The sequence below is a fragment of the Cryptomeria japonica genome, chromosome 3 (genome assembly GCF_030272615.1).
Source record: "Cryptomeria japonica chromosome 3, Sugi_1.0, whole genome shotgun sequence".
NCBI lineage: Eukaryota > Viridiplantae > Streptophyta > Pinopsida > Cupressales > Cupressaceae > Cryptomeria > Cryptomeria japonica.
The window spans coordinates 478,342,486-478,414,574 of NC_081407.1; the positions used below are offsets into that span (position 1 = coordinate 478,342,486).

At 36.9% G+C, this 72,089-nt stretch overlaps 1 protein-coding gene across 1 annotated transcript; it reads left to right on the forward strand.

Annotated features, from left to right (window-relative positions):
• Window positions 1–7,860: 7,860 nt before the first annotated feature.
• Window positions 7,861–56,339, forward strand: LOC131874247 (uncharacterized). The gene is made up of 2 exons (XM_059217530.1): window positions 7,861–8,573; window positions 56,213–56,339. The coding sequence occupies exons 1-2, from the start codon at window positions 7,861–7,863 to the stop codon at window positions 56,337–56,339; spliced, it is 840 nt and encodes a 279-aa protein (XP_059073513.1).
• Window positions 56,340–72,089: the final 15,750 nt, after the last annotated feature.

Here is a 72,089-nt window from a genome sequence, read left to right on the forward strand (position 1 = left end):
GTTTACCTATCCGTCATTATGTTTTGCACACATCCTGAATCTCCTTCTGTGCATTTATTTTTTATTTGTTTCTAGTAATTTTTGTTTTCTTCTTACTTCTTTACTTCTCAACACACCTCTAACTTTTTATCTATATATTTTCTCCACTTTTCATCTTTTTAATTAAGTACACTTCATGGTAATCTTTCTACACCAAGGCTTTCCCTCCAAAAAGATATTCCTAATAATATCGTGTTTATGAGGATTATTAAGTCCCCTAATATTCCAAGAGATAATCTTCATAGTTACTTACCAATTCCTAACTCCTTAAGAGTCTTCTGAGTCCCATCTGCAATGTTCTTACTGGCCTCCTTGTCTCTGACTTTATGGTTAGAAGGTTGACCTGGGGAAGACAAGATATACCCAACATCTACTTGAGCTATTCTACTGGATTTCCTTAGTTGAGAAGCCGAGGGAGTGGATCCTTTCTTGTTCCAGTATTTTGGTATTTTCTAGTCTGCTTCTTTCTCGAGAACCACTTTCGGATTACTAAGGATTCTGGATATTTCATCTTCATTGTCCCAATTAGGGAATCTAGAATCATGTGAAGCACTAATTACTATTTTTGAGTTTTGATCTGAGTCCGAAAGGTTCATACCCAGTATTGCACATTTTTGGGCATCTTGTATTTCAGAGCTTATCATGAGCAGGGAAGAGTCAGTCTCTTCTTCTTAGGAGCCAGAGATATCCCCTTCCTCAGGTTGTTCCTCTTTCTTTTATGTTTCCTTACCAGCATAAGTATCAGCGATTACCACTTCAGCTATGTCTTTTGAAGATTCAGTCTGCTCTTTCAATTCCTCTATTCGGATCTACTCTGTCATAGGGTTGTTAACTTTGGTTGACTCATTTCTCAATACTTCCTGGGTTGGGGGATTGGAGACATAATTTGAGGATACCACTTCCTTATTTTCCCCCAAGGGTTCAAAACATTTGTTGTCAGTAAAGTCAGCTTCCCTTTTTTACAATTTTCCCCCAAGATTTGGTGTGTTTACTTTGAGAAGAATTCCCTTTTTTACAATCATAAAAGATGGCTGCAATATGAACTTGGTGCACATACAGTGCTGGCCCATTTCATGTTTATGTCCCTGGTTGATAACTAAATAATCTCTTTCCATAGGAAAAGTTAGCTATTTAAGAATATTCAATCTCTGAATTGTGATTTATTACCTAGTTACCAATTCAGTTGTAAGGACCAAAATTTTTGGCGTTGTTGTCGGGGATGGTGCCAAGCTAAGAATCTGTTGTAAACCATTAGTTTTAAGTTTTCTTAATTAGCTTTTTGAATTTCCTTCATTAATCTACATGCATAGGAAGAGAAGAGATGCATTAGGAAGATTTATTCCCTCGCATTCTACTCAAGATATAAGATCAGATCAAGCACCTGAAGTAAACCCTTTTGCAGAAACCTATGTGCTAAATGGTAGTGTCTTTAATCTGACAGAAGGAGACCTAGACTTCATGAATGTACCCCCTGAACAAAACATTTTACCTCTAGTTATTTATCAAGGATCAATGGCAGCAAATCCTCCACCTCCACCTCCACCTGTAAATCCAACATTTGAGTTCCCCATTCCTGATCTGCATGATAATGCAAATTTGAAAAACATACCAGCCTCTTCACTTCCAAAATTTCATGGGTTGGTAACAGAGGATCTAGACACCTTTCTGTTTGAATTTGATATCCTTTGCAGAAGTTATGATTATACCACTGATGCTCATAAACTCAAGTTATTCCCTGCTACTTTGAAAGAAGTTGTATTGAGATGGTTTATGAGTTTAGGAAGAAATGTAATCACTACCTGGGAGGAAATGAAAACAAACTTCTTGGATAAGTATAAAGACTATTGCAAGGGAATGGACCGACACAGTGATGATATATTCAAAATGACACAAAAAGAAGATGAGAGTGTGGAAGACTATTTGGAAAGGTTTTTATTTAGTGTCAGCAAATCCAAACATAGTAATCTAAGTGAAGATTATATGAAGTTGATTTTTCTGAGGGGTATCAATGATGACTGTGTTGAATCCTTAGATCTAATGGGAGGAGGATTTATTACTCAATTTCAATGGGATGATATCAGACAAATCTATCAACAGTATTCAAGAGCTACAGCAAAAAGGGAAAGACACTATAGGCCTGATTCTTCAATTGCCAAGTCATATTCAATAGTCTCAAGAATGGAAATAACTCATCTGTTGAAGGATTTTAAAGAAGATATAATTAATAATATGGCTACCCAATTGGATACACTAGAGGCAAAGAAGAAGCATGAGGAGGTAGAGGCTATGCTTGCTGAATTTTGTCCTCATTGTCGATAAAAGAAGAAGGACTATAGATGCAAAATGTTAGCTAAAATTGATAGCCAACAGAGTTCCCCAGATTTCAAGCCTATTTACAGAGATGATGAACAACTTTCTTATGTTGCACAACAAAGGCCTTGGCCTCCAAGACAAGGTATCCCATAGGATCCATTGTCATTTTATAATCCTTATATAAACTTCAATGTACAAAACAATCAGTGGCAACCACCATATTTCAAAAAATTTAGAAATTATACTCCTCAGTCTTGGAATAAATCTCAGAATCCTTGGCCTAATTATTAGAATTCCTCGTCTCAATGGCAGCAGCCATAAGGGAAATGGTCTCCCCCTCAAGGTAAATAGCAGCAGTCACCATAATGGAGGGGAGGACGGCAATGGGAAAACAAGTTATCAGGTTTCCTAAAGCCACAGCAACAGTCCCAACAACCAGCTTTAATGCCACCAGCTCCTACTGCCACCTCATCCAAGCCAACCCAACTACCAACTCAGCCTATTCCAAATCCAAATAATAAACCACAACAACAACAACAAGTTTTTTCAACTAATCCTAATAACTATCTTGCATACTCTCTCAATGCAAGTGATATTCATTTGAGATCAGGGACAACATTGCCTACTCCATCTTCTCCAGTCATAACAGAGTTACCAGCAAAGGAGACTGCTCAGGAAAGCATTCCTGATAAATCTAGAAATCTTGAGCAAGTTCAACAGTCTGAAACTTCATATATACCTATAAGAACACCCATGTTTCCTCAAATATTACAGGTAGAAGTATCTAGGCAGCAGAATGATATAGCTTTTGATCTTATTGATCAGTTAAAACATGTGTTAAAATTCCACTATTTCAAGATATTAAAGATATCCGCATATATGGAAAAGCTAATAGGGAGGCATGTCTAAAGAAACCTTGGAGGAAGAAAAAAGATCCAAAAATAGTGCATGTGGTAGGACGGTTGGCTGATATTATGTTAGGAAAAATAGCAATCCCTAAATACTCTGACCAAGGTAGCCCTATTGTCAAGGTAGTTATTAATGGAACTCAAATCAAAAATGCCTTGATAGACCTGGGAGCAGCAATAAATGTGATGACTAAGGATGTCATGAAGCAACTCCCTATAAATAAAGGGATCTCTCTCCTCTTGGGGATAGCAGAGAACACCCATAGTAACTTGTAATGCATAGTCTTTTGGTACTTTGTTAAGTATTTTTCAGTCAAGATGAAATAAAGAGATCAATGCGATTTTGCATAGTTAGATAATTGTAATCTGAATTTCTAGAGATACTCAAGGGGGCCCACTTGGTGAGTAATCCTTTGTATGTTTCAGTTAGTTTTATACTTCTGTAGTAGTTGTTTCTGCAATTGTCTGTTCCTGCAGCCATAGGAAACAGTCCCAATAGCCAGCTTTAATGCCACCAGCTCCTACTGCCACCTCATCCAAGCCAACCCAACTGCCAACTCAGCCTATTCCAAATCCAAATAATAAACCACAATAGCAATAGAAAGTTTTTTCAACTGATCCTAATAACTATCCTGCATAATCTCTCAATATAAGTGATATTCATTTGAGATCAGGGACAACATTGCCTACTTCATCTCCTCCAGTCATAATAGAGTTACCAGTAGAGGAGACTGCTCAGGAAAGAATGCCTGATAAATTTGGAAATCCTGAGCAAGTTCAACAGTTTGAAACTTCATATATACCTATAAGAACACCCCCGCTTCATAAGAGATTACAAGTAGAAGTATATAGGCAGCAGAATGATGAAGCTTTTGATCTTATTGATCAGTTAAAACATATATGTGTTAAAATTCCACTGTTTCAAGCTATTTAAGATATCCCCATATATGGAAAAGCTATTAAGGAGGCATGTCTAAAGAAACCTGGGAGGAAGAAAAAAGATCCAAAAATAGTGCATGTGGTAGGACGGTTGGCTGATATTATGTTAGGAAAAATAGCAATCCCTAAATACTCTGACCAAGGTAGCCCTATTGTCAAGGTAGTTATTAATGGAACTCAAATCAAAAATGCCTTGATAGACCTGGGAGCAGCAATAAATGTGATGACTAAGGATGTCATGAAGCAACTCCCTATAAATAAAGGGATCTCTCTCCTCTTGGGGATAGCAGAGAACACCCATAGTAACTTGTAATGCATAGTCTTTTGGTACTTTGTTAAGTATTTTTCAGTCAAGATGAAATAAAGAGATCAATGCGATTTTGCATAGTTAGATAATTGTAATCTGAATTTCTAGAGATACTCAAGGGGGCCCACTTAGTGAGTAATCCTTTGTATGTTTCAGTTAGTTTTATACTTCTGTAGCAGTTGTTTCTGCAATTGTCTGTTCCTGCAGCCATAGGAAACAGTCCCAACAGCCAGCTTTAATGCCACCAGCTCCTACTGCCACCTCATCCAAGCCAACCCAACTGCCAACTTAGCCTATTCCAAATCCAAATAATAAACCACAATAGCAATAGCAAGTTTTTTCAACTGATCCTAATAACTATCCTGCATAATCTCTCAATATAAGTGATATTCATTTGAGATCAGGGACAACATTGCCTACTTCATCTCCTCCAGTCATAATAGAGTTACCAGTAGAGGAGACTGCTTAGGAAAGAATGCCTGATAAATTTGGAAATCCTGAGCAAGTTCAACAGTTTGAAACTTCATATATACCTATAAGAACACACCCGCTTCATAAGAGATTACAGGTAGAAGTATCTAGGCAGCAGAATGATGTAGCTTTTGATCTTATTGATCAGTTAAAACATATATGTGTTAAAATTCCACTGTTTCAAGCTATTTAAGATATCCCCATATATGGAAAAGCTATTAAGGAGGCATGTCTGAAGAAACCTGGGAGGAAGAAAAAAGATCCAAAAATAGTGCATGTGGTAGGACAGTTGGCTAATATTATGTTAGGAAAAATTGCAATCCCTAAATACTCTGACCCAGGTAGCCCTATTGTCAAGGTAGTTATTAATGGAACTCAAATCAAAAATGCCTTGATAGACCTGGGAGCAGCAATAAATGTTATGAATAAGGATGTCATGCAGCAACTCAGCATTACTAATCTCAGATCAACTCCAATGGTCCTACAGCTTGCTGATAGCTCAATTGTTCAACCTAAAGGAATGGTTGCAGATATTGTTGTCGCATTATATTCTTGGGAATATCCTATTGATTTCATAATCCTCTCTCCCAAGGCAACATTAGGAGGATATCCAATTATTTTGGGAAGACCTTGGTTGGCAACAACTGATGCATATATAGGTTGCAGATCTGGAGATATGACAATTTCATATGAAATTACTACTAAAAAATTTGCACTCTATTCTCCAGCACAACCTCAACTTGATCAAGAATGAGTAGTGTGGCCAGACATAGGAGAAGAAGCAGAGGAAATTAAATTTGTTCAACAACTAATGATGCTATCAAGGGACCCATTCATAGAACTTCAAGAGGATGATATAATACTCTCTAACATCATAAGGAATCATTATGGAGTAGCTTAGCAGTCAATGGGTATACCAATAAGTCCTCTACATACCCTTCTTCCATCTACAGGGCTATTAAATTCTCCTGCAACCACAGATATGTTTCAGACATTGCTACCAAAAGAGATTCAAACCTCTTGTTTGTCTGAAATATCTAATGCAGAATCAATAATTCAAATAGAAGTTGTTGCAGGGAGAAATCTGAATATAAATAATCAATTGGCAGCAGATCAAAGATTGTCATTAACAGAATTACTCAAAGCCCAACAACAAGCTTTTGCATGGGATTATCAAGACATGAAAGGATTAAATCCTACATTGTGTACCCATAGAATTTATATCAAAGAGGATTGTAAACCAATTAGACAACCTCAATGAAGGATTAATCCTTCTTTAAGGGAAATCATTAAAGAGGAACTGCAAAAATTGCTTCATGAAGGATTCATCTACCCCTATTTCAAATAGTCAATGGGTTTCTCCTCTGGTTATAGTTCTAAAGAAAGGAGGAAAATGGAGAGTTTGTGTGGATTATAGAGAGCTCAACACTGCTACTAAAAAGGATCATTTCCCAATTTCATTTATAAATCAAGTGTTAGACTCTCTAGCAGGTAAGCAATACTTTTCATTTTTGGATGGGTTTAGTGGTTATAATCAAATTAGAATAGCTCCAGAAGATCAGGAAAAGACTACTTTATCTGCCTTTGCGGCACATATGCCTATTCAATCCTTCCTTTTGGTTTATGTAATGCCCCTACAACCTTTTCAAAAGGTTGTCCTTAGCATATTTTCAGACATATCTCATGATTGTATGGAAATCTACATGGATGACTTTACTACTTATGGAACTACATTTAAAGAGGCATTAGAAAATCTGACAAAAGTATTGCAGCAGTTTGAAGATCACAATTTATCCTTAAATAGTGAAAAATGTTTTATGATGATGCAAGAAGGTATAGTATTGGGGCATCAAATCTCTTAATCAGGTATTCAAATGGATCCAGCCAAAATAGAAGTAATACTTAACCTTCCTACCCCTGTTAAACAAAAGGATGTAAGAAGTTTTCTAGGCCATGCAGGGTACTATAGGAGATTTGTCAAGGACTTTAGTCAAAAAGCAGGGCCATTATATTCTTTATTGACAAAGGAAGTTGAGTCTGAATGGACTGTTGCATGTGAGAAATCATTTTCTCAACTCAAACAAGCCATAACCCAGGCCCCTATGCTCAAAGGACCTGATTGGTCCATTCCTTTTCACATTCATATAGATGCATCCAATTTTGCAATAGGAGCAGTTCTGGGGAAGAAGCAAGGAATTTTGGAAAATGTAATTTATTACATCAGTAAAAATTTGCAAGGACCATAATTGAATTACACCGTTACTGAAAAGGAGATGTTACCTGTCATCTATGCTCTTAATAAGTTAAGACACTATATAACTGGATATCGAATCTTTGTACATATTGATCATACAGCCATCAAGTACCTCATGAACAGAAGCTCCATTATAGGTAGATTGGCAAGATGGTTATTATTAATGTAATAATTTGATATTACTATCATTGATAAACCAGGAAAAGCAAATGTAGTGGTAGATTTTATGTCAAGGATTCACACACCCGACAATAAGGAGGTCATTAATTATTCCTTTTGTTCTCCATCATTTTACATAGTCCATGGTATGCTGATATAGCCAACTACCTAGGAGCTAACAAGACACCCCCACATTTCTTGCCCAAAGAGAAAAGATTGTAGTAGAAAAGAGTTTCAACTTCTCATGGATAGCAGATTGCTTATTTTATATAGGACCAGATCAAGTGATGAGGCGTTGTGTAAGGGAAGATGAGACATATGATATACTTCATGCCTATCATGATGAACCTTGTGGAGGTCATTTTGTAGCCAAAAGAACAGCTCTCAAGATATTAACTACAGGATACTAGTGGCCAACCTTACACAAGGATGCAGTTAAATACACCAAGAAATGTGATAGATGTCAAAGAATGGGTAGACCAACTCAGTCTGATGAAATACCTCTCCACCCTCAGGTGGTTGTTACACTATTTGACAAATGGGGTCTAGACTTTGTTGGACCAATTGATCCACCATCAAATGGTTGGTCTTACATTCTTCTTTGTATTGATTGTGTTACTAAATGGGTGGAGGTCAAAGCCTTCAAGCATGCAAGAGATAATAAGGTGGCAGAATTCTTATACGAAGAAATCTTCACTCGGTATGGAGTTCCTAGAGAAATAGTGACAGATCAAGGAGCACAGTTCACTTCCACTCTGATTATAGCCTTATTTAATGAATATAATGTCAAGCATAGGAAATCCACTCCTTATCATCCACAGGTTAATGGTCAAGCAGAGGTTACTAACAGAGAGCTTGAATCAACCTTGACCAAAATAGTAGCACTCAACAGGAAAGATTGGTCTAGCAGATTATTTGAAGTTGTATGGGCTTATAGAACCACCTGGAAAACTACAATAGGGTTTACACCATTTAAAACGGTATATGGGACAAAAGCAATGATGCCTGTAGAGTTTGAACATAAAACTTTGAGAACAGCTATTTCTTTATATATGACTCTGTCTGTAGCACAAGAAGAAAGGCTCCTACAACTTAATGCTTTAGATGAAATAAGGAAATTTGCCCTGCAGCATACTGAATCTATTCAAAACCAATGCATTAAGTGGCATGATTTCTATATAAAGTGTGTCGACTTGGATTTCATCCTCAGAATGCTACCTGCAACAAGTTAGTTTCACAAAATACCAATGGAAATGCTACAGGAAATCCAAACTCAACCAATGAAACTACATGAAATAAAAATACTAAATATTACCTTCATGGTTTATGTCTCATTGTGTCCTAACTCCATTGTTCCTGGTTGCAGATGGTGTGCTCTCAAACAATGCACTGATAGCTTCCAAGATGGCATATGAAGAATGGACTGATAACTAGTAGTTAACTGATACTATGATATGTAATGCTACATGATTATGCTAAAATGATTATGCTATTTTGCTTCAAGATTAAAACTCATGGATGCATAAGTTTTACAAATGATTTGCTTGAAAATGCACTTGAAGTCTAACTCTCTCTCTCAACTAAAGCTCTTGATTTTATAGACTTTGAGAGGATGAGATTATGTAGCTCGGATCAACGGTCATGATCAGATCTACAGATTTGAATGGTTGTGAGTAAAGGTGAAGGTTGAGAGTAAGGGGGAAGGAGAAGACAAGTGTCACTCATCTCACCTTGACTGGGTTGCTGGCTAAGGGAATCTAGGGATGGTTGGAGAAGATTTAGGCATGATAGGACAAGTGGACTCAAGTCCTTCCTAAGATGTAGGGGGTATTGGAGAGAATATAGAAGATGGTTATGAAATATGTGTACATACACCATATTCATTAAATTTGGTGGTTGAAGATAAATGATGAATTAATATTTAAGAAATATTAATTTTCTTAGCCACATGATGGATGAGTTGGCAAAGGGAAGATGAAGTGGAGATGGAAGGTGAGTTGGAAGAGGGGGATTAAATAATTTAAGAAATTATTTAATATTTGAGACTATAGGATAGGAGAATAACCATTAAATATTAGATATTTAATTGATTAGAGGAGATAATTAAACATTAGATATTAAATTAGCTTGGTTAGGGGAATAATTAAATATTTAATATTTAATTATTTTAGAGGAATAGAATAGATGAATTAATTAATAAAATATTAATTAATAGAAAGAGACGAAATGAATTAAATAAATTAATCTTTTCAAATTAACTATTTAATAGAAGAATAGTTATTATTATTTTTTTGATCGATAAAAGGTCGAGGCCAAAGAATTTTATTAATTTTAAAAAATAGATAGAATTACATTTACACCTCCATTCAGTGTGGGCACCGGTAGGAAAGAATGGAGGGAATAAAACCTCCGGTCTAGCCTAGATCCCTCAAGGATCAAAAAAAATTAAGAATGCGATACAAAATGGAGATACAAGATCACAAAGGGAACATGTCCAGAATAATGAAGATTGTCTATCGAAATCCTTTGTGTAAAGTTGAGCAGCAGATTGCCCATTTCTTGGGGTGATGCTGCCATTTGTGGGCGACAATTCTTGCTATTCCTAAAACACAGGGTTAAGCATGCTCTGCTCCATATGCTGCACAAAATCTTGAGAAAATCTCTCACCAGAATGTTAGGAAAAGGAAAACCGAATAGGTCAACTTATACAATATATCATACCTGCCTGGATGGTCACCCTGATAGGATACACAGCTCAAAATATTAGTCTCAAAAAATCTCCAGAAACATAATGCAAGAGTGATTACCCATCGGAGAGCATAAACTCAATAAATATTAATGAGGCAAATTCCATAAGTATTCCTACAAAGAGATCACGGGGAGCTACCATCTTAAAGAATATACACAGCTTAACAATATTATGAAGCTAAGTTAAAGCAACCTAGAGACATTAAATCCTGAGAGCTTCTTAAGAACAAAACAAGAGACAAAACATCAAGAATATAGGGGACCGAAAAGGTAAAATAGAGATGAGGATAGCTAGGTAAGTGTTAGTCCTAAAAGAAGGAAATATCTACATAAATAATAATACCTATATATTTGTGATCACATATATCCGGGAGTGAGATATGCCAGCATGTTTATATACCTATGATCATTAATGTAAGGTATTGCCTCCTTCTAGTCTTAAAGCTTATCCTAGCAAAGCAGCGATGAACTTCAAAAAAGACTCATCGAAGATAGTAATTCCATCAAGGAAAGCAGAGATGGTTTACATCGACGGGAAAAGGTCTTCAAGGAGATAATACCATCAGTGTAACATAAAAAGGGCTCACTGAAAGGGAAGTTCTCATCGAAAGAATAATGTCGATCAGAAAAAAGGAAGCTACATCAATAAAAGATATCGATGAGGAAATAGGTTTTGAGGACGCTAAAAGGAATGCCTCCGATATGCATGGTTTCACTGATGTGCCTTTATCAGTGGAAGATGATAAGGGAGGATAAAGAAAGGTTTCGGTGAGACAATAGATCCATTCATCGATAGGGCATGATGATTTTGATGGAAGAAGTATTTTGGTGGAAAAAATAAAGGAGGTCACCGAAGCCCAAGGTTTCTTCGACATAAAAACCCAATGGATATCAGATAGGTATCGGTGAGGAAATAGCCATAGTGACCGAATATAGTATTTCGATGAAATAAGGATTATCTGTGAAGTTAAATTATAAAATCCCCCTATTGTTAAAAGAAATTATCATTTTCATTAATACCATGGTAGCCCACAAGTCATCAAGCGGGTATAATAGCATCCTATATAAGATATCCGGGTTCAAATAATATTGATGAGACCCAACGATGTCTCATCGATATAGAAGGGCCATCGAAGATAGTAATTCCATCGACAAAAGATATCGAGGAAAGCGGAGATGGTTTTTATCGATGGGAAAAGGTCTTCGAGGAGATAGTACCATCAGTGTAACATAAAAAGGACTCACCGAAAGGAATGTTCTCATTGAAAGAATAAAGTCAATCAGACAAAAGGAAGCTACATTGATAAACATATCGATGAGGAAATAGGTTACGAGGAAAGCGGAGATGGTTTTCATAGACAGGAAAAGGTCTACGAGGAGATAATACCATCGGTCTAACATCTCACCGAAAGGAATGTTCTCATCAAAGGAATAATGTCAATCAGACAAAAGGAGGCTACATCAATAGAAGATATCGATGAGGAAATAGGTTTCAAGGAGGCTAAAAGGCATGCCTTTGATATGCATGGTTTCACCGATGCGACTTTATCGATGGAAGATGATAAGGGAGGATAAAGAAAGGCTTCGGTGAGACAATACATCCATTCACCAATAGGGCATGATGATTTCGATGGAAGAAGTGTTTCGATGGAGAAAATAAAGGAGGTCACCGAAGCCCATGGTTTCTTTGACTTAAAAACCCAATGGATATCAGATAGGTATCGGTGAGGAAACAACCATTGTGACCGAATACAGTATTTCGATGAAAGAAGGATTATCTATGGAGTTAAATTATAAAAGCCCCCTATTGTTAAAATAAATTATCATTTTCATTAATACCAAGGTAGCCCAAAAGTCATCAAGCGAGTGTAATAGCATCCTATTTGAGATATCCGGGTTCAAATAATATCGATGAGACCCAACGATGTCTCATCGATATAGAAGGGCCATCGAAGAAAGGAAGCATTGATGAACTTCAGAAAAGACTCATCGAAGACAGTAATTCCATTGACAAAAGATATCCAAGAAAGAAGACATGGTTTTTATCGATGAGAAAAGGTCTTTGAGGAGATAGTACCATCGATGTAACATAAAAAGGACTCACCAAAAGGAATGTTCTCATCGAAAGAATAAAGTCGATCAGACAAAAGGAAGCTACATCGATAAAAGATATCGATGAGGACATAGGTTTTGAGGAAGCAAGAAGGCATGCCTCCAATACACATGGTTTCACCGATGCAACTTTATCGGTGGAGGATGATAAGGGAGGATAAAGAAAGGCTTTGGTGAGACAATAGATCCATTCACTGACAGGGCATGATTATTTTGATGGAAGAAGTGTTTCGGTGGAAAAAATAAAGGAGGTCACCGAAGCCCGTGGTTTCTTTGACATAAAACCCAATGGATAACAAATAGGTATTGGTGAGGAAACAACCATAGTGACCGAATACAGTATTTCAATGAAAGAAGGATACATGTGTTGAGAGTTCTTATCTGTCCCAGATAATTCATGAAAGGGTCCTGGGCCGCAAGAATGTGAGATAAAACCTGCATATATATATATATGTGTGTGTGTGTGTGTGTGTGTGTGTGTGTGTGTGTGTGTGTGTGTGTGTGTGTGTGTGTGTGTGTGTGTGTGTGTGTGTGTGTGTGTGTGCGCGTGTGTGTGTGTGCCGATGAGAGGCTGAATATGAGGATGGATGACTGAATCAAGGTGAGGGTCTGATAATGAAATTTCCCAGATAAGTATATACAAAAATAATAGATGAGGGGCCTCTCCTTGGGCTAAAGGATGGAAGACTAAATGGGTATGAAGGAGAGGAATAAAATCTATGATTGAGATTTGTGTTTTAATGATTATATCCGACCATGGATTGAGCCTAACTACCTGAATTAAAGTCTGGGAGAACAAATATATGGGCATATTTAAACTGAATGTTTGTCTGAGTATCTATACGTAAATATAGGGGGCAGGAAGAGGAATAAATAAGGGGGTTAAAATAGAGTCTCGGAAAGAGAAACATAAGGGGATGAAAGGAGAAACATGATAACAACCACCTAGGACATGAAAACAAAGGAGAAGGTTGCCTTAAGGTGGCATAGATAGGAGATTGATGCCATCAGCTCCCAAGTTGGCCAACTCATCCGCTCTTTTATTACCCTCCCTATAAATATGATTGACTGTGAACCTATAAAAATGTCTGCATAAGTCAAGAGCTTTTGACAGCAAAGTATTTAGTCTCCAATTAGGCATACTACCTTTCCTTAGAGCATTGACAATTATAGTCGAATCTCCTTCAATTTTCAAGTTCCTAACTCCTAGTTTCCTACATAAATGCAGACCCTCCACCAGGGCCATAAGTTCCACCCAATTGTTGGTGTTGATGCCAACCGGAGAGGCAAGGGTTTCTAGTTCCTTTCCTTCCCAATTATGAACAACACATCCTATCCCTGCTTGCCCTGGGTTGCCATGGGATGCCCCATCAAAGTTTAGCTTCCCCCAACCATTGCCTAGGGGCTGCCATCTACATGCATCCCTTGATTGAAGACTAGCAATAGGACCATCTCCTAAAAAGGGAGAAAAGGATAAGCCTTCCAAATGTTTTAACATCTTTTCATCCCAATAAGTGATAGAGGCATTCTTCAAAGTGCCTGATGATGGTCAGTTGTTCATGAGCTCAGTGGTAGCTGACTCTATCATGTTAATGATTGTGGGAACCTCTAGTTTTTCATTCTTAAAGAGGCATCTATTTCTCTCCTTCCATAGTTCCCACATAATGGAAGAAGGAAGAGTTGTCCATAAACCTTCAAAGAGATAGCCATGCCTGAGGAGAGGCCATGCCTTGAGCATTCCAAAGATGGTGTGGGGGAAGGCAGCAGACCATTCAAGTTTGTTGGTGAACCAGATCTAACATTTATGAGCAAAGGGGTATTTAAGGAGGATATGATTGGTGTCTTCCTCGTTTGCCTCGCAAAGAGGACATCTACTAGGGCCCTCATACCCCATTCTTCTAAATTTGTCTGCAGTTAGGAGCTTGTTCTGAACCGCAAGCCAGGAGAAGATACCTGCCTTAGGCAGACAGTATTTATCTCAGCAAAGTTTCAAGGGAAGCTCAGTCATAGGTCTTAAAAATGATTTGGAGATGAGAGAGTACCCATCCTTAGAGTTGTATTCTCCTCTTAGGGATTCATCCCAGATGAGATTGTCCTCATTCTGACCTAAGGAAATGTTCCTTGATTTAAGAATTGTCATAAGTTTTTGTTTATCCCTTACCAAGATATCCTCATCTTCCTTCTCGATCCACTGCCAACCAGCCCCATCCTCTGAAGGGGAGATATAGTTGTTTAAAAAGGGTCCTCTATGAGATTCAAGAAGGATACAAGTAGCACCAAAGTCATGGATATTATCAATAGCCTTATATCCACTCCATGAATCTGACTAGAAAAGAGCTTTATCCCCGGACCCCAGGTTCCAAGTAAGTCTGTCTAAGATAATCCTCCTGCAGTCTAACATAAAATTCCATAGGCATGACCCTCTGGGAGGGTTGGTTTCTCTAAAGATTTCGATAGGATTCCCTCCATTAAGGTATTTGTGGTGCAGCAAGCGAGCCCATTTGAGGTGGGGGGTTCTGAACATCCTCCAGACCAACTTGGCACCCAAGGCTTTACCCTAATCATGAAGGTTTTTAATGCCAATTCCTCCTTCTTCTTTAGGTTTGCATATCTTGTCCTAGGATATGAGTGATATTTTATGATTGTCATTAGCACCTTGCCAAAAGAAAGTCTTGAGATGCTTGTTGAGCTCTGCAAGTTTAGAAGAAGATAAATGTTGATAAGAGAGCTGGTAAATGGGCATAACTAACAAGACCGATCTAACCAAGGTTGCTCTACCTGTAGATGAGAGCCATTTTCCTTTCCAAGTGTTAATACTAGACTTGATTTTATCCACCAAGCTGTCCCATAATTTTGAGGGTCTTCGACCCTTGTCAAGGGGAATGCCTTGGTATTTGCAAGGAAGAGTTCCTTCACTAATCTCCAGGACATTGTTGATCACTTTCCCTAAGGAGGGGTCTATGTTGAACATAAAAACTGCAAACTTGGCCAGATTCACCTCTTGATCCAAGGTTAGCATATAGGAATTAAGGATGCCTTTGAAGGCACTTGCTTCCCTTACACTTCCCTGCCCAAAAAGCATTGTGTCATCGACAAATTGCTAGTGGGTAAAGGGAGGGAGGCCGCTGGTAATGGGGATTCCTTGGATCCCTCCTTCCTCTTTGGCCTTAGAGATGGATCTACCTAGGGCTTCAGCCATGATGATGAAGAGGAAGGGGGACATAGGATCTCCTTGCCTGAGCCCTCTTGAGCTGCTCAAGAAACCTTCTCGGGAACCATTAACCAAGATCGAGAGTTTGGGGGTGGATATACATTCAAAGATTAGGTTGATCCAGGATTTGGAAAATCCAAAGGCCTCCAAGCATTTGCATAGGAAGCGCCAATCAAATTTATCATAAGCTTTTCTTATGTCTAATTTGACTAGCATACTTGGGGCCCTATTGAGTTGGACCGAATGAATGGCCTCTTGGGCTATAATAACCCCATCATAGATTGATCTATCTACTACGAAGCTAGTTTGTTCTTCACTAATGATAATGGGGAGAAGATTCTGGAGTCTAGCTACTAGGGTTTTGGTTAAGATTTTTTACAGAGTGTTGCAAAGGGCTATTGGTCTGAAGTCATTAAAGCTTTCAAGATTCTCTTTTTTGGGGATGAGAGCTAAGAAGGTATTGTTGATTTCTTTGAGAATCTTACCAGAGTTCCTAATACCTTCTAAGGCGTCTGTGATCTCTGTCCCCATAAAACCCCAACATTTTTGGAAAAAGCTAGTGGGAAAGCCATCCAGGCCCGGTGCCTTGTCGGGATTCATCTTCATAAGGACAGATTTAACCTCCTCCTCAGAGAATTTCTTTGACAGGATTTTGTTGTGGCCATCGTTAATGAGTTTTGGAATATTCTTGATAATATTGAGTTGGCCTCTGAGGTTGGAGCCTTCAATATTGTTTAAGATTTTATCAAAAAACCTTTGCTGCCTCAGATGCAACATCATTCGGTTCAGACAAGATGGAACCCTGGCAATTCTTAATTTTAGAACATCACCTCTACTTAGTACTATTGTGGAAAAACTTAGTATTTTGGTCCCCATCACTCAACCAAGTCTCCCTCGATTTTTGTTTCCAAAAGATCTCTTCATTTGAGAGTGTCTTTTCATACTCAGAGAGTAGAGCCTTTTCTTTGAGGAAGAGATGTTCATCCATCCCCTTCTCAAGAACCTCAATGTTAACATTCTTAAGATCATTTTCTATTAGGAGTTTTTTTATCAAAAATATTTCCAAAATTAGTCCTATTCCATTCTAAGAGCTTCCTTTTGATAAGCTTTAACTTTCTTGTGATAATAAACATCTTCGAACCAGAGAAAACAGAGCTTCTCCGCCAGTTCTCAATTATGTTTAAAAAGTTATCATCTCTGAACCACATGCTCTCAAATTTGAAGGGACATTTTTTAGGGGAGTCATCAGATAATAATATCAGTTGGAGTGGGAAATGGTCAAATCCTGCTAAAGGGAGGGATTTTGCATTCAGGGTAAAGTTAAGCTCTGAGAGCCCTCCATGGATAAAGAACCTATCTAGTTTCTCAGCAATGTTACAGAAACTAAGCCTTCTGTTGTTCCAGGTGAAGGCATTATCTGCCGTCTTGATTTCCAACAGGGAGTTCCTATTGATCCAATGATTGAAATCTACAGCCATTGGAGGAAGTTTGTTGCTACCTCCTCTTTTGTCTGCTACCTTAGTGATAGCATTGAAATCTCCCCCAATGATGCATACATCATTTGGGAAACTTCTGAGGAAAGACTCCAGTTCCACCCACACCCTAGCCTTATCCCTATTTTGGATAGGACTATAAACGCTAATCAATTTGAATCTTAGGTTATTTTTATAACTGACTACTTCTCCTCCCATCCAATTTTGCTTAATCTCTAAAGGTGTAAACGAGATGAATCTAGAGTCCCAAATGATGGCTAAGCCCCCTGAGGCCCCTGTTGCAAGGGGGTGCTTTAGTTGTCTAACGCCTAGTTTTTTCTCAAAAAGGGCTATCTCCGATGAGCTCATTTTCGATTCTTGGATTAACATTATATCTGATTTAGAATCAGAGATGCAGTGCTTTAAGATGTGTTGTTTGTTAGGGGCATTCAGTCCCCTAACATTCCAAGTTATGATTTTCATGGCTCTGTGGGGAGGAACTTCCCCTCCCCTGCATTAAAAAGAGTAGATATTTTAGACTGGCCCTTGGCTTCTCCATCCTTTGATCTTATTTCAGCAAGGGATCTCCTACCTCTTCTCTTACTATGTTTAGCACAGTCAAGAGAGTCTTTGCTTCTATCAGAGCTAAGAATGCCTAGAATATTTGGGTTATCATTTTCTAAGTTATCTAATGCTACAAAGAGTTCATCTGTTTCTAAGTCGACTCTAGTAACATCCACTAGATTTTTGACAAGGAGATCCCTTTGTCTTTCCAACTCCTCATCATCACAGATTTCATCAACCAATAGGTCCATGAGGTCGTTTACTACTTCTTCCCCTACAAAATTGGTAATGATTTTAACTTCCCTAGCCACTCGATCATTCTCAGATTCTACAATTGGATCACAAAAAACCTTCAGAGATGGAGGGCAAACCTCTGCCTCCTCAAAGCCCTCCATACTTGAGACTAGAGAGATTGGTTGACCCTGTAAGGATGCCAATCCTGGATCTAGGGAAAGCCTATCCAGCTCTGCTGATTGCTCAGAGGCAATTAGTTCCATTAAAGGGGGAGACCCCAAGGGACTCAACCTCTCTGGTGGAATAAGAAAGCTAGATGATGACATATTTGCCAGGCCGAGCTGCTCTTTCTGGGGGATAACCTCATTGATTTCACCATCTTCCAGATCTTGATCCCCTAGAAGAGAGACAGCTATAGGTGAATTTATAGTTAGTAGTGAAGGAAGAGGGGAGTGAGAGGGCTTAACAAGGGAGCTATGAGGATATAGATTCAAGGTAAGATGATTAGGGTTAATATCAATCTTATAGCCCTCTAGGGTAAAACCCCCTCCTTCCACGAATCTGAATGGAGCGCCATTAGACTTGAGAAATGATACAAGGAAAGGTTTCTCAGAGGGTATCTTCCTTGGCATAGAATCTTCAAAAGGACAATTATAAAAGGGTAGTTCTAGAGTTAAACAAGATTTACCACATTTCAGAGTTATAGGCTCTAAAGATTTAATGTTAATATTCATATTAACGATTAAGAGTTGGTTAAAGAAGCTTAGGGCTGATTTTTTACTTCTACAAATTTACCTATTTTGTTGCCTATTATTCTTAAAAAGTCATTATTGCGCAATTCTACAAGGAATTTATCAAGTGAAATTGCTCAATTAACCATGCAGGAATTGAATTGAGATGGGAGAAAGAGAGGTTGTCATTCCCAGCAATCAAACCCTAGACCTTTAAATTTTAATATATCCTCATTAAGTAATGAATTTCTAAGATTTTGATTACCACATTCAATAGCTAAGAAATTATCAGGAAGGGTGTCAATTTTTACCTAGTTATTGAAGGAAGATGACACGCAGTTAGCAATTTGTTCCGATAGGATCCCCCAACCTTTCCACTAAGCAAAGATCATTCTATCGCTGCAATGAATTTGATACCTAGCCTAGGTATAATTATCAATTTCAATGACCAACCTGTTAGGAGTAGCTGGGGAATTTGAAGGTAGATCCGACATAGGGTTCTTAATTTCCTTAGAATTATGACGACCAGAGGTTTCCATATCCTCTAATAATATGCCCAGGGATTTTCATGGAGGAATGTAGTGAGCAGAGGAACTCTTTGGTTGGTTAGGTTTTACAAAACCCTCCTCCTGACAATGATTGGAAATCCTTTTGAGGCCGTTTGGTTTCCCTAATGCCCTTTTGTGGCTAACCAGATGCCCATCCTGATCACAACCCTTGTAAAGAGGAGAAGGAGCCCTAGCCGCATTAACCAAAGAGTATTTTGTTTTTGCAAAGAAGACCTCTTGATCGCGGGCCCGTGAAATGACCCTACCAAGATCCTCAGTCCTGGAGTTATTAGCCAAAATAACGAATCGATTAGCAGAACCTCTGTAATTTCCCCACGGTGGATAAGAGAACTCAAAAGAGGATGTTGATGCATTGCATCTCTTTTTCGCATGTAGAGACATATTGTTTTGCATCTCTCAATTCTTAACTGGTAGTCTTAAAAATAGTTCATATTTAAATCTAACAGTTAAAATTGTATAATAGAAGAATAATTATTAAATAAATATAAAATATTTATTTAATTGGTCATAGCCATTTTTATGTGTATACATTTTTCCCCTCTTTGAAATGATGTCGAGACAACATTGTTTCAAAAATTAAATCAGGTCTTGATAATGCGCCTGATGAAGATGAAAATCCTGATTGTGTGCCTCCTTGAGAGATTAATTGTGAAATCATTAAAAACTTTGGTTCGAACGATTGATCTCATGATACTTGATAAAAAGAGTTCCATCAATTAGATTCATTTGTAAAAACCAAAATAAATTGCCCCATTGAATAGCATTAATTACTCTTCAAATAGTAAATATAAAATTAACCAAAGCTAATTTTAATTTCATTGTTATCCTTGTCAGCTTGTGAAGAAAAAATTATGGGCGAGGTGGCGAAATGGTGATTCACCTATGGAGAACCATCGTTTTGAGCATGTTCAATGATATCAGTGACCTCCCGAGTATGGGTATCCGGTATGTATCTTATCCCAAGCTTTGTTTTCAACTTACCGTGCAACTTTTCATGTTTTAGGCGCGTTTTTGAATTTTTGAATTTTTTTTGCGATTTTCGGTATTAGGTTAGCACTTTTGCATTTTGATTTAGCGCATATGCAATTAGGTTTAGCGCATATGCATAGATTAGCACTTATGCTCATTTTGGTAGTGCATATGCCAAAGATGTTAGTGCATTTGCATAGGATAGTGTTGTTGAATTGTTTGTTTGCGCTTTTGCAACTAAAGTTAGTGCTTTTGCTTTGTTTTGTGCATATGTTCTTAGGGTTAGCGCATATGCTAAGGATGATAGCATTTTTGCATAGGATAGCGCATATGCTCAAAACTGATGTTTTTGATAAGTGCAAAAGCTAAAAAAACATTTTGATGATTAGATTTAATGTGTTTGATGCGCATGTATGATGAATAGGGACTTGATTGATTGATTGCTTGATTTGATTGATTGATTTGATTGATTGATTGATTGATTGATTTGATTGATTGATTGGATTGATTGATTTGATTGCTTGATTGATTAGCTCTAAGAAACTGATTTAGTTTCTAAAGCAAGAGCTTAGCAAAGTTTTGATTGAACTCGGTGATTGATAGGTTTTAAAAATGATTTGATAGCTTAATTTGTTTCAATTTGATTTGATAGATAGATAGCATAGGTTGCTTCAATTTGATTTGATAGATAGATAGCGTAGGTTGCTTCAATTTGATTTGATAGATAGACAGCGTAGGTTTCTTTAGTTTGATTTGATAGATAGATAGCGTAGGTTGCTTCAATTTTATTTGATAGATAGATAGCGTAGGTTGCTTCAATTTGATTTGATAGATAGACAGCGTAGGTTTCTTCAATTTGATTTGATAGATAGATAGCGTAGGTTGCTTCAGTTTTATTTGATAGATAGATAGTTGATGATTGATTGAATTATCTTAATAAATAGGAGAAACTTGATGTTCTCCAATGTCGGGAGAAATTACCGGCAGTACGCCATTTAGTGCCAAAGCTGACGCAGGCTGAGGTTAGACATATAGATGCCTATGGTTTACACCATCTGTTGTATATGCCTGAGATTACGCATAATAGAGGATTGTTGATGGTGTTAGTCGAGAGATGGCACAGTGAGCATAACACTTTTCACTTGTCCATGGGTGAGATTAGTGTGACGCTCAAGGATGTGTATAGGATTCAACACATCCTAGTGACTGGCGAGTTAGTGCAGTATGATTTTTAGGATCATGTTGGGACAGAGGCTTGCAGAGTCATGTTTGTTGATGATAGCATTGCTAGAGGATAGATCCGATGGGAGGATATGGTGATGTATTACGAGACTCTCCCTCTAATTCTTTTTGGTTTGATTGGAGGATTTAATTATCCTGATAGGCGATCACGAGGTTTTGTAGTTGGAAGGGGTGATATTCTCCTGAGTATGATGCAACATCATACTCGATATGCTTGGGGTGTTTGTATGCTTGCACATTTATATCATGATCTTCATCAGGTGGTGTATGATGAGAGTGCTAGTTTGTCTACAGGATACACTTTATTGCAGATCTAGTGTTGGGAGCACATTATTGTGACTCAGCCTATCCATCATAGAGTTCATGGAGAGAGGTAGCCATATGTGTATTTTTATACACGTATCCTTACTTAGCATAAGCTAGGTAAGATGGAGTATTGGCATTGGGTGCTTTATTCATTGGATAGAATTACTTGGAGACCATATGTTGATTGTGAGCCATGGATGGATGATGCATGGACATTACCATTTATCATGCAGAGTAGATATCTCATTGGTTAGACTCCTTAAATTGTTGAGTGACAGTTGATTAGTCACATTCTTAGACAGTTTGGTATGATCCAGCCTATGCCTATTGGTGTGACGATATATGCTCGGTGATACAGAGATAGGTGAGATTGGGGACCTTCCTTATCATTTGAGATTGCTTGCACAGAGTTTCTTGCTACTCTGAGAGTGGCTTATAATATGAGATTGCACATTCTTGATCCTGGGGTTACTACAGATTATGCTCAGTATATACTAGCTCATTCATTTCCTCGTATTACTGATCCAGCAGATCCTCCTCCCAGCTCGGGAGATGAGGATGATGATTCAGATGATCCAAGTGTCAGGAGACGTAGATAGAGATGAGATCTCAGAGCTTCTTAGGAGGCCAGGGGAGGTAGTGGTGGTAGGAGACCTAGATGGAGGGGAGATCGATTGAGAGTCCATGGAGGACTGTTTGGACCGGTTGGCAGGATTGGGACACCACGTCCTATGGGTGGGAGGGATGTTGGACAGATTGGGAGGGAGCATGGCAGGGTAGGTATGAGATCATAGAGAGGGTTTCCATTGACAGGAGGAGGTAGGATGACTGAACTGGATGGGTTTTGTGGGAGAGGCATTGATTTTGGTCAGATTCAGCCAGACCCTAGGGTTATTGCAGCTCATGGTGGAGATGATGAGGATCCTGAGGATCATGTTCCACTTATTAGATGATGGGTTATGAGAGATACTCAGACAGAGATTCCAACAATTGGATAGGGAGGTGGTGAGGAGGGGATTGGGGTTCATGCACCACAACAGGATTTGTGATAGGATTCAATAGAGTTGCTCACTCACCACCTAGTTGGATGCTCACAATTCCAACTCTCCTGGTCTTGGATTAACTCCAAAAACCTACTCAGTCCTTCTCAAACTCTTTAAGGACTCACTAGTGTTCTTATGATGAGTTCAATCCCTTAAAACCATATCAACTCAATTGATGTTGCTATGCTTCACGAATGCTCAAAACTTGCTATGTAGCAAATCTTATCAAAAGTGCTTGTTTGACCTCCAAACTATTAGATTAGATTGTAGAGGTGTGGAGGATATTCCTTATATTTTTTTGTTTCCAATTTAACTTGTTTCAATCAAATTTTCTTCAAATTTCCACCCGATTTCACCATTTGCCTTGAAAAATGCTACAAGGAATGAGCCCCCTATTAGCCCATCTTAACCCGGTTTTGTAGGGTTTTTGCTAATTCGGTCCAAAAGAACTTGCAATGTTATTTTAGTTCCTCCAATAAATCACCTATCACTCCAATATTTCATTTGTTTTAGTCTCCCAAATGCCCATTTAGTGCAAGAACCCTAATATGGTGGAAAACTAGGGTTTTGGGCCTATTTTGTATCAGTCAAGTAAGACAGTGAGGGTTTAGGCACCTAAAAAACTTTTCATGGATTTTCCTTTGGAATTTAGGTAGGTATTAAGGTTTATTACATTTCCAAATGATGGTTTTGTTTGATTCTTAACACCTCTGCAACTTCAATACAAATTTCAACCTTGTTCACTAGTCGGATTGCCTAGTATCCCGCCTAGGACAAGAGCTTAAAATTCATTTCTTGAATTTTTGGAGGTCCAACTTGCACACAAACATTGTAAATTGGGTGCCCTATCATATTCAAAAAGGCTATTGAGATCCTATGGCTAGATTTCATGGGGCACCCTGTTTTCTAAATACGCATATTTACAAGCCTTTCTTAAGGCGGTAGAGCTAAAAGCTCAAAAACACCTATCAAAACTATTCACTAATGCTTGAAATTAAAAGTGTAGTACTATATCAAGTATAAAAACACAAAAATATTCTTCATAGATGGATTTCAATCCAAATTACATGACTGTTACAAGCATTTGCAGCAAAATAAGAGAAAAACGGTGAAGAATACACACAAAATAAGTAGCTTTGATTATGTTTTCTTCACAAAACCATACAACCAACCCTTGGAAAATTTCTCTAAAGGTTTTATATAGGTTTCCCAATGTGGGGAAGCATTCATTACAAAATTTAAGCACTAACTTGGCCGCTAACTCACCTAGGACCAATTTTGACTTAAAAAACATAAAAGTTGTCTTGACAACATTAGACAATTTTGCATTTTTGGCCATTCTCAACTTGGCATACTTGCTCCCAACACTCTAACATGTTTAAAACATCAATTCAAGGGTCTCAAACTACCTTTCAAGATCTTATAACAAAGAAATTACATTTTGACTACCTTGAGCCACACAAACTACTCAAAACACACAAAACTAACAAAGAAGCACTTAGAAGGAAAAATCAACTTTCTAAGCACACTATTGACTCAAACAAAATTGAAACAAACATTATACCTATCTAGACTCCTTATTCACTCACTAACTTGGCTAAGGTCATTCCAAGCCAAAAATTTGAAAGTTGGACTCTTGAAGCCTAGTCCAAGGTGCTCCTGCACCAATTTACCAGAGCATGATATGTCGGAGCAGGAGTTCATTGATAGTCTTAGAGCATAGATTGATCAGCTTTGAGCACAGGTGCAGACTCTCATGGCTAAGAGGGATATATTTTTAATGAGACAGTAGGATACTCAGGGCCTTCTTGATCATATTCAACATGTTGGATCAGGTACTTTCTCAGCTGACATTGTTAGAGCATTAGTTCAGGCCAGGAAGGAGACTTCCCACTGGCAATGACGACATGAGGAGGTAGTTGTAGAGAGCCAGAGAGTGGGTAGTTATCATACCACCGTGTTGATGGACACTAGCAGTGGTGGGATCATGGGACCTCCTGAGAGGAGTGGTGATCATGGGAGACAGGCATCTCGAGGATCTTCTCGCCCACAGCCACAGAGATGGACAAAGTCAAGTGGTAGTGGTACAGGACAGTCGTGACTTGATTTGGAGGCACTTGTATTGTTTATTTGATATCATTGTATACTTGGACTTTTATTGTTTTATTATGATCTATATGCAGACATGTATTCTATATGATGATGATCTTTATTATGTTACTCTATTTGATGATGATGCTTTATGCTTTGATTATATGGATGCATGATTAGATGTATGATGATATTTATGCATGTTATTCTATTTGATGATGATGCTTTATATGATGATGCAATGATAAATGCTTTTGTTCATTTTCGATTTTGATGATCTCGGATGCAAATGAAAATGATTACTAACTTAAATGATATGTAAATGATGCAAATGCAATGATCTATATGGAAATGCAAATGAATGATTTCTTTAATTCTTATGATGATGTAAATTCAAATGATCTACATGAAATGTTTTTGATTTTATATGTAATGTTCATGAATCTAAGTGTAAAGATGCAACTAAATGATCGTTAATGGAATGATAATGTAAATAATAATGATGATACACTACATGATGAATGAAATGCACTTAATTGAATTCAAATTAATGCAATGATTTATATACAACTAAATGAAATGGATGATGATAAAAAATGATTCTAAAAATGAATGCAACTACAATGATTAAATGCAAATTGTTTTTGTTTGTCCAAGTATACTCAATCTTTATTTATGACTGTTGATCTATTAATGAAATGATATGCTTATAATTCAACTGACCCTGAATGCTTATATTGCAGATGAATAATGAGCTAATCCAAAATCATCTAACTAAAAATTGTACTGCCATTCTCCATATGCTATCTTGTAACAATTCTTGATTTCATCATTGAGCTTTAAAATGTAAGAAAATACAAGCAACTTGACATAATCATTCAAGATGACCTGAGTATTCCTTACATGGATTTTGATATAGTAAGTTAATACAAGCAACTTGATATAATGGATCAAGTTGACCTGAGTATTGCTTGCAGAACAGACAAGGATTATCCCCTTTCATGCATGACTTGGAACATCCTCCTTGATCTTTTGCTGATCATATCCTGAGACAAGTACATACCATAGTAAGAGATAAACCACAGATAGCAATCAAAGAAAATAATCATGCCCCATCATAGCTTCTCTAGTCATGGACATCCTTGAGTTGCATAGAGTACATGATTAGCAATAAAATCAAGATATAAACACTGAATCTTGCATGTCATTCACATGTTCTTATGGTCATTAACTGATATAATCATCTTGATGAATGATCTTTAATAATCTCGTATTACTTGTTGGTTGATTCTTCATTTTTTGAGTTTCATGATTCAATTGTTGATGAAATGCCTTGATTTTTGTTGCTTTGTTGCTCGTTATCTATTTCAAAATCCTAGGTGTTTTTGATTTTTCTTAGTTTTCCGAATGTTTTGGATTTTCAAAGATTCAATAGATCGTCTTAGCAAAAGGAATTAGGATTTTGCCCCCAGAGGAAATAGAAATTATTATGAATGTATGAATTGATCAAGATCCAAACCATGGTGGGATACAAATGCAGATATGATTGATTTTGATAAAATCTAAGACAGTGACTACGACAAGTATGTCAAAGATTGATAGCTGTTGGTAAGCTGCATATTTCTTGCTAAATGGTTCAAAGCAATGGATGCAAAAGATGGAATGGATAAGCTAAGATATATGGAAGCGATAGATACGATAGGATGGAGTGGATAGGTGCACAAAGCGATCTCATATATGGAGGAACTCACTTTTTAGATAGCGCTTGTCTACCAGGTTTTTACCATCTAAATTTATTGCATTATTTTATTTTTATTTTTATAGTTTTTAGGGATTTTATATCCTTTTTGTTGATTTTTTCAGGACTTTATATGCTTTTTGTTGATTTTTTTCAAGACTTTATATCTCAAGCATAGAATTTCTTGAGATGGATAGAATTGATAGGTTCATCAAACCAATCACCTTCAGGGGTAGATAACTTGTATGCTCCTGATTCATATGTTGCTACTATGACAAAAGGTCCTAGCCAATTTGGTTCAAATTTTCCCTTCTTTTCTCGATCTTGCTGATTTCTTAGATTCTCCCTTAGAACTATATCTCCAAATTGAAAAATGTGCGGCTTGACTCTATGGTTATAGCTTCTTTCCATTCTTTGTTGATATACTTTTAAATGATTTGTTACATTTTGGTGACGTTCCTGAATCAGTTCTAGTTCCTGGAGTCGAGAGACTCGTTGTTGTTCTTCTGGTATAAGACCTTGCAAGGATACTTGTTATCTCTACTTCTATAGGTAATATGGCTTCTAATCCATAGACCAAACAATATGGAGTTGCCCCTGTTGGAGTGTGGATGCTAGTTTGGTATGCCCAAAGAGCAGGATTTAGCTGAATGTGCCAGTCTTTTCCAGCTTCATTGATTGTTTTCTTCAAGATTTTTAAGATAGTTTTGTTTGATGTCTTAGCTTGACCATTTCCCTATGGATAATATGCAGTAGAAAACCTATGTTGGATATGAAATTGTTCACATAGCTCCTTCACATCTTGATTTTTGAATGGTCTTCCATTATCAGTGATAATGGTCATAGGAACTCCACAGCAACAGATTATATAATTCAAAATAAATGATGATATTTGTTTTCCTGTCATTGTTGTTAAAGGCACTGCTTCAATCCATTCAGTAAAATATTCAGTAGCTATCAGAATAAACTTATGTCCATTAGAAGATGAGGGATTTATCTTTCCTACCAAATCAAGGCCCCATTGTGAAAATGGCCATGATCCTGTCATAGGATATAACTCTTGTGCTGGTGCATGAATGAGATTCCCATGGATCTAACATTGTTTTCATTTTCTAGCATATGTGAATGAATCTCTCTCCATAGTAGGCCAAAAGTAACCCATACGAAGAAGTTTCTTAGCCAATGTTAAACCACTTGAGTGTGTGCCACAAATACCTGCATGAATGTCATTAAGAACTTTCTCAGATTCTTCTTGCTTAATACATCTCAACAAAGTACCATCTAGACCATTCCTATATAGGATATCAGTAATAATAGTATAGCAAGAGGACTGGCGGATAAAATTCCTTCTCTGATTGCAAGAAAAGTCAAGAGGAAGGATATGTTCTTTTAAATACTGATAAGTTTGACTGTATAAGGATTGACTAGTTCCTGATATATGGCAAATTCGGTAGGTATGATGGGATTGAGTGGTAGGGGTTAAGATAACTTCCACAAGAAATTTGTAACTGTTACTACTTATCAAATTGCCATTAGTTTCATATCTAAAGTCATACTATATTCTAGTCGGTTAGTATTACCAAATCATGCAGTCAGTACACACAGAGAAGTTGGTATGAACAGTCTAGTCAGTTACTGAAGAAAATAGTCACAGAACACAGTATTCACCAAGCTGTTTACTGAGTAAAGTTTCATCGCTAGCGAATGATAAAGTTAACTCACCAAGTTGGCATTCACCGAGTGAAACGTTTTACTAGATACATTGAACCTGGACATGCACATGAAAATGTGTTACAAGATCGAGGCACATCTAACCATTTTTGCATTGGAAATTGCACTATGAGATTGTGTATGATTACAAGGCCAATCTAACCTATGAGATATTTTGTTTATTTATTCATTCGAAGAATCTTTTTGTAAGATCAAAGCAATGAATCAGATCATCGCTGTAAGAGATCCTTATATACAGTATGATTCTAGGGTTAGAAAAAAGAGATGATATGATGTGATATGAGATGCAATGAGATAGCAATGTGTATGCATGAAGGAAGACTGTTACAGAGACACGGAGAGGTCACCGAGAAGGTTATCAGTGAACAGTTGAAGAACAGAGTAAACAGAAGGGTTTACCGAGTTTCATTATGGGTTACCGAGGTATGCTACAAGCTAGGTAATCTTATTCAGAGCACATAGAATCTGCTTTAGCATTTCAGATGTAAAGTTGTAGATATTTGTAATGATTATATTGTAATATTTTGAAGTTGTAAGAGAAACCTTTAACAGGGTAAAAGACTCTAACCAAGTCTATAAATTGTAAATCCTTTAACCAGGTGCTACACTTATATTGTGTTGTAAAAATCCTTTAGTAAGGTAGATCTAACTGATCTTAATACTCCTAACAGGGTAAGCTATCAGAAATAGCTAAATGTAGCTCTAATCGAGCATTCTTTTTTATTGCAGTAGTGAAGTTGTGGGTGCCATCCCCACCGCAATTTTTCTCTCTAACCAAGAGTTTCTGCATGACCAAAATATATGTGTTATGGAGTGAATCATGTATGATTGTTATCTGTTGATTATAGTTTTATTTTATGTTACTGCACTATTCTGTTTATGCATAACAGTAAGGTTATTATCCAGGAAAAGTTTTGGAGTACTGATTCACCCCTCCCCTCTCAGTACATTAGCTTTCTATATTGGGCCTAACAATTGGTATCAGAGCTTGAATCTTGGAAAAGGGTTTAACTACCTAAAGAGAAAGATCTTAGCAATGGAAGGCTACAAACAATCTCGGAGGATTGTACATCTTCAAGAAGAGCTGGATAATGCAAATCAAGTGATTGCAGACATGTAGAGGCAAATGCAAAAATCTCTGAAAGTAAGGAGAAGATTATTTGATGACTTGCAGGATTCTCAAGAGCTAGTGGAACAAATCGAGACATCATCTGAGAATAGTATATCTGAAGAGACTGAAGAAATGATTGGAATGTTGAAAGAAAAGAACAAAGCATTGGTTGATCAACTAAAAGAAATGAAAAGAGAACATGAACATTTTAGTACACAAATGACTGAAAATCTAGATGCATTAAGGATAGCTGAGGACAAAGCAAGAGATCTACAAAGAGAGAAACAACAACTTGAAGCTCTAGTATCTGAAAAGGATGATGAAATCATAAGGTTAACTGGTATTCAACAAAATATGACCGATCAACTAGGTTATGCACATCATGAAGCAATTTTGAAGAATGATGAAAATCAATCATTGAAACTTGAAGTATCAAGGTTAACTGGTGAACTTGAAATAGAAAAGAAATCCAAAGAATCATTTTAGAAAAGTTATGAAGCATCAAAGATGTTGGATGAGCAACTGAACACAAGAAGACTCTACAAAGATGGAGGACTTGGTTACAAAGGAAAAGACTCTACCGAGAAAGGAATTCATACTACCGAGAGAGGAGAATCATCAAAACAAGCTGGAAAAAGGAATAACATCAAAAGGAAGAAGCCTATTTGCTACTACTATGGAAATCAAGGTCATACTGCCAACATATGCCAAATCAGAAAAGGTAAGCAACCAAATATCTCTAAGTCTAATGGATATTGTTATAATTGCAATAAATATGGTCACATACCTAATCAATGTAGGACAAAGACTGTTAACAACCATCAGAAGGCAAAATTCAAAGGGTTTTGTAAAAACTGCAATAGATATGGACATAGTACCGAGAAGTGTTGGTTTAAGCAAAAGAACTACATGAAGTATCCACACCGAGAAAACACTGGAGGTTACCGAACTCACATAGATCCTTACCGACAATATGCAGCAGTACCATGGGATTACAATACAAGGATATGGTGCGAATGTTGTGGAAGATATGGACATATAAGTGCCAACTATTTTATAAGGTTTGGAATGAACAACTGGAGATCATGGAGAAATCCCAGTATGGCATGTATTCATTGTCACAAAGCTGGACATTTAGCTGGAGATTGCAGAGATCAACTGAGAAGAGACACTGAGGAGATAAAAGAAAAATTCAAGATGATTTGGAAAAAGAAAGAAATTATGTCTGATGAAGAAAGCACCTTACCGACCGAGTTAGGTGCACCTATTTCAAATTAGTCAAGAAAAGGTATGAAGGGACTGCATTCTTTAAAAGTTAAATCATAACAGTTCCTATTTTATTATGAACAAGAATTCAAAATCTGCATAGTTAAGATGCAATTAGTCAGTTTGCATACTATACAGGAAACCTGTCAAGTCGGTGTATACAAGAAACTTGTCAAGTCGGTTAACAAAGCAAAGTTGGGTACTCGGTGAAAATAGAAAATGGAGTAAATCGGTAAAAGGTGAACCGAGTGCATTTAATATCTTGACCTAACTTGCACAGAGCCCGATAAGGTATTTTTGAGTACTTAAAACTGTTTTCGCAGTCATTATCATTCACCCAAGTTTTCGAGAAGCAGAGCAGAGTGAATCAAAGCGATCAAACTTCATTCAAAGCGAATTTTGAGGTATTTACATCATTCTATTCACACTGTTTAGCTGGTTTCCGATCTAGTCAAATTGCTAGTGTCTACTGAGTGTGAAGAGTAAGTCACTTGTAAACCCTAAGGATAACCTGTCGAATTTTACTAAAGATCTACCATGGCGCCCAAGATCCAAGACCCTATAGTTGTCCAAAATATTGAGAAGCCATCTCTGAAGTATTCCCTAACTCCTATAGTCGCCTCAAAATCGGATGATAAAACTGCATTTTCACTCATCCCAGATTGAGTCTTATTGGTAGAAGATGTCAGATTCTTTACCAAGTGTCGTGTTGAGGAACTCGGTCATGTAGAAATTAGTGACACATATGATGAACTATGCACTGACGGCAAACTGGATAGTAAATTTGAACATATCAGAATCAAGGGATTAACTGAAGCCCTAGTCTATCCTCGTGTGTTCAAACCCCAATGGGTTAAGTTTGTATTGAGCAAAGTACATGATGATTTCATGTGGCTACAAGAGCAACCGTTCAAGATCATGAAGGAATTCATTCACCTAATCACCGGATATCCCATCTACGATCATGCTCGTGCACAGAAAATGATATCACAAAAGGAGCTAATCCGTCTAACCGGAGTAGAATCCGATTACCGAGGACTGAAATTGAATAATGTCACTGATGCTGAACTAAAATTTGCAATCAAAGTTATTGGTTACTGTTTCTTCCAATCTGCAATGGAAAACAGTGTACCATGTGCTACAGTGGACCTGGCCTACAAAATAGTAAAGAAGGGAATGAAAGTAGACTTATGTGAAGTGCTACTAAAGAACTTATTTGAGAACCTGAACACAATAAGGAAGCCGAAGAAGAAAAAACTCGACAAACACACTAAAGTTCGGTTCACTACTTGTCTGTATGTTTTTCTATTTTGAGAAGTTCTTTCCCTCAGTTGGTAAAGTAGTATGGGAGCTACACCGACCTATCACCCATCAGATCAATGATTGCATCAAGAAGTTAGGAGATAACTTTAATGATATCATGGATGATTATTTTAGCAAATTCCAAGAGAAAATGCACAACAGGTACAGGATTCCACCACAGCTGGTCGAAAAATACAAGGACAATATATGTTTTGAAGTCGACACTAATTATTGCTATGTAAATGTTGTTGAACCGAGGGTTCAATCGTTGCAACCAATGGGTTATGAAATTGATTATGATATCACACAGCAACAAATTGATGCCTATCTATCATTGCTAAGGCATGCAACTGAACTAAGGTATGGAACCTATGAAGAGGTGAAGGAGAAAGTAAAAATGAGCATTGTAGTTCCTAAGGCTACAAGAAAAGCTACAAAGATGATAAAAGCTTTATCTAAGGAATTTGGAGAAGAATCCTCATCCACACCTATAAAAGGCAATCTTGCCATTACCAAGGAAGAATCAGAAGCATAGGAGGCTACAATAACATTGAGCACAGAGTTGCCAAAGGGAAAAGTTCTAAAAAGAAAGAAACAGGACATCACAAAAGCCCTGCCGACTCCACCAACAAAGAGAACCAACACCAGAGCATCAGTTGCATCACCGAGCAAGAAACAAAAGACTGTTGTCATTTTTAAGGTAATAAAGACTTACAAGAAATCTACTTGGAGACTCATTTTGGCAAAAGAGTCGAGTGATACAGAGTCTGATGATGCAAACAAATTCTAGATTGTGATGAGCAAAAAGGTAAACATTCACAATGTTGAAAACTTTTGTGCCAATCTTAAAGAATACGGAGGATTTGTAGGATTTAGATATGTTAAGTAAGAGTCTAGGAATAATGATGAGAAATGACAGATTGAAGAAGCTGTCATATGTACACTTCTGAAGTTTCGGTTAGCACCATTAGAACTAGCAAAGTCATTTCCGAGTGAACTCTACTCACATATTGATAACAGGTGGAAATATGCAATGGATTCAGAGAGGAAAATAAGAGAAGGAAGTCTTGTCCATTTATTTCCTGACATGTCCATAGCTAAAATCAAGGAGCATTTGTCCACATACAATTCAAAATTTCTTGTGAAACAGAGAGCCTTAAAATTGATGAATGGGCTATATATTGATGTGAAGAGTGAGACTAAGGCCAAGTGGAAAGAGATATTCAAACAAAAGGATGTCAGTGAACAATCTCAAATTGAAATTTTTGATGTCATCGAGCAAGATCTAGATGTCACCGAGCAATGTCCAGACCCGGTTGACACAATACAAATTGATGAAGATGTAATGGATGAAGCCGCACCGGAGCAGGAAATGATTGAAGGCACCACTTATGCAAAACTTGTGTCTAGTGAATCGGTCTTAGAACAAGTTCAGCCTTATCCGCCGGTGAAGCCACCAATCCCAACCAAAGCTCCCAAGGAGACCGAACAAGTTACCGAAGGTAACAAATCTGAAGTTGCAGAAGATACAAGTAACAAATCTAAAGCTGCAGCAGACACAACCAAAGATTAAACGTCTCAAGAACAGACAAGCACAGCAAATATTACAGCTGAGACCCCTAGCACCGAGCCATCCAAAGACACTGCAACTGCTATAGGAACAGTCCAAAGTGTTGCATCTACCGAGAAACCTACCGAGGGACAGCAAGCCTCACAAGCACTTGTCTTAGTGCCATACACCAAAGGAAAAGAGAAGAAGATGAGAAAGCATGGTTTTAAATTTGACCTATCTAAACCGATCGTGTTGCCCAATGTCGACATTTCCAAATTAAAAGGGCAAGCACTCACTAAATTCGGTGAGCTATGCAAAGCAAAGGCCAAATAGGAGAAGCAACTGGCCATACAAAAAAAGAACAAGGTACTTCAAAAGGTTAGGACACTGCTCACAGAAATGCTACCATCAGCAACAGTGTCAACCGATGCAGCCATCCATATTCAGTTGGATGAACTCCTTAATCAGATTGAAACATCTGGAGTTGATGCATCCAAGTACCTAAGAAAGCTCAAGGCTAAAGAGCTCACAGCAAAAATGATAGTGGAAGTCCAAAAATCAATTGTTGTTGGCAAGGTAAAACTTGTCAAATTCATTGCTGAGTTGTCCCCTCAACTCAAGCACATTCTTTATTTATTCCAGAAATTGTGTACATTTTCTTTATTTATTAAATAAATCAAAAATTAAACTGATGAAATTGAGAAAGAGATCACCGATCTCTCACCCAAGTTGACCACTGAGCCTAATTCAGTTCAGAATTTTTACAAAAAGCTACAATAGCTCATGGCTCAACAGTTAGAACTGAGGAATGAAGAGCACAAAATTAGGATGGATATAATGACCCTTCAAACATTTTTCCTTCCTCATCTCTCATTAGTATAGGAGCAACTCAACCAAGCTACAAGCTTATCAACTACACAAGAGGGAAGCACTCTTGATGGCTTGATATCACTCTTATCTGATATTCAAGCACAGAACTCATTAATGGAAAGTCTCAAGGACTCACTCTCAGTCGCCCTCACTGACGCCCGGACCAAGTATAAGACTATTTTTGATCAGTTATCACCTTCGGATGCAAATTAAGTTTTTAATATTTGTCAAAAAGGGGGAGTAATATTATGTTACTACATAGAGGAAAGCCCAGCAAAGGGGGAGTAATTCTACACTTGGAGAGTAGTACAGTTTTGATAACACAATTTTGAGTATTGTATACAAGGGGAGTATACCAAGCAGTATATACATAGCATTCAGAGCACACAAGTACAGAACAGAACCGAACATGCAACATTCAGAGTTATGTACAGGATAATGATAAGGGGAGTATATCTGCATATACTATTGACTATTGTACATATTGTCAAGTATAGTCATTTTGTCAAGTATAAAGTTTTTTTTAGTTATAACTTTGTAATTAGTTTTTGTCAAACATCTCAACTAATGTCAAAAGGGGATATTGTTACTACTTATAAAATTGCCATTAGTTTCATATCCAAAGTCATACTATATTCTAGTCGATTAGTATTACCGAATCATGCAATCGGTACACACAGAGAAGTCGGTATGAACAATCTAGTCGGTTACTGAAGAAAGCAGTCACAGAACACAGTATTCACCGAGCTGTTTACAGAGTAAAGTTTCATGGCTACCGAGTGATAAATTTAACTCACCTAGTTGACATTCACTGAGTGAAACATTTTACCAGATACATTGAACCTGGACATGCACATGAAAACGTGTTACAAGATTGAGGCACATCTAACCGTTTTTGCATTGGAAATTGTACTATGAGATTGTGTATGATTACAAGGCCAATCTAACCTATGAGATATTTTGTTTAGTTATTCATTCAAAGAATCTTTTTTTAAGATCGAAGTAATGAATCAGATCACTGTTGTAAGAGATCTTTATATACAGCATGATTCTAGGGTTAGAAAAAAGAGATGATATGATGTGATATGAGATGCAATGAGATAGCAGTGTGTATGCATGAAGGAAGACTGTTATAGAGACACAGAGAGGTCACCGAGAAGGTTATCAGTGAACAGTTGAAGAACAGAGTAAACAGAAGGGTTTACCGAGTTTCATTATGGGTTACCGAGGTATGCTACAAGCTAGGTAATCTTATTCAGAGCACATAGAATCTGCTTTAGCATTTCAGATGTAAAGTTGCAGATATTTGTAATGATTATATTATAATATTTTGAAGTTGTAAGAGAAACCTTTAACAGTGTAAAAGACTCTAACCAAGTCTATAAATTGTAAATCCTTTAACCAGGTGCTACACTTATATTGTGTTGTAAAAATCCTTTAATAAGGTAGATCTAACTGATCTTAATACTCCTAATAGGGTAAGCTATTAGAAATAGCTAAATGTAGCTCTAACTGAGCATTCTTTATTATTGCAGTAGTGAAGTTGTGGGTGCCATCCCCACCGCAATTTTGCTCTCTAACCAAGAGTTTCTACGTGACCAAAATATATGTGTTATGGTGTGAATCATGTATGACTGTTATCTGTTGATTATAGTTTTATTTTATGTTACTGCACTATTCTGTTTATGCATAACAGTAAGGTTATTATCAAGGAAAAGTTTTGGAGTACTGATTCACCCCTCCCCTCTCAATACATTAGCTTTCTATATTGGGCCTAACAGTAACATTATTGATTCTCCTTATTTTGCAAGAGAGATGCTATTGTAGCCATTGCATCTACTGCTTTATTCTCATTTCTTGGAATCTGTGTAAATGATATTTCTTTAGTGTTCTTTAAACTCCTCCACTAGTTGTGTGTATGGCATAAGCTTATCATCCTTTGTTTGATATTCATCATTTATTTAGTCGATGATAAGTTGTGAATCACCATAGACATGTAGTTCTTTGACATTCCATTCAATGGCCATTTTAAGCCCAATAGTCAATGCTTCATACTCTGCAGTATTATTAGTGCATGGAAACCGCAGTCTATATGATTTGGGAATTGTGTGTCCTTGAGGTGTGATGAAAAAGATTCCTGCGCCTAATCCATATTGTGTATAACAACCATCAAAGTACAATTCCCAAAAGTTTGTACTTACTGTCAAGATATCTACATCAAGAAATTCGATGTGTAAAGGCATGTCATTTTATAAAGGTGCATCAACCAATTGATCAGTGATAACTTGTCCCTTGATAGCTTTTCGGTCAACATACTGATAGTTCTGATACTTAATATAAGTACAGATCCAATAGCCAACAAGATGAGAGGGGGGGGTGAATCATACAAACTTAATCATCCATAAAAACATTAGATTCAACCTCGGTAACATATATTTCAGTAATATAACCAAAACTGTTAAACATGCAAACTCAAAAGCATATGAACAATATAAACCTCATAACACTAGATTTAACGTGGAAACCCAAATAGGGAAAAACCACTATGGGATTTCGGACCCACTAAGAAATATACTCTTCTAGAGTATGCTCGGTTAAAAGCAAATCCTATTAAAGATTACAAACACATTGCTAGATGTGACCCGGTTAAGGGATTTCCCTCAGATCTATTAGGATCTTCACTTTGTTAGAAGTGACCTTGTTAAAGGATTTCAAACACTCAATCAAAATTTCACCTTGCTAGAGGGTTTACATATAAGACTGTTAAGTCCACTTGGTTAAGAGATTTTCTGTCACTTTCACAAAATAACAGTAATAAAAATCTATCTGCAACTTCACATCTAAAATGCTAAAGCAGATTCCTATTTGTTCAATACAATCTAGACATAGAACTAATCTTGTCTATTTATTGGGCTTCTATACTCTGTTATTCAAATAGGTCTTCAAGCTTCTATGCTCGGCAATCACTATGTAGCATCCCTGTGCATACACTTGCCCGCATACATTGTTTATCAATAGTTTCCTATTTATAAACAATTAGATAACCGCTTAATCTCCTTGATCACATTTCCCATGATCAATCATAGCCATCAGATCTTCAATCTTGTCCAGGTTCAATGCATCTTTCGATCTGAAAACATTTTACCCCACCTTGGAACTTGCATAGTAGTCTTGGAACTTGTGCCAGGGTATTGCGGTTCAATCTGAGTTGTAGATCTTCATGCCAACTTTTCATTGCCTTAGATTCATTAACAAACTTCTTCCATGACTTACCAATCATTTAATCCGCTCCAGCTCATCGGCTTCCTTCATTAAATACCGCATGTAAACATTTAATGCATTTTGTTATAGCTCGGTTACAACTTGGTAACAACTTGGTGAATACTAAACTTCACTCGGTAGACATTCTGCCTTCTTTAACCGATAGCTATAACCTTAGGGTTTACCGACTAGGTTCCTTAGGGTTTACCGACTAGGTTCTTTGCTTGATAACACAGTATAGTATTAACCTTTACAATTTACAACATATGTATGATGTTAAAACAATCTAAACATCATGATCTCATCATTTTCTGACTCGGTAGTAGTTGCCCATTGAATACCTTATTCATCCCCTTATTCATTATATTCTTTCCTGTGTCTTTTACCGACATCTTTGTAATCTTCATATCATACTTCTCAAGATATGGCAACATCATACTGAATTAGAAAATCAATTTCTTGACATCAATGACAAAATAATAATATCGAGATAGTAAAACATCTTTAATCAGTTATATCCATAATCATCAACAACCTTCTCAATATCCTTATGAAATGCCAACAATCTTTCATTGTCTGTTATAATGCAATATTGCCAACACATACTCTATATCAAATTCACTCAGTATCATAACCCATTTGGCTAGTCTCCCCATCAATGTTGACTTGCTCAACAAATATTTGAGAGGATATATCTTTGCTATTAATTTCACAGAATGAATCAACATATAATGTCGCAGCTTCTGAGTTGCAAATACAACTACTAGACATGTCTTTTCTATTGAGGAATAATTTAATTCATAGCCAACAAGCATTCTACTGATATAATAAACTGCTTTTTCTTTTCTTGCATCATCATGTTGAGCTAGGAGGGCTCTTAATGATACATTTGTTGCTGAGATATAGAGCAACAATGGTTTCCCTTTGGTTGGTGATACCAGTACTAGAGGACTCATAAGATATTCTTTTATTTGCAAAAAAGATTCTTCACATTTTAGATCCCATTTGAATGGAATATTTTTATGTAGAAGATGGGTGAATGAAAGACATCTATCTGCTAAATGAGAAAAAAATCTCCTGATTTATTGTAATCTTCCTTGTAAAGATTGGAATTGACTTATGTTCCTAGGTGACTCCATCTCCATGATAGCTTTGACTTTTTCAGGATCTAATTCAATTCCACAAGCTGATATAATGTAACCAAGGAGCTTTCCAGAGGTTACCCCAAATGCACATTTCTTTGGATTTAATCTCAATTGATATCTTTCCAGCCTATCAAAAACCTTGCTTAAAATGTTCAAATGTTCTTGTCTTGTATGAGATTTTGCAAGTATGTTATCGACATAATCTTCCATAAATGTATGCATCATATCATGGAAAATTGTTGTCATAGCCCTTTGATAAGTCGCTCCTGCATTCTTAAGCCCAAATGGCATAACATTCCAGCAATATGTTCCCCATGCACAGGTGAAAGCTAACTTTTCTTGATCTTCAAGTGTGATTCTTATTTGATTATATCCTGAGAAGCCATCCATTAATGAAAACATCTCATGCCCTACTGACAAGTCCACTATGATATCAATGTTTGATAGCGGGAAATCATCTTTTGGGCATGCTTTATTCATATCTCTGAAATATGTACAGACCCTTATGCTTTTATCTAGTTTTGATAGTGGTGCAATACTTGAAACCCATTATGGATAAGCAACAGGCCTTATAAAACCCACTTCTAATAGTTTCTTCATCTTGGTTTTTACAAGAAGAGCAATGTGCGGATGCATCTTTCTTAGCTTCTGCTTAACTGGTTTTGCTTTTAAATCCACATTAAGATGATGCATGATAAGATCTAGATTAAGTCCTGGCATATCTACATAGGACCAAGCAAAATTTATTTGTCTTTGCTTAAAGAATTCCATGTATCCGTTCCTCTCTTTTTCTAATAATGAGGCAGCATAATGAAGTATTTTAGGATCCTTTGATGTACCAATGTTTACTGCTTCCGTTGGTCTTCATTGTGTTCTTTACTTGATGTAGTAGATAAGACATCTTGACCCCATTCATACTCATTTGAATCTGTCTCTAAATCCTGATCTAGGATTACTCCACTATACCATACTGGAATGTTTCATTGTGCAAAAGGTTCTTTGATTTCTGCCATCTCTATTTTTACTGCTTCTGGAATATCTTGTTCAGATTTTGCATTTTTTTGTATTTTCAGAACTTGTTGACAAGATTTTCCTTTACCTTTGATGGTAATCTCCTCTTCTTTCTTTTCATGTTCTTCTTGCTTCTTTTGTTTATTGGTTACTATTTCGGCCGCTTGATGTATCTTTTCTTGCCAATTTTCTTCTTTAGAAACTGATTTCTTTCTCCACTTTTGTTGTTGATGATTATGTTGCCTTTGATTGGATTTTAGATAGCCGAGCTCGGATTTATCTTCTTTGGATTGTGAGTGTGGACAAATAGGTTCTGAAATACCTTTATGTCGCTTACCAATTGGTCCTTTTCCCTCATATCTCATTTTTTGCATGATTTCATAACCTTTGTCATATTGTTTTATGGTAATATTGAATTCTACTACTATTGCTATAGTTTTATCATCATCCTTGTACAACCAACCAAGAATGTCTTTGTCTTCATTTTCTTCTTTAAAAGTTCCAGCACTAACAAATGTCCATTTAAACATATGTTTTGATCTTTCTGGTGTCTTTGATTGAATATCTGTACGCTTTCCATATGACTTAGGGAAAAGTGGAAAATTACGCAAAGAATATTTTCCCATTCCTTTATCATTTAATTTGAGCTTTTCCTCAAAATTTTCCCATAACTTTGCTTGAATTTCTTTGGTAGGATATACTGATTCTCTATTATGTGGAACTCTTGTATCTTGTGTTGGCTTCAAATTATTGCAATATTGACTAGAATCTGCAATTATAGTGATATCTTGTCCTTCATGAGGAAATTTCGCACATTGATGATATGTAGAAGGAACTGCTTGCATCTTGTGAATCCATGGTTGTCCTAGAAGAATGTTGTAAGAGAGGTTCAAATCTAAAACCTGACATAATGTATCCCTTTCCACTAGTCCTATTTTTATTGGTAGCACAACAGTTCCTTTAGAAGAACGTTTTGCTTCATCATAAGCCTTGATGGTTATTTTGTTTTTTGGGTCTACTGCATTTTTTGAATATCCCAAACCTTTTATCAAACTTAATGCACAAATGTTTAAGCCAACTCCTCCATCTATGAGTACACATTTAACATGAGTTTTATTAATGGAGACTTCAACATGTAAGGGAGCATTGTGAGGATGTTGTAAGGATGTGTCATCATTTTCAATAAATGATAAGCAATGAGGAGCTATAAGGTGCCCTACCATGTTTTGGAACTGATCTACATCAAAATCTTTTCATACTGTTGTTTCCACTAAAGCTCTCTCCAAAATTTCCTTATGCATAGCTAAAACCTTGAGAAGTTCCAGAATTGATATTTGAGTGGGTATTCTTTGTAATTGCTCTACTAAATTGTATTGTTGTGAAGTGGATGTTGGGTTTTTTTCTATACCTGGAAAGGTAACCTTTGCTTTGCTTCTCGTAATAACATTGATTGGCTCTAAAAATGGATTATCTTTAACAATGATTAAATTTACCACATCATCATATGTATAAGTGTAATTCACTTTGGCTTTTCCTTTGTCATCTTTTAATTGGGATGGTTCACCTTTGCCATAATTCAGAAGTGGAGTTTTGAAAGCTAGGTGTGATTCATTTGTCTTATGGCTATCCATTGTAATGGTTCCATTATCGATTAGATCTTGGATAAGGTGTTTCAATCTCTGACAATCATTTTTTAGGTGTCCTTTATTCTGATGGTAATTGCAAAAATGATTGTCATTTCACCAATTTGTCTTGCTTGGTGGTTCATAACTTCTTGCTTCTTGTAAAACAATCAATTTGTTGGCAAGCAGAGTTTTTGGAGTTGATTCCAAAGGTTCTCCAATGTTTATTAATTTCCTCCGAGGATTTGAGAAAAAGGACTTGGCTTTATTGTTTTCTGGATTGTTATTGCTTGGGATTTGACTTGATAGATTAAAAATTGGTTGTTGTTGTTTTGTAGTACTATTATCATCATTTCCTTCATTGCTAGCATTCCTATTCTTTGACCAGAACTTGGGTTTGTCATTGTTGTTGTTGTTGTTGTTGTTGTTGTTGTTGTTGTTGTTGTTGTTGTTGTTGTTGTTGTTGTTGTTGTTGTTGTTGTTGTTTTTGTTGTTGTTGTATGAATTATTGTAAATTTTTAGCTCTCCTTTCTTTACCATTGTGTTTTCTATTTTCAGACCATTCTTGATCATTTTGGCAAAAGAGGGAGGACATTGCATTCTTAGTCGATAACTCATTTCACTGATAAGATTATCAATGAATATGTCCATCTTTTCTTGATCAGGTATATCTCGGGCATACCTATTAAACATGTGTTTCCATCATTGTAAGAAGATCATAAAAGATTCACCATTCTTTTGTTTAACATTGCAGAGATCCAGCATCGTTATCTCATTCCTTATATTGTAGGAGTATTGTGAAATAAATCTATTCACAAGTTCTTCAAAAGATTTGATTCTGGATGGTAATCTTGAAAACCACTCCATTGATTGTCCATTTAAACTCCTAGGAAAAAGATGCATAAGGTAAGTTTCATCATGAGCAAATTCCATGCTCGTACTACAAAACTCCCTAATGTGATCCTGAGGATCGGATTTTCCATCGTATTTGTCATATTTAGGAATCTCGCAATGTTGCGGAAATGGTATCATGGTCAATTTTTTATCAAAAGGATATGGGCATATATCTTTTTAATGAATACTTCTTGGAGCTTGTTCCATTTTGCATGTCATGTATCTATTGTTGTAGTGTTTGCATTTGTTGAGTAAGGTTTGATAATGGGTTATCCACATAGTTTCTTCTTGTTTCTTCATGAGTTCTTTTATCACTACGCTCTTTTATTGTGTCATCCCTTTCTTTCCTTGTTTCTTCATGACTTTCTTTGTTCACATCTTCATTATTTGGATCATCTATTTTTTGGGTGTTACTTGCCTCCACGTCTTGTTTCAAGCTTTCTATGTTAAAGTCTTGTGGTAGTTTAGCTCCAGATTTCGCTTACATCAAAAGATATTTCTCTTTTTGCTTTGTCAACAATTTTTCCATTAGCCTATCAAATTTGAAATCTTGCTCGAGGTCTCTAATGGTGCTATTGACTACTTCTTCATCAATAGTTGTAAACCCAAAAATTTTAAATACAGGATTATTTTCTTCCTCCATTTGTTGTTGTTTTCTAAGTTGTTCGTATTGAGCTCTAGTCCAAACTAGCATGTGATTATTTCGAAGTTGTTGAAATTTTCAAAGGACAAAGTCAATAGGTGATTATTGCTTTAGGAAGATTATGCTTTGTTTATTTTACCGCTATTGTTTGTTCGTTGTGATAAAGCGTCTCTTTGTTGAAAAGCACGTCTTTGCAAAATTTCACCGTCAAACTCTGTACTGCAGCCACGTAAGTAGTGATGAAAACGGTGTAGAAATGTCCTATGTTTTAATAAGATCTTGCGATTGATATACAAGAATCTTATTCTTTTCTGAGTAGCTTTATAACTAGGTTTTACTTTCTTAAGGTGATACTTAAAAGTCATATAAGAATTTGACAATTTACAAGTTTGTTTGATTTCAATCTTGGTATTCTGATTTTGATATAACCTACGTTCAAAATAGGAAAGATATATCCAAGATTATGAACCTAGTATAGATTGATCAAGCTTCGTGATAGAGGATTTGATTATCCTGATGAGAGACTTGACAATGATGTTGATTTTTTTGCACTTAAGATTTTTTAATCAATAGCTTGTTGAATGTTGATGTTTATAGAACTTCTTGGGAATAACCTATGGGATTAGTGACCTAGTTGTTTGAGCTAGTTTGACAATATGGGATGGTTTAGAGACAAACCTACTTCAAGAATTATTTTGATACTGATGTTTTGACACTTTGGTTTTAATCTGGTGTTTCAAGTGTTGGAAAGCTTTCATATTACCCTTTTGATCAAACTTTTTCAGCAATTTGTTGGAGTTTTTCTTACTCGTAGATGATAATTTTCTTCAATTTTTGACCATTTGGAACATGTAACAAACATAGAAGACATAATGTCTAATAAACAAAATGCACAAGCAAGTACAAATCTTATGGCAGGTTGAGACAATAGTTGTTGAATCTCACATGGGGTTTCCCCCGAGGCTATGCTATTCAAAGCGGATATTTAAATGCTTGACCCCACTGGCTCCACCCTCGGCACTCATTTCTTCAGGGAAGCCAAGCACCAGTTTCCATGAAAACTCCCCATGGCAAACTTTATATCTCTACTAGGAACCGTATGTGTGTGAGCCGCTTCAGAGGTCCGACCTCCTGTGCCAACAACTAGAAGGATTTTGGAAACTAGTACAAGTGGTTTTTAGTAAAGGCTTCTGGTCATGTGGCCATACATGCAGCACTTTCAGCTTTATAAATACAAAAGGTTCCCAACCTATAGAGGTTATGCTCCATAGGGTTTATGGGGAAACATAGTGTCGGTATTAACTTATCAGCACATGTTGTTTGGGACTTTCGTCACAAACACGATTTATTTATAGTGGATTGGAAGGAATCGGTATTAGCCTGTTTCCACTTTAGGTCGTTCCCCTCTCACTGGCCACCTCAAGGCAGCTCGGGAAGGCAGGGCCTCTAAAGGATTTAATTTCCTTGAAAGTAAAGAAAGCATAAAAGAGTGGGTTTGGCTTTTTGGTCACCCAATTAAGAGGAGAGCATATACCTACCACTTTCGAGACATGGAATATAAGTGTTCTTTTTAACCTTTTTAAAGCAATTGTTGGATAAGTCCTATTTGGAGATGTCGCTCCAACAAGCATGGTGTTTATTTTAGCCTTTTTAAAAGTCTATGTGCAACTATTTTAGAGAAGTTACTAAAAATGCAAGTTGCATGTTGTCAATCCTCTTAGTTAGACTAAATGAACAAGACATGATATATTACTTCTCAAAATAAGGCCTTTAATTAACTAGATGAGGAAATGCATAAAATTTGCCTTAAACACCATCCTGCACATGCATGTTAGTAGTTTGAAAAATCTAATTTCTTGGACATTCGGACCTGCAAGAAAATTTTGTTAGTTGGAAACAAAAGCATTATTCTAACATATGCGATATCCTTCTCCTCAAATGCGCTAATCTTTAGAGCAAAAGCGCTCACCTAGACTACAAAAGCATTGCTCTGCAGATACAAAAGTGTGATTTCTTTAATAAATGCGCTAATCTAGAGGACAAAAGCGCTAACCTAGAAGACAAAAGCGCTACCCGACAATGCAAATGTGTAGATTTTCAGATAAAAGTGATAACCACTATAGACATTGTTGCATGATCATAATAAATACTTCCCCATCTGGCGGGAGTACTTTTCTGCATAATAAATATTCCCTTCCATATTCACTCATTTCTTTCCTTTCACTCCATCCATTTTATCGTTTTCCATGCATGACGGCTCAAATATCTTCAAGCTGCAGTCATTCTCGCGTGATGTCAGGTACGCTCGTGTGTATTTATTCTTGTTGCATGTATATAATTAAATCATATTAACTCTAATTATGATATTTTGCATACTGTCCTTTCTTCGTCCTCCTCCGCATGTGTGGACACCTTTAGACCTTAGGTTGGGGGGAAGTACACTAATAATTACTATAGCAGATAATTTTGATGTCCTCTCGGATTGTCTTGGATTGCATTTTAATTTTTTCAAAATTCTCGTTTTGAGGTGATATCTTGCATTCTGCTTGTTTGTTTGCTTAGATTTATTTCTAGGCTACAGCTAGGTTCCAACCAAGTAAAAACATTGAGTATGCTATAGTGTAGAACATAGTGCAGAAACTGAGCAGATTTACGCCATTTTGAAGTTGAAAGTGTTATTGCTATAATGGGTGGTCCACCTATTCAACATGAGCTGACAGTCCATAAATTTCTCCTTCAGGAACCAGTATTTAGGAACAGTGGATGGCTGGATAATCTCTTAAAGTTGATGAAGTTTAATAAATAAATTGTGAGGGAATTTACCCACACACTATCAAATGGAAAAGCTCAGGTAAAAGGTTTAAGAGTAGTGGCTATAGAGGAAAGGATAGAAGAGTTATTTGGGCTACCAATAGATGGGAAGAATTACTCAGAGTCCAAGGATGCATGCAGTGCAAGGGCAGAATTTACATGTCCAGGAGACCCCCCATTAATAGTAGATAGGTAAGGAGCTAGGCGAGAATCCCTTCCGCCTGAATGGAGAGCAGTGGCATTGTATGTTTTAAAATATTTAACCTGCAAAGAAAGGTTTTCATGTTTGCATTCACATCACTTCAAGCTCCTAAGTCATCTACGCCACAGAAGAAGGATGAATGTTCCAAGCTTATTGTACAACCTTCTTTCTATAAGTGCAACAGAGACCCAGAAAGGTAGGCCTCACTCTATTTCTCACCATTGTCTAATTAAGCTTTTAGTTGAAAAATTCTCGAGAGATGTTTCTCCAATGCTCTAGAATGAATTTGTTGAAACCAGAATGTTTAGGGCAAAGCACATAGTTATAGAGGAACCACTTCCATCTCAGGAACAAGAAAACCTTGTAGAACCTAGTTCCCCTCTTGAACCCTCATCCTTGTTGAAATCCTTATAACAAAATCTTCCTACAACAAAGGAACCCTTACAAAAAGAAGCTAAAGTAGGGGTTCCTCTTGAAGGTTCAAGAAAAACTAGGGCCGCCACATGAAAGGAAAAGGGCAAAGAAAAACAAGTTGATATAGAGCATAAGGACAAGAAAAGTAAAAATGAGAATGTACCCTTTCCTGCGGCCAAGAAGAGAAAATTTGTAAAACCAGTTCCTACAGTAACTGTCGAAATAGTTGAAGAATTGGCTACAAGAAGTGTTCCTGCATCCGAAAGAGGAAAAACTCGACGAAGTAGTGGTAGGCTTCGTGAAAAGTTTAAAAGCCAAGACCAACCCATAGAGCCACATATTACAATCCTGATTGACTCCCCAGAACAACAACAATGTAGTCCACTCCATGATGATATCCCTCCTTCTCCTCCAAATGAACCTTAGAGAGACCATGAAGAAGAAGAAGAAGAACCACAAAATATTGAGGAAGAACAGGAATTACAGTTTCAGGAAGAAGGGGATATCTAGGATATTGAGCAGCCTCAGAAGGAAGTAGGTTTTGAAAGACTGGATAGCTTAGTATATGCTATAGAGAAGTTCATTGAATCAAGGGGCCAAGTAGAAAGTAAGAAACCTAAAGCACTTGTTCATAGGCCACCTACTTCCCTTACTAGTCATGTAGTAGGACTTGCTCTTTATGAGGATTGGGAACTTGAAAAGGTAAAGATGCAAATGATAATTTATTACCAGAAGAAAGTTATTGAGAAAAAGGATGAGAAAATAGCCCAGCTTAAAGCTAAGGTGGAAACAGTAGCCACCATGGTACCACAAATGATGCAATGTCGAGATCCTCCTCATGTTTACTCTCTATACTTAAAAGAACAGCACATTAGCTTCTAAATATTGAGGATTCTCAAAGATTTAAGTCCCTCATTACAAACACCAGAAGAATTTTACAGTGCTTTTCAGACATCTCCTACAGCAATCAAGAATCTACTCTGTGAACTATATGTGCATAATTATGTTGTTCCTGATGATGTTGATTGGAACACTCTCCTTTACATTAGAGATATAAAATTGAGGGCTCTTATGTCCTAGATGCAGAATGAGATATCAAGGGGAGAACAGTTTCAAGTGCATCACAAGGAAGAGCTTGAGCTTTCATTACCCTTAAGGTTTGAATCAAGGGAACCCAGGTGACTTTACTTTGATTGGCAGAAGATTGTATATGAGCCAGATTATGCAAAGGAAATCCTACCCTTAAGGCAAGAAGTGTATAGAGAATATGAACAAATGGCTCCAAGGGAAGGACAAGAGGCAATAGGACATGTAGTCCAGTGTTGGAACAGCCTAACAGATGAGTTGAAACAATCTGAGCCACACTCTGCACAAAATTACCATGCAGCATTAAACAGAGCACCCAAGTATATGCACTTGGGAAGATCAAAGGGACGGTATTGCCTGCCTCTCACCTTTCACCTCCAATCCTCCTGTGGCCATTGATGGGATGCAGGGATAGTGATCCACCATATAGTAAAGCACTAGAATGTACCAGGTGGAAAATATTGGAGAAAATGAAAGGGTTCTACTAGTGCTTATCTATAGGCGGTTCTGGACAGGTTACCCCAGGCAATTTCCAAATCAATGCTAGAATCCAAAATTTTCCAGTTGCTAGAGGATCAGCAACAAGTTAGGTTAGGGGGAGTTGATGAGCCTAAATAATGGCTCTATCTTGATAGATTTTTTATACAATACTCCTGCCTAGGTCTTATGATTAGATGACATTTGGATTATAATACTCTTTTAAGTTAATACCTTTTAAGTGTTTCTGGACTAGTTTAACTTATACCTAAGGATATCATGTAATGATCTATCTATGCAAATATCTGAAAATAATTATTAATATGGTTTGCATTATGTCAGGTTAGCGTTACTATATACACATGTTTGTTGTGTATTAATATAATGATGCAGGGTCAGTAAAGCCAAAGTAAGGACAAATGGTGGTTCAAAAGATCATCAAATACATAATCACAACACAGACCCAGCCAAACAAGTGCAGTAATGATTAGAACCACTTGATCGGTTCTTCAGCAGATTGATTTATGAACATTTACAACTGTTCTTAGTGGAGCCTATATCTAGGAGGCTATTCATGCTATATTCTCTCAGCTGCAGGATAGATGTTGTTCTATTGTCCTACATTGACTTCTTCTCTTGTTAATAAATCTTGTTCACCTATTCCGTAGGAATGTGGTCGATCAGTTAGAAGTTTGTTATAAGTTTTCCTATAAATAAAGGGATCTCTCTCCTCTTGAGGATAGTAGAGAACACCCATAGTAACTTGTGATACACAGCCTTTTGGTACTATTTTATGTATTTTCAGTCAAGATGAAATAAAGAGATCAATGCGATTTTGGATAATTACATAATTGTAATCTGAAGTTCTTAAGATACTCACTCAAGGGGGGCCACTTGGTGAGTAATCCTTTGTATGTTTCAGTTAGTTTTATGCTTTTGTAGCAATTATTTATGCAGTTGTATGTTCCTACAGCCATAGGAAATAGTTCATGTATCTGTTCCTGCAGCCACAGCAGCAGAGTAGTTCGAGCTGCCCACCAGAACTTTATCATTTAATAGTAGTTGTTTAAAGTAATTATAAGATTAAACTATTATTTCATTTAAGATTAAAGTATTAGTTCATTTAAGATTATGTGTGTTTACTTTGAGAAGAATTCCCTTTTTTTACAATCATAAAAGATAGTTGAAATATGAACTTGGTGCACATACAGTGCTAGCCCATTTCAAGTTTACATCCCTGGTTGATAACTAAATGAGCCCTTTCCATAGGAAAAGTTAGCTATTTAAAAATATTCAATCTCTGAATTATGATTTTTACCTAGTTACCATTCTAGTTGTAAGGACCAACATCAGTCTTTCTGCAAATTGGGTTCAAATTGCATCAGACTTGCATGCTCAATTGGTGTCAGCTGATGGTTAAGTTCCCCATCTCAAGTGTTGTGACTTGAGAAGATGTAATAATCGGTGACAAAGATAACAAGTGGTATCAACGAAAGTGTTACATCCAATGAAGATAAAGGGGGTGAAAGAATTTTGTCAGTGACCAGTAAACACGGGGAGGAATGATATCCTGACAGTACCCTTTGTCATTGTTGTCAAAGGGGGAGAAGGATTTTGTAGTATATTGTATACTACATGTGTGTGAATCCATGGATCACAATAAAAGGGGAGAAAGACTATGTAGTATGCCGGATACTACATGTGTTGACATCAATGCAAAAGGGGGAGATTGTCGGCATTGTGTTGTCATTGATGTCAATGGGTATGAGATGACCACCGGTCATAGAGATGGATGTGTAACACTGCTATGAAGGAGTAGAGGATGTGATATCTTTGATATCACCTTGTGTTGCATAAAACCGGTAAGGCAAGAAAAATTGGCCAGTGGAGTCACCAGTACACAAGTTAGTGCCTGACTTGTGTGATGAGATAAAGAAGTGTTTGAGCGGTTGTTTGTGATGAAGAGGCAGAATATTACCTAAATCACATCAACACTGGAGGAGAAGAATGAACAGGTCACCGGTATGCTGTGAGGCTACAAAACAGCGAGACTCCCACCGGATGAAGTTGCAGTCATCATGAGAAGCAATGACTGATAGTGAATGTGCTCACATCATATCACATGTGCATGTTTGAAAAGATGTGCACAAATAGGGAAGTTGTTGGCATATGCACACTCCAATGAGACATTGTATGTGATTGAAGGTTTTGTCATTGATGGCAACCTTGCAATCCTATGATATCGGCAAAGGCATTATACCGGCATCAGTAGATCACACTCTACACTGGCACTCAGGACACCGGCACTGGCACAAAGAAAAGAAGTATACCGGCATAGAGGCCGACAGGATTTTGTTATATTTTGTTTATTATTGTAAAAAACTTTGTAAGCTGACTTGGAAAATTGTAAAATGACTCATATATATAAAAGAGATCATTATAGACATTTTGTGATATAAAAAAAAAGATAGAGGAAAAATATTAGGCAGACCTATTATGCGAAATATAGGCTAAGGGTTTATGTAAGAAGCAGAGCAGCAACCGGTACTGGATCAGGCATTATAGATGCTATTGTAAAGCAGTACAAGATATTGGATTTGTATAATCCTCATTGTAAGTCAGTGAGACTTCCCATTGAGCAGTGAGCTCTAGGCAGTTGGCCTTCCTGCATGTGCAGGCCCCTATTGTAAGTAATATTCTCTTATTGGCCAGTGAGTGAATATTGTGGGTCACAAATCCCACTGAGGTTTTTCCCACACCGGGTTTCCTCATTAAAACCTTGTGTTATGGTGTGCTTTTCATGTGGATGTTCTCAATTCTATTAATTGCATTATTTCTTGCATACCGGTACACTGTTATAATATGTTATGCATGTTTTAATTTAAGAAATTAAACCCACTGGTTAGATACTAATTCACCCCCCTCCCCCTCTCAGTATCTGTGGGATTCCTAACAGAAGTCACATGAAGAGCATTGCAGGATGCAGAAGGCAAGGTGTCACTCCATCGGTAAGTGGAGATTATCTCTCATTATGCACTATGTGCATAAGTGTGAAGAAGTAAAGGCATGTACTTGAAGGCTCACATCGGATCCACCGGTAAAATGAGGAAATGCCTTAAGTACATGAGATCAGGACCGATAGATAAGGCATGTTGAGATACCAATTCAGAGGAAGTGAGAAGTGTTTGTCACCTTGACAAACCAGTAGAGGAATAGACAGAATTGATCAGAGAAAAGGTAAGGCTAAGCATATGCAGTCAGAAATAGAATGACCTGATTAAAGATGGAGTCCTGTCAAGGTTGATGACATGGTGTCATCAAGAGTGGTAACCGGTATGAAAGTCCATTGTTAATATGGACACGGTGTAGATACTTGATGGGAATGTGCATGCATAGGTCAGTCATGTCTGAAGATCGGTTTGAGGGTTACACCGGTAGATTAAGAAAGGTCATGACAAGAAGGACAACTCATAAGGTGTCATATTCCAGTAGGGTTTGTTTATTGGTAGATGGAACCGATTGTTTGAATGTTCGATGACTAGGCATAAATTGACAGAACAGTGTGATGAGGTGGATACTGATAGTGATGCTACAAGAGGATGAAATGGCAAATGTGCATGAGGTGGCAAACCTGCATTAGATAAAGATGAAATGTACATCGACGGGGTAGGTGTAGAGTTGGTCGACTGTGATAAAAGGTCCCACAAATCATGGGACATGTTGCAGATTGTTGCAAGGGTTTGTGGCTTGAGGTCTGAAGGACAACTATGAGCCAGCTAAGAGCAATTGAGGAGATCGAGGTGGATGAAGGAAACAACACAACCAAATCCTAGTGTTTGACCAAGAGACCAGCCAATAAGGTAAAAAGCAGATCGCCAAAGATGGAAGGCATGATCTAGGAGACGCATAAATGACATATTTTTGCAGACTGGCAGTTTGGAAGATCAGATCAGATAAGATCTTATTAGATTTGGTTTTCCTCGAGGGTGGTTAAGAAACCCTAACCACCTGATTTTTGAAATGGTCTTTCGGTGGGAAACCAGTCTATAAAGATGAAGGCAAAAGACATTGTAAAGTGTTGTTGTAATAGAATAATATTGTGCTACTGCAAAGTGTGATACTTCTATAGGTAATAGAAAATCAGCCTAGTGCTTGACAAGCATTTGAGAAGTGAGTGAGAGTGAGGGAGAACCTAGTTGAAGTGATCAACCGGTAGGAGAGAAGAACCCATAGTGTTCATACCGACAAAGTAGAAGTGAAGGAGGCTGTAGAGAAGGAAGACAAAAAACTGGCAAAGTGTTATATCCGTGAAGAGCAAAGAGTAAGGTGGAGATCCAGCAAAGTAGAAGAAGAGGATAACTGTACTGGTAGAGTTCATCGGCAGTTAAGCAACAGAAGAGAGAAGCAGAAGAGAGTAGCAGAAGAGTGATTCAGTGTAGCAAAGAAGGTATCTCATCGGCAGAGTAAGACATATGATAAGGTCTCAAGATTCACTTGTAACAAGATAACTACTTATGTATTTGATGTTTATATTGTGAACACTGAGTTGTACCTTGGTGCAGGGGTTGGTGCTCCTTGGGTAGATGCCCTAAAGGAAAGGGTTGTAGCTCCTTTGGGTTGTAGCCCATAAATTGGGTAGGGGTTGTAGCTCCTTGGGTTGGTGCTCCTTGGGTTGGTGCCCTAAACTTTGTAACTATGTTTTCATTGTGAGGTTGGATTGGAGCAGTAGACTCTAGCAGCATTTCTCACTGAGGTTTTTCCCATCTTGGTTTTTCCTCATTTATGCTAGTGTTATGTGATGTCCCTTGTGTGATTGCATTTGTGTTGGTCTTCCTACTAACTAGTCAGTCTGCATTGAGGTAGATCTATGCTCACATAGGATTAGTAAAGGGAAAAGATTTGAGAACCACTGATTCATGCCATCCCCCTCTCTGTGATGCATTGTGTCTAACAAGTTTTTTCCCACTGGGTTTTCTCTATTTGTGAGAGATTGCATTGCATATATTTGCTTTCATTTGCATATTGTACATGGGTACCTATCATGGCCTAGTAGTCGGGACCCATCTTGCATTGGTTAGCTTGAATCTACATTTCCCTAAGTGGCACTTAAGGGGGGGTGTTGGTGTAATTATTTATTCTTATAGTATATAATTACACTTTACTTAAGTTGACTTAGGATAATGCATCTCATCATAGTTTGGATATGAGACACTTAGGGAAGTGTACACATAGGGATGATGCTTGTGAGAGAAATTCCACCTTTTGTGGTCTTATCTTGTTGTTAAATTCCACCTTCAGTGGGTGATCCACTTCTTGTGGAATATTTTACTATTTCTCCTACCTACCCCTACCTACCCTTATTTCTCATTGAGCCACATGTCATGATTGTGTGCTCACATATCCATTTGGCCTTGCCTATATAAGAAAGCTCATCTCTCTTGTATTAGTTAATCTAGTTGATCATATTTACATATTGATGAGAATACAGTTTGTTCTTGTCAAACTATTGTCTCTCTTATTTGTGCTTTTCATTGTGTCCTTGATCTTGGAAAATTCTCACATGTTCTTTAGCTTGTTGGACTTAACCACTCTCATAGGCTCTATTAGCACATATTTTTATAAAATATTTTTGTGCTATATATGGATGCTTTTGCTTATAATTCCATCATACAAACATTTATTGTTGGATTGTATGTGCAAGTGACATGATTGCAGTGTCTTCATAAAAAGGCATCACTTAGGCATATTCAAGGGAAGTGTTGAGTGAAATGGCATTCTAGAAATCCACATCTTCACAATTAGTCTCATTGCAAAAGCATCTTTGGAAAATCAGGATAGAGAAGGTTTGTGAGCATGTTCAAAGAGGTAGATGGTATGGTAGAAACCCTTCACTATGATTATTAAAAGTTGCATCCATAAAGAGGGCCATCTTTTGCAAAAAAATGAAAAATTTTGCTTATCGGCATAAGTCATCTCGATGAGATCGCCCAAGGAGAAAGGAGTAGGTTGATCGGAGTAACTCATTCCAATGGTGTTTCCTAAAGTGAAAGTGGCATTAAAAAGTGTGACTAAGTGGAGATCCATCGGGGCAAGTTACGGCGATAAAGTCGGAGTCATCGGAGTAACATACACTATCGGCAAGGAGGAGAAAATGTTATCCCGAAACCCGATGGGGTCGTCAATGGAACTCTTGTCAATAACTAGCGAGGTGATCTATTCATAGCAGTGACATAAGGTTATCGAGAGGTCCTAATTTATGTTACCTTGATACTCGATGGACCAAGTGGAGAAGGCGACCTTATCGGAGAGTCTTTCTCTAATAAAGTGATACCAAGCAAGAAAAGGAGTAAGTCTCATCAGGATAGCATACATTGTCAGGGAGATGCATTTTGGGTTATCTCGATGCTCGATGAGGAAGATGAGCTTGACACAAACAAAGTGACTACATCAGGAAATCCTACACCGATAGACCGAAGCAGCCCAACAAGGAGAGTAAGATGCGAAAGGACTCATTGGGATAGCTTACGCTACTGGAGAAACGTCTCTAAAGTTGTGCCGATGCTCGATGGGCAGAATGCCACAGAGGATGGATCTATTGGGGAGACTATAACTATCAGAAGTAAGGGAAATATGCTACCCCGACGCCCGATGAAGTAATCGGTGAAAGTTACGTCAATAAAGGAGAAAGTTAGATATCATGGGCCCATCGGATGAAGTGTAAAGTAGTTTCATTCTAAAGGCCGATGGAGTGACTAGAGAAATAAACAGAAGGAGGTTTCATCAGAGAGACATACCCTGATGTAACATAAAGAAATGTTGACTAATAAAAGGGAAAGGTGGATCTATCGGGATAAGTTAAGCCTCGAAGAGAAAAGTGAAACAGTCGGAGCGAGATCAGGTGCATTGATCGGAATGGCCTATACCAATCAGAAAGACAAAAAGGTAATTGAAGGAACACATGGTGCCAAATAATTGAATTATTGAGTGGGGTTACACCGATTACCCATTAGAATGTCTAATAGGAAAACCATTATTTAATGCTCACGATTAGGAGGATTTTATCCGCACAAAGCAAAATTGTTGAGTTTTTTATCGTTACAGATCCTAGCCGTTGCATATCCAGCATAAAGAAAGAGTGCTTGTGCCAGGAATATTTCACAGTCTCTTTAGCCATTAATATTGAAGTTGTAGATAAGAAGCGTGGGTAATTAATAATTCAAGCACTTAATCATGGAGGCTTCTAGTTCACAAGGAAAGAGAAAGGTCATAGAGATTTTAGATACATAGTCAACTAAATCAAAAAAGGTGAAGTCTATGGAGGGTGTGCAAAAGCGCAAATTGAACCAGGATATGATTGACCAGATGGAGTCATCTGGTGCTAAGTCAAGAAGGTCTAAAAAAAATTTACTGCACAAAGATCAATTGGAAGATAAGTACAAAGGAGTTGGAGATATTTGGACAACCATTAGGGGCCATGAATTGTTTTTATATCAGTATCTCAAGAGAAACAAGGAGATGCCATTGTCAAACCCTTGGATGACATATTTGGGCAGATTGGTGGTACCAAATGTTTTTCTGAATCTCAGATTGTTGGAATTTCTTACAAGTAAATACAAAAAGTAAAAAAGATACATCCAATTGCCAAATGGGGACCCATTCATTCGGATATATGTCGGATCTATTCAGGAGGTTTTCGGCATGACATATCAGCCTTGCATGCCCTTATCTTTTACAGACTTAGAAGGAGAATATACCCAAATGGACACTGCCCACACAATGTGGAAGTTGGTAATCCACAAAAAGGAGAAGGGATGACTCACAGAGCAGGATGGTCCCCCTTTTGAGATTACCATGTTCAGGCAATACCTGCAGTACACCTATTGGGCATGCGGCTAGGTCTGCAAGGAAGAAGTTCCTAATGTTACAAGAATAGGCCCATTGGTGTTGGTTGCAGACATTCAAATGCATGAGCCGAGGCCATTTGATTATGCAACCTACTTGGCAGAGAAGCTGCATAAAGGATTTTTGAGTTTGCAAATAGAGCCTAACTCTACTTTCAAGTTTAACTCATTGCTAATGCATGTGGTTTTGTTTTATGGTCATATGAAGGGTTTGTGGCCAGGATAATTAAAAGTGACTTCCAGGAACAAAGAGGGACAGGACCAACCAATCCAATTGTGGGTATCCCTGTGGGACTCAAGGTTCGACAAATCACACTATGTGTTGTTTGAAGAGTACTTCGTCAAGCCCTTGTATAGATTGTTTGGGGTGGAATGTGAGGGGTCTATCTCACAGGAGATTAAAATATTCTTGAGACCCCATGCTTTTGGAGATACTAGGGTCAACCACAATTGGGTTGACTAGTTTGTATGCCAGAATTTCACTTTTTTTCAGGGTTTATGGTTTTGAAGGTGTTCCATTTATGTTGCCTACATTAGTGCTCGGCAGAATTGCATATCTAGAGAATGTTAGGCAGCTTAGTATGTCAAATCCAAAGCATTTAAGTGGTGCACACAAGTAGGTATTTATGCCTGGCACTTTACATTTCGAAGATTTCACCATTGTGTCTACCAAGGCATATGAAATGATTGAAAAGAAGCTGGTAGAGGAGTACAATCTGTATGGACACCAATCTTGGAAGAATAATGATCCAGAAGGATATATCCACCACTACAGGAAGAGCCAGAACTTGGGAGAATATTTGCACATACCCATGGAGGCTAAGGATTTATTTAGGAACAAGGAGCGGGATGACGTTGATACAGTCTTAGAGGAGTTGAACAAAAAATTGGAAGAGCGGAAGCAGAGGCTTAAAGAACTAAAAGAAGGAGGAGACTCTAAGAGTGAGTCTGATGAGAATGTAGCAGTGTCTACCCTTCGTGCACCTGAACTAGAAGAAATGGAAGAGAGCCAGGAGCAAGCTATGGTGAGACTCAACGCCAACACCAATGTGATGATGGAAGAGCATGCAGATTTTGTTGTAGATGAAGTTTTTGTACAGTCCAAGGAGTTTAAGTCCTTCTTGTACCATTACAAAGGGAAAATATTGAGGGAGGGCCTCCCAAATGTCACCCCTGAGAATGAAGCGAAGATGTTAAAAAGATTGAAGGAATACATCAATGCAGAGGTGGTTACAATGACACCACAGAGAGGGAGGAAGCTTCTCAGTGAGGCAGGCATTATTTTGTTCCCAGGATGGGAGTTAAGAGTCTCTTTCATTTTTGACTGTTTGTTGCATTCAAATAGAAAAGATGTAAAATTAGACATACAGGGAGTTGATGACATTTTTATTGGATCAAGATATGATCTAAATGAAGAGGAAATGTTGCTTTGGGCCCTATACCCCCCAAATAAAAGACCCAAGATTATAGATGTAGATAAGGCATTTGGGCATATAATGAGGTTGAAAGTGGGAGAGGTTAACCCAATTGTCACTGCAGATTTGGGGATTGACATTGCAAAACTGAATAAGGCCCAAATGCAGTGGGTGCTAAAGGAAGGTCAAAAATATAAAAATTTATATGAAGACTTGTTAAGAAGTCATGGTCATGAAGTACCATAGATAACTGATACTGGTATGCAGTGGAAAAGGAAATATGAGTACCAAATGAAAGAAAATGTAAAGTTGAGAAGGCAAATCAAGACTGTCAAGGTGGATGTTGCTTGTGTTTTGTTGACCAACAAATTTGAACATTTGTTGGAAGTTCTCAAGAAATTATGGACTAATTGTCAGAAGACTCGGGATAATATATCTTCTCATGAAAGAATTTTTGAGAAGCTGAAGGCATTGTTGAAAGAGAAGAGTGTCGAGGAGAAAATTGTTGAGAAGATCTCGAGAAGGCTGAACAAGTATAAGGCATTCGGTGTGGACATCAAGCAAAAATTTACCGATTGTAAGGATATTGTTAGATATGGTATACCAAATATTATGGATGAGGCAGAGCGGTTGAAGGACAAAGGGATTTGGACTGCAGAATGCTAGAATGTACTCAACACATCCCTTAATGTTGCTCGGGCAGATGTTTTGGATATGAAAGAGACAGGTGAGTAGATGGAGAGAATGGTTACCATGGAGATCGATGTCAGGGACACTGTATTCAACACCAACACTCACCAGGATAGCAAGTATTTTGAGCATATTCAGAAATGTAACACATTATAGGACGGCCAAAATTGACTTCTTAGTTTGTAATTTTGTTTTATGTCTGGCAATTAGGCAGTTAGGTATTAGATTTTAGTTAGGTTTAGTTTAACAAGATGAAAGGGTGTGTCCTTTCACTTGAATCCTTTGGCTCACATATATGTATTGAGTCATTTTTGTATCATAAGGAGATAGACAATATTTTGCCACTAGCTGGGCTACAAGTGTTATGTTTTCAAAAAGTCTAATAGGAATGAGGAGTTTATTTTGTGCAAACTGAATATATTGGAATATTTGTAAGTGTATTTTTTGTGTACAGCCTTATTCTAGAAGTTAATATACAAGATTTCATGCTTTTATCTTCAGATTATTATGTGTAATTTTGTGTTGGATGGAATCATATGTCCTCTTGATAAGTCTTTTAGATTTTTTGTGATGTGTCATCACGTGATGTTGTATTGAATGTTAAATTGGGTTTTTATTTGTTCATGCAACACATAATGAAACTTTCATAGTGATGGTCTTATAATTGTCTCTTGAGTTTATAGTGATTCTTGTCCACAAGGTTATTCATTAATGGTCAGATAAAGGCACTGGTCTATTATTAATCTTTGTTGAATGATTTTGTATGCATTAAGTCCTTATCAAAGAAACAAATCTTCAAATTTCTATTAGTACTACTCTTTTTCATAATGGCTTAAATTCTTAACAATAATCTCTTACATAACGCAGCTATATTCACACTTATTTTATCAATTTTAAAGGCATTCAATAAAAAGCACTTTTGTTAGCATAGTTGCAGGAAACCCTTTTTCCATCCCTGCAATTGCTAATTCCCATGGTTTAAACTCACTCAAAACAAACCTCTTTTGTGCTTGAGAGTGTAAGGTACACCCACCTAGGTTTAGTAGAGCCTAAAGTGCAAAGGGATTTGGTCTTCGACCATCCCTGTTCATTGGACAAGGCTTATTGGATCAACTAATGATTAGGAAAGTCTTTAGTTTTCCAATCTGTGGTTTTGGGCCCCAACAGGTTCATCTGGTTCCTTCTTCATAGAAGTTAACTGAGCTAGGAGAGCATGGGCATATTCTATCCACTTGAAATGTGCCTTAAGATAAGCTTTGAAAATGTCCCAAGAAGTGATAGTCTGAGGTGCCAAATGATAAAACCAATTAGTTGCAATACCTTGCAATGTCTCAACAAAGAGATGAATAGCTACATCTTCATATTCAACACCAAGAATTCCACATGCATTGTGGAATGCTATAATATGTTCATCTGGGTGTTGTTTTCCATCTATAAAGAATTTAGGAATGCTTTTGGGAACCTTGTGGAAGAGGATGGAGAGGTGGAGTCAAGTTAAGAAGACCAAAATTATGTCCCCAAGGCCCTTGAGCATCCATTGATACTATATTTATAAGTTTATACGGAGGTATCATAAACCTTTTAACTTGTGGTATTACCAGAGATCTAGAAGCCCTAGAAGTTTCACTAGGAATAGGTGATCTTTCACTTTTATGAGGATAACCTCTTGTAGGTTTCAAAGGAGATATTGATTTGGAAGGAAAATATTCAAAGTTGTTCTTTTGAAGTAACTCAAAAACAGGATCAGCAATACCTTGATTTGGCCTACAACGGGTGTAACTCTGATTGGCCAGATTACCAACCTTGGAAACTTAACACAGGAAGAAATATTGAAATATATAGATACCAAGAACAAGAGCACTAGAATGTTACAGTCACAATCAAAAAACTTGATTATGTGTGCTACCTAGTAGAGTTATGGTTGAAAATTTTGCAAACTAGGTGAGTTTACAAAATTGTGATTTCAACCACAGCAAGTGAGATTAAATCTCTCCTAATTTATAGGGGAAGGATCCCCCTTAAACTTACTACTCTCTCTTCCTAAAATAATATACAACATTCAATTTCTAATCTAAACTTGGGTGGTGCATCATCTTATCCTCTTTTTCAAAATAGATGTTATTCTCTCCTCTTTCTTCGGGAAAGAATTTACAATATAGAGCAGTAATAATTTATGCACTTTCAATATTAAAAATTAACCCAAAATGTAGTAATGATCAGATACAAATAAGTAAACAAGCAATTTTCTATAAATCCTCAAAGTCCTTCGTTGCTTCTCTGGGACGGGAAAGAGTGCTTAAGCTCAAAGTCTTAAAATTAAGATTCCTTATCCTAGATGGCGCAATAAAGCACAAAGTCTTCGAGGTGCTATCTTAACTATATTTCGGCTAAGTTTAACCTCAAAAATACCAATATGAAGATCAAAGTCTTCAAAATGATATCAAATTCACCAATTCCTAATTCTATTAAAAAGAGTTGAGATATCACACAAAGTCCACAAACCAACAATTGTTTCTACTCTTTTACAATATTTCTTCAACAATACCTTTACTTGAGAAAAATAAGAATTTATAACAAGAATGACATAAGAACACTCTCACCATAAACAACAAATGAATCCAACACAAAGTCTAGATGTCAAAACTTTATTCTTATTTTATCAAGTTTGCAGCTAACAATAGGAACACAAAGTTTCACTTTTTTCTCTTCACTTTGGTAGAGTCTTGGAATATATTTTAAAGACTCTAGACCCATATTACAATAAGAAGCCTCATATATATATGTGGGGTGTGTTGAGTAAATCTAGGAAAAACTATGACTAAATCAAAGAAGATTCCTATTTGACTTTGGGCTCGTGCATTTCCTAAGAGCAAAAACATGAATACAAAATGACACTTGAAGTGTCGAAATCTTATTCAAAAATACATCTATAAATTCTAAACTATGAAAAATACTAAGTGTCGCCAAACACTTCATTTTGATCTTGCTTCATTAATTCATCAAACTTATGTAGAACTAATTTCATTTGTTCTTGATTAGGTCCCTTGGTGTGACTTGTAATGACCTTGACCCGGGTGATGGAATTTTTGAGGCTCATGTAGAATTTCTTGTGTTTTTCAGAAGAAAGGCTAGATCATCCAAATTTACTTGGATATCTATCAACTTATCAATAGAGGATAATGAGAAAACTTGTTTGACAACCTCTTCACCAACTATCACACTGAATTATTTGACAATGGAATCTTCATGAAGGGGCTTTTGATACTCATCGAGGAAGGTAAAAGGAAGAGCTGATATATTCTCAATGATGTCTTTCCCTTTATCATAATTTCTTTCCCTTTATCATAATTTCTTTCCCTTTATCATTACATTCCTTATGTATTTTCCTTGTATATTTGATAAGTACCTCTAGTGTGTTCATTTGATGTTCCAGTACTTCTCTTTATTCAATATACATTTTCCTTGAAAGGAGCACTCCATTATCAACTAGAACATCTAATTGGAAATCCTCTAACTTCAAAAAAGAGTCAAAATCTTTCTCATATGCCTCCAATTCATTTGAAAATAAATTCAAAGTTTTATCAATCTCAATCTATACCTCCTCTGAATTGTTCATGAGATCAATTGTTGAACATGGGAGATGAGTTCCTTGTCTCGACAACCTGTCCATCCATTCACCAATTTTTCTTCCATGAGAATTGACATGTTCAACTTGTTATATGATTTTCTCATCCACTGGAGAAGTGATAGGCTCAACTATCTCTAATGATTTGGTTATCTTGATCAAAACCTCTATGAGTTGATCTACCTATTTCTTCAACTTGTATTTCTTAACCTTTTCTTCATTAAACAATATCACAAGATGCTAGAAATATTTTTCAACATCTTATACTGTACCTTCGTGTGTCTTCTTTCCAAGGTTAATTCTATTGATGATGTCGTCGGTGGGCTGCACTTTAACAAAATCTGTGTCCAGAGGAGGGATTGTCATTTCCACATACTTACTCATTGATTTGTCTATTCTCAATATGGACAAAGTTTAGGCCTTCTTTGTACCCTTGGGCTTAACGAGCACCAACTAACTAAAATCAAAGTCTTCTGGGGAGATGGCTTGTTTATTTCTCTTGGGAGTATTGGATACTAGCCAAGGTGCCAAAGGGGTATCATCATCCACTCCAATAATCAACACTTGTATTTCCAACTCTTGATATTGAACATTAGTATTAATTGTTGGTATTTGCATGAAGATTGCATTAATGATATGTTATGTTGTCATTGATGTCAATTGAACCGGTAATGGTATTTATGATATTACTGATATTGTTGCTATTATTGATATTGTCTTGTAACCGGTAGGAAGAAATTTATGGAAGATGTTGTAAACCAGTATATAAGTTTGTGAGTTGAACTGGTAACCGGTGTATAAGGTTAAACCCTTTCTATGTTATGTAATCGGTAAACCCTACTAGTTCTTTTTGTTAAACCCTAACCAGTTAAGTTTGCTGAAATGGTTATGTTGGTTTATGATATGAGTGGTAATGATAGTAAGACGTGTGGTCATTGTATGAAGATAAGTTCAGATTGTTTTGGCACATTTGTTTGATTGTCTAGGGAATGAGCAAAGTGGATTGCATCTAATGCAAAGCGCGTGATGAGTTACAAGTCCGATGAAGCGGTGATCATGGAGCGGTTGGAATTTTCTTTAAGAATGTGTACAGATTGCTATGTAAATCCAATAGTCACACTTGAATTGATTTGTTTGTAATCTCTATGAGAGAATTAGATTTTTGTTGTGTTACCGACCTAATTGATTTGTATTTAAGGTCGATGAAGTTGTTTTGTATAGTGTTGGCAAGGTGTTGGAAGAAATCAGTTGAGTGTGTGGTTGCCTAACCAGAGAATGGATCTATAATTTGAATAAAGGCATATTGAAGCTTAAAAGGATCTAATCAAGAAAATGTAGTTCTATTCAAATAGATCAAGAAAAACATGTTGTCTTCTAACAATTACAACAGAATTAAAATCCCCTAACCGGGTAAGCTCTAACAAGCTTGGTTACTTCTTAAATCCTCTAACAAGGTGGTCCATTAACTTAGATTCTCAAATCCTCTACCGAGGTTACTCCTAATGTTGTATTTTATTTTTATCAAGGCATTTGTAAATCCCTTAACCAGGTGATTCCTAATAGGATCAATTCTTCATAGAACTTATTGTAAAATCTTTAACAGGCTTGGCTCCTAATAGGGCGAACTTCAGAAGAGTTCAGATAGCTATCTTGTGAGTCTCATCTCACCGTGGTTTTACCTATTTGGGTTTTCCACGTATAAACATTTGTGTCATGTGGTGAATGTTTTTTGGGGTTATGATCTTATTTGTTGATTTGATTAACTTCTGATAAGGCATGATTACTAGAAGCATTGAGAGATGGTGTGTGTTGAGATATGATTAAGCATTTGGATGTTTACAATATTAAAGTTGTTTACTATTAAGTTGTCATAACAGTTAACCGGTTGATGTTGAGTATTCTTATGAGTATTGATCTTGACAATGATATTCTATTGATAAGTTTACTTTGTGTGATTGAGTTTGAGTTTGGGAAGTTTGTATCAGTTTTTTAGTTTACTGATTCACCCTCCCATCTACCAGATACTTATTCTTTCATCATACCATCAATTGGCATCAGAGCATCTTGATTCCTCATTAATCTTAAAGCCTAACAGCTTGAGGAAAAGATCTTGTAGATCATGATGAAGAAGGAAGGTCCGAAGTTTAACAAAGATAACTATAGGATATGGAGCAATAGAATGAAGATTTACATTAAGAGTCTGGGAAGTCAGTATTGGGATCATGTAGAAACTCAGTATGTTACACCTACTAGAACTCTGACTGATGATCAGAAGAAAGAACAGCAAGAAAATCATCAAGCATTGGAGGCTATTATCAGTTCCTTGTCTGATGCTGAATATGTAGATGTTCATGGTCTTGAAACTGCATATGAAGTATGGAAAAAACTTGAAGAGATTTATAGTGGTGATGAACATGTTAAGATTGCTAAAGAGGAGAGCCTAAGAGGAAAGTTTGATGACATGAGGATGTCTGAAGGTGAGAATATCCAGCAGTATGGTCAAAAGATAAAAGAGATAGTTGGTGAAATAAAGAGTGCTGGAGGGAAAGTGGAAGATGCCACAGTGATCAGTAAGGTACTAAGAACCCTACTACTGGTCTATGCTATCCGAGTTGCAGCTATTCAGGAGCTGAAGTCCATTGACAAAACTAAGGTAACTCTTGACTCTATCATTGTCAAACTTACTGCTTTTGAATTAAATGGTTATGATGGTAGTGTACAGAAATCAGAATCTGCATTCAGAGCTTCTTTCTCTAACCCATCTATGAGAAAAAGTAGAGATACTTGCCATGGCTATGAATATAGATCCAGCAGAGATGTTGATGATGAAGACAGCTTAGTGGAACTTGAAACATTGTTGGCAAAATGACTACCTAGAGGCACTGGGAAATACAGAGGTAAACTACCTTTAAAAAATTTTGCATGCAACAAGATTGGTTATATAGAAGCTAACTATCCTAATGGTGAAAATGAACACAAGAGAGACAAATTTAAGAAGTATAATGGTAAAGGCAAGAGAGATTGTCTTATAGCGATTGACAGTGGTATCACTGATGAAGAATCTGATGATGATGCTAGTGAAGATATTGTGTTTGTAGCTATTAAGGAGGAGATATCAGATCGAAAGGCACTAGTGTCTAGGATGGATAACTCTGATGATTGGATCATTGATAGTGGTTGTTCACATCATATGACCAGTGATCGGAGCAAATTCTTTCCTTGAAGGAATTTGATGGCAGTGTTTTCAGATTTGGCAATGACTCACCCTGTATGGTTAAAGGTAAGGGAGTTATTTATCTTAATGGGAAGAGCAGTGCTGACGATGTCTATTGGGTTGAAGGCCTTAAGCACAATTTTCTAAGTGTGGCACAACTTAATGACAAAGGATACCCACTAGAGTTTAGAAATGGTATGTGCAAAATCTTTGACAATAAAGGTGAATTGATTGCAATTGGGAAACAAACTAGACGTAATATGTTTCATCTTAACCCTAAAGTTAGCAACTATTTGATTGCAAAGATAGATGATAGTTGGCTTTGGCATAGGAAATTTTGTCATATAAACTTTGATAACATTGTTAAAGTGAGCAAGTCCAAGACAGTAAGAGGTCTTCCTCAGTTAGACAAGTCGGTTAATGCTCTTTGCAAAGAATGTCAGTTAGGAAAAATGACTTCTTCAACTTTCAAGAGAAAGTCCTTCTCAACAGAGCACTTGTTAAATTTGGTTCATACAGATCTATGTGGACCAATAAGAACAAGAAGCATTCAAGGTGACAAATATTTCATGATCTTCACTGATGATTGTTCAAGGATGATGTGGGTCATATTTTTTAAAGATAAGAATGAATCTTTTGGCAAGTTCAAGGCTTTTAGGGTCTTAGCTGAGAAAGAGAGTGGCAAAAAGATAAAATGTCTGAGAATGGATCAAAGCGGTGAATTTACTTTTGAGGAGTTCACTAATTACTATGATGAGAATGGTATCAAACAACAGCTTTCTATACCAAGGACACCACAACAGAATGGTATCACAGAGAGGAACAACCAGTCAATGGTTGAAGCTGCTAGGACAATGTTGATACAAGGAGGTGTAACGAAAACATTTTGGAAAGAAGCTGTAAGTACAGCTATCTACACAATGAACCGAGTTCTAGTGAAAAGAGGTAAGGACAAGACCCCTTATGAATATTGGTATGGAAGATCACCTGATGTTAACTATTTTAAGATATTTGGTAGCAAATGTTTTATTAAAAGAGGTGATTACATTAGCAAATTTGAAGCTAAGAGTGATGAAGGCATATTTCTTGGTTATTCCACCAAGAGTAAGGCATACAAATGCTTCAACAACCAAACATGGAGAATTGTTGAGAGTGTTGATGTTCGATTAGATGAATGTCCTGAAGTCTAAGAATGAACCAGTTCAGAGAAAAAGGATGCAGATCCTTGCATTTTGCTTTTGGAACCCAAAATTATTAAATCATAAACCAGTAAAGAAAATTCTAATGCACTTGCTCAATGGAACAAATAAATTAAGAAGAAGATGATAATGAAGAAGTTGAACCTGAAGAGAATGATCATGTTACTCCTAGATATGTGAGACTGAATCACAGTCCTGAACAGATTATTGGGGATAAGGATGTTGGATTACTAACTAGAAGGAGAATAAGAGAGAACTCTTGCATGATCTCCACCATTGAACCAAGAAGTGCTAAGGAGGCATTTGGTGATGATCATTGGGTTAAAGCTATGGAGGAGGAATTGGATCAAATTGAGAAGAACAACACTTGGACCCTGGTACCCCCGACCCGTAAATAAGAATGTTATAGGTACTAAATGGGTGTTAAGAAACAAGTTAAATGAAGATGGTGGTGTAGTTCACAAAAAGGCAAGATTAGTCTGCAAGGGTTATGTGCAAGAAGAAGGAGAAGATTATGGAGAAACTTTTGCACCGATAGCAAGACTGGAAGGTGTCAAAACTTTACTTGCATTTGCAGCCCATAAGAAGTTCAAGGTATACTAGATGGATGTTAAGTCTGCATTTTTTAATGGGATATTGGAAGAAGAGGTATACATAGACCAGTCAGATGGATATGCTTTGACATATGAGAAAGACATGGTATGCAGATTGCATAAATCTTTGTATGGATTAAAGCAGGCACCCAGGGCATGGTATGAAAGGCTTCATACACATCTGATGAAAATAGGCTTTGGAAGAACCAATGATGATAGTAATATTTATTTCAAGTCTAAAGGAGATGAAATACTGGTCAGTGAAGTATTTCTTGATGAATATTATTTTTGGAGCTAATGATGTCATGAGCAACAGTTTTGCAGATGAAATGAAAAATGATTTTGAAACGTCTTTAGTAGGGAAAATAAAAAATTTCATAGGCTTGCAGATATAGCAAATGAAGAATGGTATTTTCATTACACAATCTAAGTATGTTAAAGAGGTTTTGAAGACTTTTGGCATGAGTGATTGTAAACCAGTTGGAACTCCAATGGTTACAAGTTGTAAGTTGTCCAAGGAAGATGAATCTAAGTCTATTGATGAAAAGGAATACAGGTCAATGATTGGAAAATTACACTATGTTGTTCACAGCAGATCAGATATAGCCCATGCGGTTGCTATAGTTGCAAGATTCTGGAAGAATCCAAAGGAAGCACACCTGATAGCAACCAAGAGAATTTTTAGATAGCCGAAAGGTACTATTGACTATGGATTATGGTATCCATATGGAGGAAACTTTGATTTGAAGGCATACACAGATGCTGATTGGGCAGGAAATCTTGATGACCGAAAAAGCACTACTGGTGGAGCGTTCTTTCTAGGAGGAAGGCTTGTTTCATGGAGTAGTAAAAACCAAAGTTGTACTTCACAATCTACTGCTGAAGCTGAGTATGTTGTAGCTTATATGAATTGCACACAGGTTATTTGGATAAGGCACATTTTGGAAGGTTTTAAGATGAAGATCTCAGAACCTATTAAGATTTTATGTGATAATACAAGTGCCATAAATATTTCTAAGAAACCTGTTTTGCATGCACGAACCAAGCACATTGAATTGAAGTATCACTTTTTGAGGGAAAAAGTTTAAAGTAAAGATGTTATCTTAGAGCATGTTTCTACCAAGGAGCAGCTTGTAGATATCTTTACCAAACCTTTGCCTAAGACTACATTTGAGTGTCTTAGAAGTCAACTAGGGGTTGTACCCCTTCATGAAGTTAGTTGAGCATGATGTTAATTGCATCAGTCCCTGAATCACTTGCAAAATCTTAGAAGGATTGATGTAGAAGTGGATGTATTCCATAGGGGAAGCATCAAGTTGTAGTATGTTGTTGATGCACAGTGAAAATTTGGCATTACATGTTTTACTTTCAATTTGGAATTGTTGTCAAAGGGGGAGAAGAATTATGTGATTATGGCAAAGGGAAACCAGCGACAGGCTGAAGATACATAGCAAGATAGAGCATGGTGAATACTTGGTAATGGAAATTAGAATTCCTATTGACCATTCACAACAGCAATCAGAGGCATTGATATTTGTATTGCCATCAATGCCAAAGGGGATATTGTTGGCATTTGCATGAAGATTGCATTAATGATATGTTATGTTGTCATTGATGTCAATTGAACCGGTAATGGTATCTATGATATTGTTGATATTGTTGTTATTATTGATATTGTCTTGTAACCAGTAGGAAGAGCTTTATGGAAGATGGTGTAAACTGGTATATAAGTTTGTGAGTTGAACCAGTTACCAGTGTATAAGGTTAAACTCTTTCTATGTTATGTAACCGGTAAACCCTACCAGTTGTTTTTTGTTAAACCCTAACCGATTAAGTTTGCTGAAATGGTTATGTTGGTTTATGATATGAGCGATAATGATAGTAACACGTGTGGTCATTGCATAAAGATAAGTTCAGATTGTTTTGGTGTATTTGTTTGATTGTCTAGGGAATGAGTAAAGTGGATTGCATCTAATGCAAAGCGTGTGATGAGTTACAAGTCCGATGAAGCGGTGATCATGGAGAGGTTGGAATTTTTTTGAAGAATGTGTACAGATTGCTATGTAAATCCAACAATCATACTTGAACCAATTTGTTTGTAATCTCTATGAGAGAATTAGGTTTTTGTTATGCTACAGACCTAATTGATTTGTATTTAAGGTCGATGAAGTTGTTTTGTTTAGTGTTGGCAAGGTCTTGGCAGAAATCAGTTGAGTGTGTGGTTGCCTAACCAGAGAATGGATCTGTAGTTTGAATAAAGGCATATTGAAGCTTAAAAGGATCTGATCAAGCAAATGTAGTGCTATTTAAATAGATCGAGAAAAACATGTTGTCTTCTAACAATTACAACATAATTGAAATCCCCTAACCAGGTAATCTCTAACAAGCTTGGTTACTTCTTAAATCCTCTAACAAGGTGGTCCATTAACTTGGATTCTCAAATCCTCTACCAAGGTTACTCCTAATAGGTTATTTGATTTTTATCAAGGCATTTGTAAATCCCTTAACCGGGTGATTCCTAACAGGATCAGTTCTTCACAGGACTTATTGTAAGAGCTTTAACAGGCTTGGCTCCTAATAGGGCAAACTTCAAAAGAGTTCAGTAGCTATCTTGTGAGTCTCATCTCACTGTGGTTTTTACCTATTTGAGTTTTCCACGTATAAACATTTGTGTCATGTGGTGAATTTTTTTGGGGTTATGATCTTATTTGTTGATTTGATTAACTTCTGATAAGGCATGGTTACTAGAAGCATTGAGAGATGGAGTGTGTTGAGATATGATTAAGCATTTGGATGTTTACAATATTAAATTTGTTTATTGTTAATTTATCGTAACAGTTAACCGGTTGATGTTGAGTATTCTTATGAGTATTGATCTTGACAGTGATATTCTATTGATAAGTTTACTTTGTGTGATTGAGTTTGAGTTTGGGAAGTTTGCATCAATTTTTTAGTTTACTGATTCATCCCCCCCCCCCTCTCAGTAATCTACCGAATACTTATTCTTTCATCATACCATCGATAACAATGAGTGGAGTAGAGGTAACAATGGTAGGTGGATTTTGAGGAATAGAAACCCTAGGAGGAACTTGGGTTTCTGACATAAACTTATCAAACTCTTCCAACTTGGAAGAAGTAACCTCAGACAAATTGGGAAGGAATACAATATCAAGATTGTCATGAGGTGTGTCAAGGGAAAACTCACTAGTGGATGTGGAAGGAATGATATGAATTTCATGATCTTGTGATGAAAATCAAATAGTGGAACCTAAAGGAATAGTATCAAAAACTAAAATAGAAGTAGTACCTATAACATGACATGATGCAGGAGGAATACCTTCTTATGTATCTTGATACTGGGAAATACTTGGGATTTCAGGGAATCTCTCATTATCAAATTCTCTTTCCTCTAGTTCTTGTTCCTTTTCAAGTTTATCGTCTTCTTGCTCACCTTCATTATTGTCATCTCCTTCATCAACCTCTTCATGATTTTATCTCTTGAGCAGAAGACTCACCTTGACTCTTACCTTTTACAACTATAAATTTGAACTTTGGACCCTTTGGACCTATAAGATCATGTCTATTCTTGGTCCTCAATTCTGAAGTCTTTCCCACAGGTCCTACAGTGTCATCCTTAGATTTGGACTGGAAAGGCTTCAACTAAACACCATGTAGATTTAACCAAACATTGGTATTAGCAAGGATATTATAGAACTTGACCCTTATTGAAGAGTTTTCCTTTTGGGGCCACTGAATAGGAGGGAAAGGTGATCCGACAAAGTTGTTCTTATCATACATAGGATGTAAGATGTCTCCATCCTCCTCAAGATCCTCAGGAATATCAGCAAGATCCAAATTTTCATTTTTTTCTATTGTCAGGCAACAGTAGTCAAGCCTCCCGATGTCTTCTTCATTTCTGCAATCAATCCATACATCTTCAATCTTATAGACATGAGTATAACTTTTCTTGATTTTATTCTTCATGCCCGTATAGTCAAAATGTTTCTTGGCCTTGAATAACTTCATTATCACTCTTCTCATTTCCTCTTCCATGGCTCAAGCCTTGTAGATGTAATTAATAGAATACCTCTCAATGGTAAAAGAGAACTTGAGACTAGTCTTATCAGCTCCAAATTGACGCTCATGGATTAATATCATTTTAAAATCCATCTTCATGAGAAAGATTTTGTCTAACAGATACCTTGGAAGCATGAAGGGCTCTCTATCAAAACATCAAATCCTGAGATATGTGAATGTGGGGAACTACAAGAAGATATAGCCATATTGACTGACTGCATTTTAGACCTCATCTAAGACCCTCTTGTTCTGGAGATCCTTATCAAACAAGCACATGTAATGGGCAAAGAAAGCATCATTAACTCTCTTGAAATGATGTAAGTTCTCTATGAGAGTTAATTGTGTGAAATACTGATAAATAGGAATCTGACTCGTGTCACATGTGGTAGATAAACCTGGAAAATGCCTCATTGAGGCAGCTACATAGACAAGATATGAAGTCATAAAGAACTTCAAGGTGGTAGGTAATTTGGTCAACTACTCGCACAATGCATCTACAATATTCTTGCCCTAGTAGATTTGCTTCTTGTTTTGTCTAATGATGTGAATATACTAATACATCCACTTGTGATAAGTATTAGAAACTAGGATCCCTTTTACACTACTAAGGAGAGTAATGAGATCGTTGACCTCCTTAATGAAATCAGTACGAGGAAGAGTCTCAAGCCATCTTACAATTGTAGGCTTAGGATTTTTTAACCAATTATCATTGATGTTTCTCCTTCATTTATTTGAGTTGTTATCATAGTAGATCATAGTTGATTTCATGTCAATGTTAGCATATTTATCTATGGGTGGGCAATTAAAATTGTGTAAAAGAAGTCCTCATCAAGCTTGATGAGAGTGTTTTTCCCTTCTACATCCTTCATTGTTCTAGTTGCAGGGTCATACATGTTAGCTAGGGTTAACACAAATTCTAGGTTATGTGCTAACATGGAAAAAGCTTCTACCAGATGAATTCTACTATTGATGGTGGGCTCCATTTTGTATAACACTGGTGTCTCTCTGACTCTTTTCAATAATTCTTAAAGATCTACATGCCCGATCTTTGTATCTCTGATATTGTCAATATTTGATGATACGAATGAAGGAGGAAAAATTGGATGAAGCTCTTGCTTTTCTAACTTCATTGTTCTTTTGCTCGGTGATGGCTTTGTCATTTGCAATAAGTGTACTACAACATTTGAAAAGTTCACCACCATATTTGAGTTGGTTAACCTCCATAAGAATTCCATTTGATAGAACAAAATCCTTCAATCAATCACCAATTTACAAGTGTGTGAATCAAGTGCAAATCGGTCTAATATTAGTGAAAAATAGTCGAAAGTGCATATTGGACTTGTAAGTCCTATTTGCACTTATGAGAAAAAAAATTATCAAATTGAGTTGTATATCGGGCTTATATCCCTGATATACACTAGGGGAGATCAAAAAATAACAAAGGTGCATATCGAAGATATATCCTCGATATACAACATAAAATGGGAAAAAAAATGCACGAGGTGTGGATCGGGGTTGTATCCTCAATTTACACTTCAAAGGATTGGTTTGGTGCAA

Bases quoted from the DNA above. Each gene is read 5' to 3' on its own strand.
- LOC131874247 (XM_059217530.1), top strand. From the start codon at position 7,861: ATGGGTAGACCAACTCAGTCTGATGAAATACCTCTCCACCCTCAGGTG. The intron at 8,574-56,212 runs GTGTGTCGACTT...ACTTTTTTTCAG, and splicing joins TGGCATGATTTCTATATAAA to GGTTTATGGTTTTGAAGGTG.